Source organism: Python bivittatus, unplaced genomic scaffold, assembly GCF_059951505.1.
Source record: "Python bivittatus isolate LINGU-HERP-01145 unplaced genomic scaffold, Pbiv_v1 ctg000480_np1212, whole genome shotgun sequence".
Classification (NCBI taxonomy): domain Eukaryota; kingdom Metazoa; phylum Chordata; class Lepidosauria; order Squamata; family Pythonidae; genus Python; species Python bivittatus.
This window is the reverse complement of record NW_028277075.1, coordinates 23,192,753-23,253,700: the sequence shown is the minus strand read 5'-3', so window position 1 is coordinate 23,253,700 and position 60,948 is coordinate 23,192,753. Positions and strand designations below refer to the sequence as shown.

At 40.4% G+C, this 60,948-nt stretch overlaps 1 protein-coding gene and 1 long non-coding RNA gene across 4 annotated transcripts in view; one reads left to right on the top strand and one right to left on the bottom strand.

The window, feature by feature from the left end:
* Window positions 1–236: 236 nt before the first annotated feature.
* Window positions 237–55,130, top strand: BMF (Bcl2 modifying factor). 3 transcript variants are annotated; one of them, XM_088145442.1, is made up of 5 exons: window positions 237–503; window positions 13,776–14,096; window positions 14,872–15,035; window positions 38,101–38,198; window positions 53,620–55,130. In XM_088145442.1, exons 2-5 carry the CDS (start codon window positions 13,781–13,783, stop codon window positions 53,903–53,905), a joined length of 864 nt encoding a protein of 287 aa, XP_088001568.1. In that variant the 5' UTR covers window positions 237–503; window positions 13,776–13,780; the 3' UTR covers window positions 53,906–55,130. The 3 variants fall into 3 exon arrangements, with proteins under 3 accessions (XP_088001568.1, XP_088001569.1, XP_088001570.1); XM_088145443.1 differs by having other exon boundaries at window positions 38,101–53,762; XM_088145444.1 differs by lacking the exons at window positions 38,101–38,198; window positions 53,620–55,130 and adding an exon at window positions 15,335–15,685.
* A 1,605-nt stretch (window positions 55,131–56,735) lies between these two features.
* The window catches only part of LOC112541363 (uncharacterized), a 25,423-nt gene continuing 21,210 nt past the window's right edge, over window positions 56,736–60,948 (bottom strand). The window contains exon 5 of the long non-coding RNA XR_003085368.2: window positions 56,736–59,459. This is a non-coding gene — a long non-coding RNA (uncharacterized LOC112541363). The remainder of the gene's footprint in view (window positions 59,460–60,948) is intronic.

The window sequence follows — 60,948 nt, the reverse complement described above, 5'->3', positions numbered from 1 at the left end:
GAGGGGGCTGCCTCGTCCTGAGCCAGCGGCTTTGGAAACGGCTCTGCCACAGCTCCGGTCCTGCCTTGCTGTGGACCGAGATGACGAGCCGGACTCGACACATTACCCACGTTGTGACAGCCTCGAGCGCCGCGAGTTGGGAGCGTGCGCGCCTGCCGCTCCCCATTGGCGAGACCCCTCCCTGACGTCACGGCGGGGAGGCGTGGCTTTCATCAGCTGTGCGGGTAATGCCAGGAAGCAAGTGTCTTTTGGAAACAATACCGTGTGGTGCTAGCGGCGGCGCCTCAGGTTGCAGCCCGGGGACTTTCCGGCTCCCGCTCTTTCCGCTGGCCGCTCTTGCTGGCGCTTCAGGAGCAGATCAGATGAAATGCGGGATCCGCTTAGGAGGGATCGCAGGGCGCCGCTTTGAACAGGCGACCAGGACTCCTGTATCTTGTCTCCGGGGTACGATCGTAAGCTTCTGCAGCTGTTCTGCCCGGGCAGAGGCGCAGTCGGAGCAACAGGTCAGTATTGGGGGTGGGGGGAGGAAAGGGAGGCTAACACTTGAGGACATTGTGGATTTTAGATTTCCTTGGCATCTAGAGCGATTCGCCGGAAAATTTCAGGACAGGGACGAAAAAATTAGTCCCCTGAGAGCCTTCGTCAGAGATGTAGGCATCAGGGGGTTCCTCTACTTGATAAGCTCTGGGGTCCCCATGCACAGTTAAGGAGGGAATATTGAAGCAAGCGGCTTCTCTTTTCCCCACCCTCAGTCGATTAAATTGTCTTTCCCAAAGGTGGCTTTCTGGGTATAACTCGAGCTTACAATTGCACTGGCTAGCATTATGAAAAATATTCATTGAAAGAGATACTTGTATAGTTTTTCTTTGCAATCTCAGGTGAGATATTACTTCTTTGATACCTTTCAGTTAACTTTCCAAGAAATAATTTAGCCCTTACTTGGTCTGAGTGAAAGGGGGTGGGGGGGGCAAGGCTTCTTGGCTTCCCATAATGCTTGACAGACAGGATCGGAAAATGAAAATTTACTTTCTTTGATTTTTGTCTGTCAGCCATTAAAGTTGTCTAAGATAGTAAAACAACCTGGTAGGACCATTGCAGCTGAAAGTTGTGTCAATGGTTCATGACTATTTCCATCCCCCTATCTTTTCTGTACGCCTAAAGTAAGATCATTCTTTATCTAGTGAAATAGTTGTTCAGAGACCAAGAGTATAGCCTTCTTGAATACTTCCCACAAAATCATTAGGGAATGCAAATTTGTGTTCTGCAAAAGGGAAAGGAGACACTTGGTTTTGGGGAACTGGTCACAAATGTGCTAAAAATGAAGTTTTATACTTAAAGTCTCAATTTATTTCATGTACCATGTATGCTGTAAGGTATTGCTATTTGTTAACTCATTTGGATAATTTATGAGTATCTTTTCTTTTTTTCCCCCTCCCTTTTTGACTGCAAGGATTTGCTTTGACCTCTTCCTGGGCTGATATAATGCATTTCAACCTTAAAGATACTTCAAGATTTAAGCACAGGGCAGAAGGCAAAAGGAAGAGTTAAAGAAATCATGAAATCAACTTGTCACTTTGTTTTGGTTAACTGGCATGCACGTGTGTTATGTCCCTCCCTCTGTTCTTCCTTGTTGTTCCATTTCTGAAAGAAGGCAAGTAGTTGTATGTGGATTTTTTTCCCTGAGAGATTGCTAGAGGTAATGGAAGAATGCCTGCATTGTATGGTTCCTCAACAGGTGTTTCCAAGTGGAAAGAAATGCAGAATTAGTTTCATTCTTTCAGCTTTGGGGTTGTGAAGGTGGTTGCTGAATTGATTTCCTTCTTTCCAAAGAGTATGATGGTTATTTATTATGCTTCTATAGCCTTTCAGGAAATATAAAACTGCTTGCTTGGGACTTTTAGGCAATCTCCAGTCCAGGTGCTCAGATGTGCTGAATGGTATCAATAATAGAATTGCATCATGTGCACTTAAATCCCCAGTATGTTGCCTTTGGATACCAGTGTATCCATGGACACTTTCCTTGGCACCTTCTGTCCCACTCTGTTGTTTTTTTAAAGAGTCTTTTAATTTTAACCATCTAGAATAATTTTTATTTCTCAAGAGTGCCCTTGCATTCCACATAGGCATTCTTGGAAAATAAAGCTAATAGATTCATAGTGTAGGAAGGGATTGCATAGACCGTGGACCTTCTGCTCAAAACATATTTGTAATTTGTCCTACTTTCAAGATCTTGGATTGGCACGATGGCCCCGCAACTGTGCAAAATAGGTAATCTGACTTCACACATCACACTAAACTAAATGTAGTATGTTTGGTTTGGGCTCAGTGTGTAGTGCAAATCCAGCTATTGTGACCTATAAAATAAAATATTGTTTTTGGCTTAACAAGATATAAGAACCCTTCCAACATTGATTTATTCCACAAACCATGGCTAAATGAATCATGGTTTATTGTGATCTGGGAACCCCACCTAAAAGAATGTGATGAGTACCCAAGCTCCAGTTCTGTTTCTTCCATACTGACAACTGTTTAGAACCTCCCAAACTTATGGACTCTTATTTTAAGCTAAGCCCTACTGAACATAAAAGGCCTTATGCTCAGGACTGTGTTATAAGTGAATATTGCTTATAACATAGTTATGAACATAGAATGTGTGCTGAGAGGCCTCTCTCTCTGTAGGTTATATATCAGAGACCCTAGCTATAGTGACAGTGATTGCTATGAATACTTACTGGTTAACAGTCTTTTAGTTATACGTGCAATATTATTGGTATGTTTAACCCGGAGAAGAGAAAACTGTAGGGAGACTTGATTGCTATTTCCAAGTATCAGAATAATTATTATGTAGAAGATGGGGCAGAATTATTCAAATCCTATCCCAGAAGATGGAAGAAGAGATAATGGGTTGAAATTACAAGGAGGTAGATTTTATTTGGACATTAGGAAAAAACAGTCCTAAAAGTAAGAGCTGTTTGACAGTGGAACAGATGCCTTGGGAAGTGGTGGACTTTCCTTTGCTGGAAACGTTTCAATAGACTGGGTGGCCGTGTGTCAAGGATGTTGTAGAAATAGACAGGAGACTGACTAGAAGATCTTCAAGGAGCCTTCCAATCCATGCATTCTGCATTATGGGGCCTATGAGGAAAGGGCAGAACACCTTGTTTTCCACTTTCCTCATAGTTCAGAACATTGTTCTGTTCCCTTCATTTTTAACTTACATTTCTGCAACTCTTTCTTCCATTTGCAACTTAGAGCAGATTCATAAATGGAGTAAAATGAAGTAATTAAAAAAAAAAAAATAAGGCATTGGGAGCTCTTTATTCGGGGGTGGTGGGTGAATGCTGTTAAAAGGAATACAGTGGAAATGACGCATGGCACGACAAACGTGAGTTGGGTTTTGTGCTACTCAAACATGAGATGCCCAATGAAGGTAAGATTCAGAATCAGTCAAAATAACTTCACAGAATGAAACTGAACAAGCTGAAATTAAATCCAGACAAGCCAGACACACTGTTGGCAAGAAGAAAGCTGGACTCTGGAACTGTGAGGCCTCCTGTTTTGGATGGGGTTGCACTCCCCAAGAAAGAGTGGGTTTACAATTTTAGAGTGTTCCTTGACCACCAGCTGTCATTGGATTTGCAGGTGGCAGCTGCAATGAATAGTGCTTTGGACAGTTATAGTTAGTGTGCAGCTGGAACCCTCCCTGAGCCAGTGGAATTTAGTGACAGTAATTTGCACCTTGGTTACAACTCTTCTAATATATTTTATGTGGGCCTACCCTTGCAACCCCTTCATGGATCACTGCCTTGTCGTGGCGAAGGGGCTTGCGGAACTCAGTGAAGCCATGAGCTATACCGTGCAGGGCCACCCAAGACGGACAGGTCATGACAGAGAGTTCTGACAAAATGTGGTCCACTGGAGAAGGAAATGGCAACCCACTCCAGTATCCTTGCCAAGAAAACCCCATGGACAGTGTTAAAAGGCTAAAAGATATGACGCCGGAAGATAAGCCCCTCAGGTCGGAAGGTGTCCAATATGCTACTGGGGAAGAGCGGAGGGCAATTCCAAGTAGCTCCAGAAAGAGTGAAGCGGCTGGGCCAAAGCCAAAAGGACGTTCAGCTGTGGATGTATCTGGAAGCGAAAAGAAGGTCCGATGCTGTAAAGAACAATATTGTATAGGTACCTGGAATGTAAGATCTATGAACCAAGGCAAGCTGGATGTGGTCAAACATGAGATGACAAGATTGAACATCGACATCTTGGGAATCAGCGAACTGAAATGGACGGGAATGGGTGAATTTAATTCGGGTGACCATTATATCTACTACTGTGAGCAAGAAACCCTTAGAAGAAATGGAGTAGCCCTCATAGTCAATAAGAGAGTGGGAAAGGCAGTAATGGGGTACAACCTCAAAAACGACAGAATGATCTCAGTGCGTATCCAAGGCAAACCATTCAATATCACAGTCATCCAAGTCTATGCCCCAACCACTGATGCTGAAGAAGCTGAAGTTGACTGCTTCTATGAAGACCTACAACACCTTCTAGAACTAGCACCAAAAAAAGATGTCCTTTTCATCATAGGGGATTAGAATGCTAAAGTAGGAAGTCAAGGAGTAATCGGAATAACAGGCAAGTTTGGCCTTGGAGTACAAAATGAAGCAGGGCAAAGGCTAATAGAGTTCTGTCAAGAGAACAAGCTAGTCATAGCAAACACTCTTTTCCAACTACACAAGAGACGACTCTACACATGGACATCACCAGATGGTCAATACTGAAACCAGATTGATTATATACTTTGCAGCCAAAGATAGAGAAGCTCTATACAGACAGCAAAAACAAGACCAGGAGCTGACTGTGGCTCAGATCATGAGCTTCTTACTGCAACAGTGGCCACGGGATTGGAAAAGGTCAGTTTACGTTCCAATTCCAAAGAAGGGCAATGCCAAAGAATGCTCAAACTATCGCACAATTGCACTCATTTCGCATGCTAGCAAGGTTATGCTCAAAATCCTACAAGCTAGGCTTCAGCAGTACGTGAACCAAGAATTACCGGATGTACAAGCTGGGTTTTGAAGAGGCAGAGGAACTAGACATCAAATTGCCAACATTCGCTGGATCATGGAGAAAGCATGAGAGTTCCAGAAAAACATCTACTTCTGCTTCATTGACTATGCAAAAGCCTTTGATTGTGTGGATCACAACAAACTGTGGCAAATTCTTAAAAAGATGGGGGTACCAGACCATCTTACCTGTCTCCTGAGAAATCTGCATGCAGGCCAAGAAGCAACAGTTAGAACTGGTCATGAAACAACCGATTGGTTCAAAATAGGGAAAGGAGTACGACAAGGCTGTATACTGTCACCCTGCTTATTTAACCTATATGCAGAGTACATCATGAGAAATGCCAGGCTGGAAGAATCACAAGCTGGAATTAAGATTGCAGGGAGAATCATCAGTAACCTCAGGTATGCAGACGATACCACCCTAATGGCAGAAAGTGAAGAAGAACTAAAGAGCCTCTTGATGAGGGTGAAAGAGGAGAGTGCGAAAGCTGGCTTGAAACTCAACATTAAAAAAACTAAGATGATGGCATCTGGGCCCATCAATTCTTGGCAAATAGAAGGAGTAGAAATGGAAGCAGTAACAGACTTCATTTATTTGGGCTCCAAGATCACCGCAGACAGAGACTGCAGCCATGAAATTAAAAGACGCTTGCTCCTTGGGAGGAAAGCTATGGCAAACCTAGATAGCATATTAAAAAGCAGAGACGTCACCTTGCCGACAAAGATCCACATAGTCAAAGCTATGGTTTTTCCAGTAGTAATGTATGGCTGTGAGAGCTGGACCATAAAGAAGGCTAAGCGCTGAAGAATTGATGCCTTTGAACTGTGGTGCTGGAGAAGACTCTTAAGAGTCCCCTGGACTGCTAGGAGGTCAAACCAGTCAATCTTAAAGGAAATCAACCCTGATTGCTCATTGGAAGGATTGATAATGAAGCTCAAGCTCTGATACTTTGGTTACCTAATGCGAAGAGAGGACTCTTTGGAAAAGACCCTGATGCTGGGAAAGATTGAAGGCAAAAGGAGAAGAGAATGGCAGAGGATGAGATGGTTAGATAGCATCACTGAAGCAATGAGCATGAAACTGAGCAAACTCAGGGAGGCAGTGAAGGACAGGAAGGCCTGGCGCAATATGGTTCATGGGGTCATGAAGAGTCGGACATGACTTAACGACTGAACAACAACAACCCTTGCAAAGTAACCAGCAGTTGCAGTTGGTGCAAAATGAAGCAGCCAGGTTCTGGTCTGGTATACATTACAGGAATCATGTGATGTTTGTACTAAAAAATCTGTACTGGTTATTAAATGTCCCCCAGGCACAATTGAAGGTGTTAGCATTTACCTTTAAATCCTTATACTGCTTAGTGCTAGATTATCTGGGGGACTGCCTCTCCTGCTACAAACCTTTTGGGTTACTCAGATCAGCAGGAGAGGCCCTTCTCAAGATGCCCCACTGTCATGATTTGTGGGCCACACAATTCGCTTAACAACTGCAGCAAAAAAGGTTGCAAAATTGGGCATGACTCACTTAACAACTACATTGCTTAGTGACAGAAGTTCTGGTCCCAATTGTGGTTGTAAGTCGAGGAATAACATTAAAAAATTAAAGGGGAAAGCTAATTATGTCCTTAGCTCCTGTGCCATAGAACAATTTCCTATTGCTATTTTCAGCCTTTATTTTGTCTCTTTCAAAATCCTTGCTTACTGACCACTTGTTCAGCAACTGTGCAAAGTTACAATGGTGCTGAAAAAGGAGACTTACAACCAGTCCTCGAAGTTGCAGCTGTTACAGCGTTCCTGCAGTCACGTGATTGCAATTCAGGTGCTTGGCAACCAGTGTGCATTTACAATGGTCGCATCATCCCACAGTCAAGTGATTGCCATTTACGACCTTTTTACAGCTGGCTTCCGACAAGCAAAGTCAATGGGACTTTGGCAGAAAGTCATAAGTCGCAGTCACGTGGTGTCACATTTAACAACCTGCAGTGGTTCACTTAACAACCACAGCCAGAACTAACTGACATCGTAAGTTGGGCGTGGTCACGTGACATTGCACTTTATGACCACCTCACTTAGTGACGGAGTTGCTGGTCCCAACTGCAGTTGGTAAGTGAGGACTACCTGTATACATGTTTTAGAAATGTGAGTTTTATTGTATTTGGAAGTTGTATCCCTATTTATTTTAATGAGAGTGTGATTTACTTTCAGGTAAACTGAAGAATTGTAAGCCCTCTCCACCTTCTAGCTGAGCTTTCTGTTGTCTTACCTCTGGGCAAATAGACACCCAGCCATTTTTCTTTTCTAAGAATATTGATGGGTCTTCTGTGGAAACTGGCTCAGTTTTTAGATTGAACGATTGGTTGGCACTTTGCTTTCAGCATAAAACTTGTATGTATACTAGTAATAGTAAGTGTTGTTATTATTATTTATAAACCAGAAGAAAAAAGATAAGGCAAGAGCTTGGAGTGCAATAAGGTAGTGGCAAGTGTATTATTATCTACATCAGTCTACCAGCAAAGAAGAATGATCCTTGAAATAATTCTGTGGCTGGTGTTCTGTACTATATCTGGCTCTAGGCCTACCTTCATTCCCTTGCAGTGAAACAAGAAAAGTATTATAATGAATGATACCTGTTATTAGTATAGAGCAGTGTTTCTCAACCTTGGCAACTTTAAGACATGTGGACTTCAACTCCCAGAATTCCCCAGCCAACCATGAGAAACACTGGTATAGAATAAAGGCTGAGGTTGAGAAACACTGGTATAGAATAAAAAATTGTTTTGAAGTTAAATAAACAATATACAAAAGTGTCATTTCCTGGGTTCTAAATAAATGGGCTGTAGTGGGCTACAACTGAAATTAAGGCCGAGTCTTTTGATATAGTTAGGGTTAGGGCTGTGATGTCTTATTTTAAACTTCAAATACTTTTATACAGGTATTCAAAACTGGACAAGATTTATAGCTCAGTTCTATATGTGCATAGTCAAAAGAAAATCCCTTAGATTTCAATAAAACTTTCTGCTCCTAAGTAAGCTTACAATAGATTTCAGGCTGTCAAATCTCCTCATAAGTAATTGCAAGTTAGATTATACCAACCGCAGCCCAGTAACCCAAATAATGAATTTCACTTTCTTGTTTAAAATCTGGAGGATTCTGGTGTGTTTTGTGCGTGTTAAAATTAAGCTAGCATCAGAGAATCACGAAAGACTAATTTTTGGCCTCAAGATGTTCAAAAAGCAGTGCACTGTCTGTTTTTATAATCTATGACCTAAAGTTGTGTCAGCAGACACTTCTGGTTTTAATAGGCCAAACATTTTGAGAGCTTACTAAGAGGAAATAGGGCTCTTTGACTTTGCTCTTTTATTTATTTATTTATTTATTTATTTATTTATTTATCGGGTGGAGGGCAATTTTTTAGGTACATATTTTTTTACAACGAAGACAGAATAGAATGTTTGGATCTGAGGTTTCAGGAAAAGTATTGTCCACTTTGGATTTAGGAATATGCTTGATCTATGGATCTTGGTGCATTTTGGAGTAGCCATGTGAGGAAATGCTGAATGAAAGATTCCATCCCCCCCCCCCACACACAGAGCAATATGGTCTCTTTCGCCACTTAGTCACTCATATATCAGTCATGACCCTTTATTGTCCCCTCCAGTCTGCTGACTTGTTCAGGGCTTTCCCCCTCTTTCTTGTTATTTATTCCTTCTTACTCTTTTGCTACTTGCACTCAAAAGCAGCTGAACCCTGCCAACTAATTTGGCACTACAATGATGCTATGCCTTCTTAGTACACAGAATATATGCAACGCCTACAATAATCCGTAATGTCCCCAAGCCATGACTCAGATTAGCGCAGACAAGGACACAGTTTCCAAGGGTTTCCAGGAAACTCTACAGGAAACAGTCTAAGCCTCCAGATATCACTTTCTCTGTACACAAGGTAGTCAAGCCTCAGGAACACACCAACCTTCCTCTCGCTTCCTCCGTCCTCTTGTTCTTTCTGTCTTTGGCTGATGGATGCTTCTTGGGCTCTTCCACTTATAGGTCATCCTGGCACATTAGGGCAACCAAACTCCCTGCCCTGCTTCCCCAGAGCTCCAGCTTGAGGCCAGAGGAAGAAGCCAGCTTGCAGAAGGTTAGGAAAAGGAAGCCTTCTCCCCAAACATGAAGTGCAGTTTCCTTTTCTTACCTATCCCAGCACTTTCAGTTGCTAGAGTGAAAGTATAAATGTTAACAATGTGCTTCTGTTGCCAGATGTACTCAAGAGACACTCTTTTTGCGAAGCGCCTCTTTTTTGTGCCGCATGTCCTGTTATGAAAGACACATTTCCACCCTGTTTCTGCTTGCCAGACATCCTTTATGTAAGCTCTTGAGTATGCATAATGTGAGGTCAGAGCCAAGCTCAATTATAGTGACTTACATGGGTACTTCTATGCAGTTTTCTTGGTATGATCTGGAAGGGCTTTGCTGTTGGCTTCCTCTGGGATGTTCTTTTCACTTCCCGCTCTAGCCCAGGGCTTGGGGTGGGGTGAGATGGAGAAATCCATGCCATCCCATGCCATCTTTTGATCTGTATATTTAATCCTCTTTGCCAAGGGATGTTTATATAGTGGTTACTGTGATTGGACACGGAGCTACACAGTTTTACGTGCTCTGTTGTGGGCAGCGTGGTTGTTGATTTAAGGGCCATTTTTAAAGACATTTTTAACTCAATAGGAGGGAAATTTCCTGTACCATGCGTGGATGTCATGAAAATTGTACTTTCAGTGAATACGTGGCCATGGATCCCAGTATAGCATTCGTTCTAAGTTATAAATTTTGTTAGAGATTCTCTGAACAATTGTACTCTTCACTATAATCAGTATATTCTGTTATCTAGATTCTTTGTTTTTTTAATTCAGTAAAGTTTTAAACCTTATCTTTATATTTTGTACACTTGTTACATACCTAAACAAATTGTGCAAAAATAATTTCGTACTAGCATTGAGTAATCTGTTTCTGAAGTCAATTTATTCATGTTGTTCTTCAGTGAGCCTGATTTAACAGTTTGCTGGCCAGGGTTTTTGTCTTAATAGCAAGTGAAGATTGCACAAGGTGAGCTTCAAAAATCCAGTTAATGGAAAATTAAACACCAACACAGAAATTGTAAACCGCTTCCTTCTCTGTTGGATTTTGGGTCTGGGTACTGGCACTGTTCACATTCAACAAAAATGTGACTTCAAAGATTTGGCAATACCTACAACGGAAGAATGGTTAGTGAAGATGATAGAACTTGCTGAGATGGCAAAATTGACTTGTTTGATTAGAGAAAAGACAATATCTACATTTATTGCTGACTGGAAATGCCTTATGGACTTTTTGTGTAAAACAGAAAATGAATTATGATCTATGGTCTTGACAGTTATATAGGATAGATTATAGAAAGAAGTCATGAAGTAACTTTAAAGAGATAAATCTACAACTGTACTTATAACTGCTATAAAGATCGGAAGCCACTTCTTTATATCTTTTTTCTTTCTTTTCAATTTTTCTTCTACCTTTCTTCTTTTCTTTTCTTTTTGTACTTTAGCTTTCTCTTTTATTTCTTCCTGTTTCCTTCTTACACTATTTTAGTTTGTATTAATTTTTATTCTTGTTTTTAGAACTTTCAATAAAATTAAATTTTAAAAAATCAACAAAAATGTGACTTGAAGAACCAATTGTACCTCTTGGCTGGGCCCTATGGCAGGCAGGCACAAGAACAAAAGCTTTTTGTACAGTTGCCCCCATCTGATGGAATAATCTACAGTGGAGTGTGCATGGTTAGGTGTACCCAAGCTCCAAATTATGAAGGGTATTAGATTTTGAAGGGGGTAAATACAAAGATTTTTTGTAGGGTTGGTCACAGTTTGGTTCACTGGGGTGCCAGTTGCTCGTAGCTGATCTAGGGCAACCATCACTTAGCAATAATAGCTAGATTCACACATCATATTAAGCCAAACACAAACAAACCAGGTGATGGGATAGCATTGTGTGTAAACTAGGTATTTAAACAGCTCTTAAAAGAACTGAATATCCCAGTCTGCTTTTAAAGAAATAGTGGCCCATCTTTATTTTATAATCTGGAGTTGCTGCTGTTATTTTAAACAGTACTCAGTATTTTAATAGTACTGCTGTTTCAGTGCTGTTATCAAGTCTGGGCTGCCAAAATCTGGGTGATCACTAAATAGCAGCAAAGAACTGAAGTTTTTTGTATCTCTTTGCTACCATCTAGTGTCATCTGGATTTTGGCAGCCCAGATTAAGTAGCTCTAATTTTGACAAATTGTGCTTCTTTCATTTATTTAACCTTGCAAACTATCCTGAGGAGAGTTTATTCTCAAAGCCAGTATAAAGATATTTTACAGGGGAAAAAATGAATACTCCAACAAGGGCAACAGAATGTTGCAGCCTATAGAACGATGATACAAACTGCAAGTATCGAGACAAATCTTTTCAGTAGGTTAACAAACACCACTTATATCTATATAGTGATATATATGAATAAATAGGTAATCCAATATGGTATTAAGACGTGTCCCAAGCAGCTTGATTTCCTCACTTGTCTGACCCTTAGCTGATGCTTGGGGTTCCTGAATTCAGTTAAAGTGGAGTCCTAGGGTGGAGCCAGGTAACTGGAGAAACTCGCAGAGCAGGACTCCCTGCAGATAGATTCCTCTTCTTCCCCTTCCTCTGGAGGCATCTTCTGACTCTGTACTCTGTGCTGTGTCCTTTACTGATTCTTTCTACAGGACAGATGAGTCCCAGGTAGGCTGCTTGCGTATCACAGCTCAGCCTACTGTGTCGCTTGCCAACCATGCTTCATTTTTATTCTCCATCTGCCAGAAATAGATCTGAGCCTTTTTCTCCTTTCTCTCTGATTGACTATTTTCAAATATTTTTTTTCCTTTTGGCTTTTTTTCCTTTTTTGCCCACCATTAGTGTCAACATCTCATGTCCAAAAAGTTTTTGCCTGCTGCAGATGTCATCAATTGGAGCAATATCCTTGTGATGACAGCATGGCTACATAAATTCATAGAGGTAACTGTCAACCATCTATCGATAACCCTAACCTTAAGCCATTTGGTGGAGAAAACAAACATAACATAGCTGAAATAAGCAGATGTAATTGACTGATGCGTGAAACACAGTAGCAGGCAAAAACGTTTTGGTGGGCAAAAAAGGAACAAGCACTTTCCTTTTCTAATAACAATTTAAAGTGGGTTTTTTTGGTGTGCATTTGTAAAAGAAGCTAATAAGAATGGAAACTGTGTGCGATGTTTAACTGCCGTTAGGAGAGGAGATTGCCTTTTGCCCTAAAAGAGTCAGTGGGAGTCAGGTGGCATATAAATTTAAATAAGAATAAGAATAATAAAAAGTACCACATGAGGTTTCATGCAACGTTCATCAGTGATTCCAAATCATTCTAACCCCGTCATACAAACAACACTGCTGGAGTCTGCATGCAGAAAATGCGAAGTTCTAAGACCCAAATACTGTGCTCCTTTGTCATCTCCCTGGAACTGAGTGTTGTGGAGTCAGAATTAGTGGTGAGTAATGGAAGGAGAGTGGCAGGAAGATTGAGGTGTTGATGAGAAACAGTTGGAGGACCTTGGTAGCCATTGCTTTGAGGACCACGAGGAGACAGTGAGGGATGGAAAACAATTGCTCACAAGTTGGATTAGTTTTTGTCCCAAACCTGGTGCTTCCAGAAGAGGGAGAGAACTTCAGCTAGGTGTGAGCACCTTTATCAAGATCAGTTAGGGATGAAAAACTAGGGATGATCAATTTCTCCCGTTTTTTTTTCAACCTAAGTCCCCTGTGCTTCTGGATATTACAGTGTGTGTGTCTCTGGGTGTTTATATACACACATGCACACAGAGAGGCATTCATATATAATATATGCACACAGAGAGATGTATTGCACACTTTCCCTCAAATGTTACTTTTCTATGCATTTTTTAAAACTGCAAATTGCATTAAAGAAATTTTAAAAAGCGAATGTGTGTACATATTTATTTTGGTTCGCCTATGGACGTGGGAAGTATTTTTCCCCATCCCAAGTTTAAAATGGCAGATTTAGATATTTAAATATTTTATTTCCAAGAGAGACCCATGGGAATTCTTGCATCAAAATGGCAAGAACTAGCCCTACTTGGATCTATTACCTAGTAAATTGGAGTATCTTTCTTCCTGAAGGGAGCATGTCAAAGTCTCAGGATCCATTACCTCTATTATTTACATAAACAAACTTGATTAATGTTTTCAGATACTGTACTTTGGAGATCCTCAAAATTGTGTAAAGAATTTAGAATACTACTTGTTGAGAATAGAATGCTTGTTAAAGTATTAATGTGGTTATAGCCTTTGCATTCTAAAATAATCTTCCTGGAAGCTATTTTTCCCCTTTGACTTTTTTCATATAGCTGACCAGACTGTAAACAGTCTGAACTTTAAATGACATTTTGTTTCCTACTTACTTCAGAATTTTGTTTTAAAGAAGAAGGGAGAGCTTGGTCAGAGGGCCTCTTTCGCTGACCAATTAATTTTTTCCCCCCCAGACAGTATTCATAAACAGCTTTGTGTGATAGCACAAATAAAATGTCTGTATATTTTTGCCTCTGCTATTCAATAGTATTTTATCTATCTACATAATGTTGTTGTTACTTTTATTAATTATATACTTGCAGGTGAAATGGATCCCTCTGGTTACCTGGAAGATGATTTTTCCCATTTGGATGGGTTAGATGATGATGTGTTCCACTCTGATGACTGTGAACTGGTCGGTCAGTCCAGTAAGATGGCCTTTCGTGGCATTTTCACCCAAAGCAAATCTTACAACTGCCTCCTGGGGAGATTCCAGCTCTTCCCACTTACACATTGTTGTGGCCCAGGCAGCAGGCATGCCAAACAACAGGACAAGGCAACACAGACACTCAATGCATCCTCTTCCAGCCAGGATATCATGTTACCTTGTGGAGTCACTGAAGAGCCCCAGAGACTCTTCTATGGTAAGAATCATCAGATGTTTCTTGTTTCTTTGTCTACAGTGAAAAAAGGCGATGAACCACAGATATGGCCTGGTCCTTTTTTTAATGAACTGTGCTGTTCTTGAGCAAAGCAGCAATTGCTGCTGCTGCTGCTTCAGATAGTGATCTCAGAGCCTTTTGCCTCGCTCTAAATCAGGTTTCCTCAACTTTGGCGACTTGAAGACGTGTGGACTTCAACTCCCAGTGTGATTATGGTTTTGAACTGGGACTTGACATAAAGATTACTGGTAATTTTGAGCTAGTCACTTCCTCTCAGTCCATCCTTCCTCACAGAGTTGTTATGAAGATAAAATGAGGGGAACACTGGTTTAAGGTCCTAGAAGAAAGGTGGGATATAAATGCAGTAATAAAACTAAATTAAATATCTATTAAAATCATCTTAGTTGCCATGGGTATACTATTCTGAAATAGAGTTCAATTATATTGTTTAAAAGAGCCAGCTTGATGTAGTGACTAAGGCACCAGGCGAAACCAGGAGCCTATGTGTTCTAGTCCCAGCTTAGGCACAAAGCCATCTGAGTGACCTTGGGCCAGTCACTCTCTCCCAGCCCTAGGAAGAAGGCAAGGGCAAACCACTTCTGAAAATTTTGCCAAGAAAACTGCAGGGCCTAGTCCAGACAGTCAATTCTAACCTGAAGACACAACAAAAAATTGTCTATTGGCATGCTGTTGATGGAAGAAAGATCATATACCATGCTACAACATAAATGCCTCCCTTTTCTATGATATTTGGCAGGGAATGCTGGATACCGTTTACACGTCCAACCAATCGGTTTCAGATTGAATCCACATCTCCAGGAGGAACCTCAGGAAAGTCTGCAGGAATTGCGTACTGAAGTTCAGATTGCACGGAAGTTACAGTGCATTGCAGATCAGTTCCACAGGCTTCACCTACAGAGGGTAGGCTGCTTGAAGAGCAAGTAAAGGAGGGGTAGGAGTGGGGCAACAGAATTAATTCACTGGGAAGAAGGCTTTATGAATACATTGATTAGCCAAGTAGTTTAATTTCTGCACCATCATTGCCAATATGCTGAGAATGTGCTTTGTGTTAGTGTTGATAATATACAATTTGTTTCAAAACTGGGAATAATACTCTTTATTTGATTCTATTGTAATTTATTTACAGAGGTAGCTCTGCCTCATAGAAATACTAATTGAATTATCATTTTTGAATGCAAAGCTGGTTTCCTGTGTTTCAGTGTTGCTGCAGCTGGACCAAAAAATAAAATTTGCAGGGAGCTACAGTATAAAGAGAGAAGTAAGTTTGCTTCTGAATGCCTTCTGTTAAATGCCGTTAGACAAATTAAAAAAAAATCAGTGAAACTGCAATGGAAAGAATCAAACTTACTCTTTCTAAGTGGTGGGCAGGCTTAGTCCTACTCTTGAGTAGTGTTCCTAAATATATACTTTTTCTTTTTTTTCCTGCTCACCAGCTCTACCACTTTGAGCCTTCCATTGTCTTCTGCTCCCAAGGACAACTTAGAAGCTGCAGATACTTTTAGGGGTAGCTATTTACCCCCAATTTATCACTTCAGCAGGGGTGTTAGGGGAGAGAGGAAAGAACAAGGCCTTTCTGCTGACCCCTATGCTGCAAGGGACTGGTCTTCTGTTTCCACTAGCCATGGAAAGGCAGAGCTGTTTTCTGCTGACTAAATCCATTAGCTGGGTGGCAGGAAAAGTAGGCAAGGCTTCCAGTGTAGTTCTGTTGTCCCCACCCCATGTAACCAAATTTCATGTTTCACATCTATTCTCAACTGTAGCTCAGCCTTAAATACCATAACCCTAACCCTAAATCTGTCCCCTAATCCCATGGGAATAAATGCCCTGATGTATCCCTTAATTTGGAGATTTGCTTGTTTGATTGCAGATGTTTCATTACCCGACTAGGTAACATCATCAGAGCTAGTGAGTGTGGGGTTTGCTTCCTGTTTATATACAGTAGCTTGCCCTGCCAGGGTTGGTGGGGGTGTAGTTTTCTCCTTGTTAGTTCCTTGATTAGAGTATTGTTTTCTGCTTGATTGTTTGTCTGTCTGGTGTTAATCCCTGCATTATCTCAATGTAGGTTGCTGGAGAGGATGTGTTCTGGTCTTTTTGTTTCCTTCTTAGCTTTCTTATTATCTCTTTTGAATGATTTGTAAATTTGGTTTATCTCTATGTATCTATTGATGGCTAACTTGTCTAAATACCAAGCTTCCAGGAATACCCTAGCATTTTTGGATTTAGCTTGGTCTAGGATGCTCACAGTTTCCAGTTGAAACTATGTCTGAGTCTGTCCCTGTGTTGTGAGATTAAGGAGTTTTAATCATGCCTTCTGACTGCTAGCTGGTGTTCATGGATGCGCTCTGCTAGTCTTCTGCCTGCCTGTCCTACATAGTGGCTGTTACAACCATGCATACAATCAAAAGTATGGATCCAGTATGTAGACAACACCTTCATCATAATAAAAAGGAATAATTAGAGAAGACACATGAAACAATCAACAATATCTTCAAAGCAATAAAATTCACAAGGGAAGAAGAAAACAACAACACACTACCTTTCCTGGATATCCTCATCAGCAGAGGAAATGACGGCAAATTAGAAACACAGGTCAACTGAAAAACAACCCCCACTAAGCAAGTGCTCCATTACCAAAGTAACAACCCAACCTCCCACAAGAGGAGCTGTGTAAGAACATTATTCAGACGAGTATGAACGCACTGCAGTAACCCAGAACAGCAGAAAAAGGAAACAGATTGCCTATAGAATATCTTCCAACAAAATTAATATCCCTGCAACTTTATTAAAAAGTGCTTGACCACTCAACCCACTACAGCACAGCCAACACAAGCTATGAAAAGGATAACACTGCCATACATCAAAAATGTCTCAGAAACAACCAACAGGCTATTACAACCAACGGCATCACTGTAGCACACAAACCAACTAAAGCCCTCCAAAACATCACATAAACCAAAAGACCCAGTAGCCCAAGAAGAAAAAACAGGAGTCATCTACAACATACAATGTAAGGACTGTAACACCCACTATGTAGGACAGACAGAAGACTAGCATCCATGAACACCAACTAGCAGTCAGAAGACATGATGAAAACTCCTTAATCTCACAACACAGGGACAGACTCAACCATAGTTTCAACTGGGAAACTGTCAGCATCCTAGACCAAGATAAATCCAAAAATGCAAGGGAATTCCTGGAAGCTTGGCATTCAGACAAATCAACCATCAATAGACACATAAAGATAAACCACATTTACACACTATTCAAAAGCGACTATAAGGAAGCTACGCAGAAAACAAAAAGACCAGAACATATCCTTTCCAGCAGCCAACACACAGATAGGCAGGGATTAACACCAGGCAAACAATCAAGCAAGCAGAAAACAATACTCTAGTCAAAGAACTACCAAGGAGACAAACAATGAAGCAGACAAACAATCAGGCAGAAAACAATACCCTAATCAAGGAACTACCAAGGAGAAAATCACACCCCCACCAAACTTGGCAGGGCAAGCTACTGTATGTAAACAGGGAGCAAACCCCACACTCACTAGCACTGAAGATGTTACCTAGTCAGGTAATGAAATGTCTGCAATCAAACAACCAAGCTCAGAGAGCACCAAGACCACACAGTTCAAATCTGAGCTACGTATATTTTCTTCTCTTGGTATTTGCTCTTCTGTCTTGTCAAACAGATGAAAGAAACTAGCATGGGGTGATGGTTAAAGCATGATGACATGGAAATGGTCCTTGTTCATGAAAAGCTTTAACAATACTAAGTATCTGTGTAATTCTCCCAAGTACCAAAAATAGTCTGTTAAAATTGTTACAATAAAGTGAGTTACTACCAAGGCTCTGCATGCTTCGGAAGTGTTTTAGAACAAGTGCTTTAGACCTTGCACATGCACGGCACCTCTCTGCTCTTCATTAAAGCAGACAGACATTTTCCAGGCTTTCTTGCAATTGTGAAAAAATTTGCTCCTCCTATATGCTTTCCATTCATTAACATGATTCTTAAAGCAGCAGCCGTCTCATAAGGGAGCCTGAAAAAAGGCAGGCTGCTTTAGTGAAGAGCAGAGAGATGCTGCACTTATGCACATGTACGATCCAAAGCACTTCTCATTTTCAAAGCTAGCAAGCCCTAATTAGTTCTATGCTCCCCAGATTGCAAATAGGTGCAAGTGTCTGAGAATGATAGAAGGGCTTGCCTAAAGCCACTTAGTGGACATAGTCACATAACACACGTAACTCTGAAAATAAGTTAATTCAATAACCAGGTTTGCACAATACACAGGACCATAAATTAACTGAACAGGCTGGGTATGCCCAACACACCAAGCCACATAAAATAAAATCTAAACCAACCCAGCATGAATCTTAAGCAAGCTTAGCATGTTCTACAAATGCGTCTGCTAGGTTTTTAACTGATCTGGTTGAAATGTATTGTATGAACATGGCCGCTGAGTTCTAGTAGAGGTGAGATCTGAATGGGAAGTCCTGCTACACTAGTCCACCAACTCTGCTGGCACTCCCAGGTGTCTGTTGGCATCTTCACAAAAAGATCTTGGCGCCAACCCATTCGTCAAAGGAGTGTTTGTTAGGCTTTTTGATTAGAGATCGCTACGAGGGAAGATATTTGCAGAAGTGGGAGGAGTCATCAGAAGGTTCACCACAAGCTTTTCTATCTATTTTATAAAACATCCGAGAACAAAGAAATAAGCTGTAAAGTTCTGTGCCTTTCTGTAGGAAGTAATGTCATCTTTGGGCACTGGGTGCTTTTTCTGCCTTTCTCTCTGTTCTCCCTCTGTTCACCCCCACCATCCTCCACTTCCCACTAGTGCTTTGTAAGTTACTGTTGTGGTGGATTTCCCTGTCTTGTGTGAAACCTTTTCAAATAGATCTCTCAGAATGCTTTGCAGGAGAGCCAGAATCATCCAAGCCAGTTTATTTTAACCTATCCAGATTGATTTGATCTGATCTAGGCTCGGGCCACTTTCCATTCCAGCTGAGAAGAATTACATTCAGGAGCTTATAACTGCTGCAGGTTCTGCTTCTCTTCTAAAAATGAGTGCATGATGTGTCACAAGGCCAGAGCTTTGGTTAGGGGCCAGTGAAACCTGTAATGAAGTCTACTATTATTTTTTTTAAAGGAAATGTGCTTTTATGAAAAGAATGTAGTTGTGGAAGATAAAAAATTCATTGGAGCAGTTTTAATAGATATAAATCAAGGCGGAGAAGTTTCATTGCCTGATTGTGGGTGTTTCCAACTGAACAGGAGTGGTAGCATGCAACCACTTCAGGAAGCTGTTGTGGATTTGGGTCATGTGGGGGATGGAACTAGGCAGCGGCTGCAGAGGGCTAGAGCTTTATGTTACAGCCATTGCTATTTCCTATAGGAACTGTGGGGCAGCTGCCAAGTTCTCGCAAATGCAGGATTCGCTTAGGGAGGAAAGGATGTGTATACATTCACTGTGGCTAGAATTCCATGCAGTGCCAGATGTTCAGATTGTTCCATTGCTTTCCCTACAATCTTGAGCTACATTTTACTTATTCCCCTCTTTCTTCCAGACTTCTGCCCACAGTTTCTGGGATGTAGCCGTACCTGTATGAAGTTTTTTTTTGGGGGGGGGGGATGGTTCTAGACAAAAGAATGGTACCTCTGATTTTGCATTCACCAAAAAAGAACAATTTTGCCAAAGACTGTGAAAAAAAAAGAATTTATTGGAACAAAAGCAGTTCTTCAAGTGCTGGGGTGGCAGTCTAACTTCTTGCTTTTGGTAAATGTATGAACTCCATATGTTTGATAGGTGAGGGAAGAATCAATCACCTCCCTCTCTCAAATCTTCTGGGCATTATTTTTCCCATCCTAGATAGCATTCCATCAGCATCTGTCCCTAATGTCAGTTCTGGGGTAGCTAACTTTGTTTAGAGTGGCAAAGGTTAACAGGGCTTTGTTTTTCCTGTCAGGAGTCCTGAAGGGAAGCCGTAGAACTGGTTGTAACCCGACCCGTTCCATCTGGGGAGTGCAGCTATCCAATGTCTTTGTCTGGGAAATGTGTCCAAGAATGCCCCAGGGGGAAAAAAAGGCTGTAACCAAAAAAAGAAATGTGGGTCTTCCCCTCCCTTTTCTTCAGGCAAGACGTGTGTGTTGCTGTGGCACCAAGAGCCAGTGAGGAACCACTGCAGAGCAGAAATAGTGTAGGAGCATCATGTGTCAGCCAAGCATGTGGGAGAGTTAGTAAACAAAAGCGTCCCTCTTTACTACGAGCTGAGGCAGGCAAGAGAGGAGGAGTTCTTCCTTTTTCAGCTGAAATAATGGAGTGGGATAAAGGAGGAGAGAAAGTGCAAGCTGACAATTCCTTCTCTCTCTTTCTCTCACACACACGCATATGCACAAACTCCTTATTGTGGGGAGAAGTTGGGAAAGAAGTGGTGGATCTGCAATCATTCTTCCTCATCAGAGCTTCCAGATGTGGTGGGACTTCAGTTCCTTGCGTTCTGAACCATTCTGGGGAGAAGGTTCTTAAAGGATCTGGAAGACATGAGACCTTTAGGCAAGGTCTGGGTTAAAGGATTCCCTATAAGTACAGAAATGGGGAAACTTCTTCTTTGCGTGGAGCTATACTGAAGGCCACTGCAACATTTATTTATTACTAAGCTTGTGCTGGTGGCTTATATTCCTTTTGGCCATTTTTCTTCTCAAGCTGTTGATAAAGACAACAGAGTGTTGTCCAGTACATTTCTGAGAGATTATCAGTGACCAGAACTTAACTTGTCTACTGGGTCACCTCAAAGAGGTGTGGTAGCATTCAGACGGCGCTACTGAGTAAAAGGAAGAGAACATTACCTTGGGAGTGGTGTTCTTTCCTACGTAAATGAAAAGAGGAATGCTTCTTCCATGAAGGTGCTCGCCGCCTGCAGTTTTGCTAAGAATAAACAGGGAAACATCTTCTGCTAAAATTTAACATACCCAGTACCTTCATTACGCATTGCAGCCCTAATTAAAATGGACCAAGGAAACCATTCTACTGAAGCACAATTGGAAGACGGAAGAAATAGTTGAGGAAACAGATTTTTTTTTCAGGAGAAGAATTTTTAAAATGACCAGAACTGTAACTTGTCTATTGGGTCACTTCAAAGAGGTGTGATAGCATTCAGACTGCACTACTGAGTAAAAAGAAGAGAACATTACCCATCCGGCCATCCATTGAGCATGAATGAGTAAGAACAGCCTTTTTCACCTGGTGCCCTGAAGAATTCCTACATGGCTGAGATAAAAATTCTTCCACTGTAACATGCAGAGCTAAAATTTACTGACATCCACTCTTATTTCACATCCGTAGCCATGACCCTTCAGTAGGAAGGAACCATATTGGTTGAGAGTAGGCTTATATCTGGATTTCCTTGGTCCTAGATCAATTCCTTAACCCCTACACCAGCCTTGATAACAAATATTCAGAGTTTATCTGATTCTTTTTTTTTAGCTTACATTTCCATTAAGCTATGTTTATCGGCAATGTTAAGCTTGGATTTAGTTTTATCTGTATGAGACTCTGTGAGCCAAATTAAGCCTTGAGAACATGTTCACCTCTCCTTCTCTAACTGGATCAAAAGAAGATACTAATTATGATTCATATTCAGTTTCCTGGATTTCTGGCCTATGTATTAGGAATCAGTATTTAACACAAGCTCCAGTTAAACAATTGGTTTGTTCAGCAGTTGACTAGCATTTTTATTAAACCTAAGCGATACATAATTTGTATTTCTCCTCCCTGCCAGGGAGGTGGGGGGAAAGGGAAGTTGGTTTAATATTTTCCTAATATTTGCAGAGATTCCAGTATAGATGTTTGATTGATTGATTGATTATGTGCCATCAACTTGATGTCGACTCTTAGCGACCACGTGGATAGATTTCCTCCATGGCAATCTGTCCCTAACCTGGTCTTTCAGATCTTCTAACAGTGCACCCATTGCCATTGTAACTGAGCCCATCCACCTTGCTGCAGGTCATCCTCTTCTTTTCTTTCCTTCTACCTTTCCCATCAGTAGAGCCTTCTCTAGGGAGCTTGATCTTCTCATAATGTGGCTGAAGTAGGATAATGAGCCTGGTCATTTGTGCTTTGAGTGAGAACTCTGGGTTGATTTGTTCGATGATCCATTTGTTTGTTTTCTTGGCTGTCCCCAGTATTCTCAAGAGTCTTCTCCAACATTAAGTTCAAAAGCATCAACACTCCTTCTATCCTGCTCCCTTAAACTCCAACTTTTGCTTCCATAGAGTGTCACAGAGAATACCATGGCTTGCACTATTCTGATCTTTGTAGGTATAGAGACATCACGGTGCCTGAATATCTTTTCCAACAGCATAGATGGTTAAATTCTTAATTTTATGGAACAACAGATATGAACCTCCTGTCTGAAGATAGAAGTACAAAGGGTCAAATGTGGGAAAATAAGATTTTTTAAACAATTCCTATTTCCCTTTTGATATACGGTAATAGTTTATTAAAGTCTATGACACAGTAATACTTCTTTTCTAGTATGTCTAAGCATGCTCACCCATTTTTTAAATTCACACGCTGAAACTTCTTTTAGTCATTTGGAGGTTGACAGACTTCATTCTCCTTCCCAGCCAATCACAGAACAGTTTTATTTTATTTTATTTTATTTATTCAAATGTGTTATAGCTGCCCAACTTCAACAAAGTTTTTGAATCCTGTTAGGATACATATATTCATAAGATCAAGAGGAGCATAATAGCTGAATTTATTGTTCAAAATACAATTCAAAGCAAGACCTGCTAAATTCATCACTTCAGACTTAATTCCAAGTAATGATGCATCCCCTTGCAGCCCGTGAGTACAATTCTAGCAAATCAAATCATGGTTAATCAGACAGTTTGTTCTGTTTTAGAAGAAAGCAGAAGTAAACAGTTTTCCCCTTGACTTTCTTGTGGCTCCCAGGATCTTACTTAATAGACTGGGAGTCTATAAAAAATGGAGGCAGTTTATTTTTGCTGTATGAGAGTGGCATAACTGTCAATAAAATCCAGGAGACCTGACTCCAGTCTCCAGCCCTGGCCCCTCGATCTGGCTGAGATAATGCTTCAGGGCTTCTGGGAGGTTTATGTAGAAAATGAGCTGTAATTGAGAGCTGTATATATTGACCAATAAAAGTTTACAGCAGTGAGGCAAGAAGAAAAACACAAACTGTTAAATTCTTCCTGGCTTCCACAGCAGCAGGGGAGGCAAATAAGTCATATCCCTTTAAAGGTAGTGTTTCCAATACAGTACTGTGCCACTAAACAGCATCAGAAGTTTTATTCTCCTCCCCCATCCCGGAGGAGAGTTTCTCTTGCCTTCTGTTGCAGTTTTTTGCAACATGTTTCTTGTCTCCCACACTATCCCCTTTTAAAAGTTGCTTTTACTAATTCTGATTCATTTGTATGATGCAACCCAACTCCAAGGAATTATGAGAAAGGACTTTGCCTTGGAGCAAATTACAATCATTAGAAATTGTCTCATTTGGGACTTCTTGCAAGTTTTTTGATTTTTCTTTTAATTAGGCACGGGGAAAAATGTTCAGGGCATTCTCGTACGTATAACTGTGCGTGAGAAAGGTAGAAGCTTAGCAGAAATTTCTCTGCGGCCAGCACTGTTTAAATCATTTTCTAGATTTAGTAACTGAGTCATCACAACTGCTGACAAAGAGGCTGAATTAATGGAGACCTCATTGTTACACCTGACTGCTGGCCTTTGTGTGTTTCTAGCAGGCACCTTCCAAAGATTTTCTCAGTGGCGTCATCTATTCACTGTTAGTACTAATTAGATATTTATGTTTTTAATTTTTTTTAGGTTTTCTTTCTTTTTTTTTAGTTTTGTTAGCTGCCTCAGTCTGATGTTTTGGGCTCCATATGTCTCCTTATTAGAAGTATGCATTGAGAAAGACAGATTTCTTTTCAAATTTGCTAAAAGATCCCTATCCCTGCTCCCTCTTTCTTAGGAGCAAGAGGATACTTTTGCCCATGCTTTAAACAAAGTGGCCATGAATAAAATGTTTGTTTCTCTAGCAGTTTGGTCCTTGCGGGGGAAAAAAATCAGTTTCTAGCACAATGGCAAGTTGTGGCAATGGCAAATTTGAATATGATAAAATATTACCAAAATGTTGAACTTTGGTAAAAATACATAAAGGAGAGGCATCTTGAGGGAATGCAGTGAATGGGTGTATCTCATTAGTTTGTAGACATGGAACTGACATTAGTCCTTCATACTTTGTTTGCTTCTTATTGAAACAGATCCAACATTTCTGTACCAGGATGGTGTGTAAAGTGTGGATTTGTTTATAGATCTGCCAGTAAAAATATTTGCAAAAGTGCCTTTTCCTGGCATTGACTCCCCATCCTGTAAAGATCATGATCCCTACCTTTGAAATTATTTCCTGTCTCTTGTCAACAGCATGGACTCTTGCCTTGATTCCTGCTGGTGCTTTATCCTTCCTCCTTCCAGAATCTCATGTTTGCATCCAACCTCAGCTGCTCTTTGCCTTCCTAGCACCTGCTCTGGGCCATCCAGTGTCTGTGGCAGCCATTCATAACCTGGCCGTCTCCAGACATGTTGTGAGTAGAGCTGCCGTTCGTTTCCAACAGTTGCCCATGCTAGAAAGGACACCAGGTTAGGGAAAAGCTGCTTTATGGGGTTTTTTTCCTGTTCCTTATTCTCTTCCATCTACTTCTGCTTCACCTACATCTTTTCCCTGCCTTCCCATTTCAGTGGCTGCTGACTTCTGCTCACTCTTTCCTTCATCTCCGGCATTTGTTTCTAGAACTGAAAGAGAGCAAAGTTTGGGCCAAACTCCGAATTGCTTTAGAATAATTCCACTATCAAGCATCTTATTCTTGCTCAGTGTTGTGCTGTCCCTATCTCATTGCACCATTGTGCATAAGAGTTGGAAGGTATCCGAAAGATCATCTAGTCCAACCCTCTGCCCAGTGCAGGAGTCTGTTGCTGCAGCATCCCTGACGGATGGCGATCCGGCCTCCATGCCAACAAAGGAGAGTCCATCAATATCAGGTTTTGTCTGTTGATCAACTATCAGAACAGCTGTATTGACCTCTAAGAATGCTTGCCTAAGGCAGTGTTTCTCAACCTTAGTACTTGCTGGGGAATTCTGGGAGTTGAAGTCCACCCATCTTAAGGCTACCAAGGTTGGGAAACTCTGGCCTAAGGCATTCTTAGAAAATGGTCGTTGATCCCTGAACATTTTCTTCTAGTTGACTCTTTTATTAAAAACTGGAAAATTCCTCCAAGGATAACTACTGTATCTACCTGAAAGGACAATAATCAAGAATTCAAAATAATCCTCCCCCCAAAAAGAAAGTTTTGATAGGAAAAAGATTATAAATGCAAACAAAAATCCTTCTTAACCTTGTCAGCCTAGATGAAACCAGTCTGGAGATGGGTTTTCCTGTGATAAATGTGTGGGACTATAGCTAGGACAAACATGAATATCAATTGAACTGAATTCTGAATTAATATTGAATTCCTAACTATTGATTAACATGAATTGCCTCTACAATAAGAGATCTCATTTGATCCCCAGTTCACACAAGCCACTCTCTTCCACAGACGCACAGAAACTCAGTTACACACATTTGTAGATATTCTCCATCTTCCAGCAGAAACAGTTACAGTAAGGCTGAAGAAACAATGACAGGATGGAGATAAGGAGAGGCAAAGAGGTAGCTGTGCTGGGGAGAAAAGAGGGGAAATTGAAAGAAAGTGAGGGGAAGTAGCTGGACAGGGAAGGATAAGTCTTAATTTTTGTTGAGCTGGACAGCAAGTATTGCAATGTTCAGAATTTTGGGGAGAAACTCTGAAAGAATTTGCAGGAAATTAAGCTCAAAAGACACATCCCATTTTGATTTTAAAAAGAAAGCTCCCCTTCATCTCTTGTGCTTTACTGAGGAAGAAGAGAATGGCAGCAAGATTTTACAGTTTTAAATAAAGATTATTTTTAAAAACATATTGAAAACATCTATATAAGTACTTTCATAAGGTACATATCAGGATAGTTATTAATGCAAATTGAAAACACTAAATAAAACATGGATAACAGTGAGTTACCATATTGAAAAGAGAGGTGAGATAGATAAAAACCAGTAAGATGGAAAGAGATTATGTTAACATACTTGCACTTCAGAACATTACTTTTCTGTTACAAAGTCATCTCAGGTGAGGGAAGAGGAGAGGGTCCCAGTGTTTGAGGGCCTGTAAAATTGTCATGAGGGGATGCGGTGGCGCAGCGGCTTAATGACGCTGAAAGTTGCTGGCCAGAAATGGTCGACGCTTCAGCGGTTCGAGTCCAGCCTTTGCGTTAACAGGGTGAGCTCCTGTTTCCTCCCCAGTTCCTGTCAACCCAACAGTTCAAAAACTCATGTGAGTAGATAAATGGGTACTCTCACTCCGGTGGGAGGAAAAATGCTGGCGGCGCCTTACAAAAAGGAGTCGGGAGCAGTTGCTGGTAAGCGCGAAAAACCGTGCGCGCCCAAAAAGGGCGCAAAGCAACGGAAACCCTGCCTCCTGCGCACGCCAGCTGGGCTCTGCTCTAGGAAGGAGGCTCTGGCAAACCACTTCCGAAACAATTGCCTTGAAAACTGCAAGGATTCGTCCAAGCAGTCACTGCAGAGTCGGTAACGACTGAGCGCAGATTATTAAAAAAAAAAAAAAAATTGTCATGGATGGCACCACAGGATGGCCACAGTGAGGGTCTGCCTAGTTAGAAAGGCCATTTGGGTGTGCTAGAAATTGCATCCAAAACAGTTTGAGTCTGAGTCCTGAACTTCAGGACACATAGCAAAACAGAGAAAATTGATGATGCTCAGAGATGTATTCCAACCCCACCTCAGAAACACTAAGGCTAAAATATCTCAGACATCCAAACCAGACACACCAGAAACACACACATCGAGATTTAGTTCCCTAAACTTATCAAGTGGTGGCCAATCTCTTTCCTTCTTTTCTTTTTTCTTACAATAAAAAAGTACAATAATTTTAACAGGCTAGGTGTACTTAAAATGAGCATATCACAAACTTCCAGATGTTCTGTTTGCATCTGTTCCACTCTAGTGATGGTCTCTGGACCAGAGGGGAATCATTTGGGGGGAAAGAAAGAGGGGAGAGGCAGATGAAGTATGGAGTTTTGCTTTCCAGACTCTTATTGTTAAACAAACAACATAGCAATGGTAAATTAATAAATTAGGAGGATGGGAGGGCTCCTCTGAGTGCCCTGGGAGATGGCTGCGAATGCTGAGCTTGTAGGGAGCCAAACACAATTGCCAGAGAGTGTTGAGTCTACCATAATTCCCTCCTTGGATATGTTTTTGATAGAAGAAAGCCATTGCCAATCCTGACTGTGATTCCCAGTGTTGATGGTCAATAGGAAAACCATCTGGTAAGCTGCAAGCATAAAAAACATGACTCCTTATTTTCCTTAAAGTCTTCCCTTTGGCATTTTGTGGCATTCCCCGAGCAAATCAAATGTGGTTACCTCCTTTCTGCCCTCCTTTATGTGCCCTTGTTCTGAGAATAAGAGTGAATTCACCTGATTGGGAGGGTCATATGAGTGTGTTCCACAATTTAAACCATCTTCTAGTTTCGGTTTAACTGAATCAAAATGCTATGGCTTGCAATAGGAGCACTGAGTTCTTGTACTTCCTTTTTCTGTTTTGCAAATGGAAAAAGGAACTAAACAAACCATTTAAGTTACGCAAGATGAGATGCTGCAAACCTGGGAAAATGGGGGTGGGGAACAGCAGTTGTCTCTTCCAAAGCAAAGGCAACTGGCTGTTATTGTTGTGCTCTTTTGCTATCAGATTCAAGCCATAAAAAGGAGTGCAAATTATTATTTACTTTGATCAGCAAACTTTCCAAATAATTGCTCATCTACAGCAAGTACCAAGAGTCTTTTCCACTAAATATTTCTTCAAACAGTTCAGAGAACCTTCATTGTACACACTCCGCATGAACTTTTCTTTCGGCTAATGAAGATGGGCTTCTGCCCATTCCAAAGCCTGTTCGGTTCTTCCTGACTTGCACTACATTGCTCTGGAATGGTTAGCGGCATTCTTCCTAAAATAATTATCAGGCATCAAATAAAGAACCATGTTATGATTTTTGTGTAACACATGAATTCACAGCAACTTAAGAAGCTCTCACTTTCCTTTCCAAGTTGGCTTTGAAAAATTAAAAAATGGAGAGCAATTAGCATAATGGAAAGTTTTTGTCTGTGCTACTAAATCAATATTCTTCTCAGTACATTTTTTAATAGTAAGAATAGAGAAATACCAGCTTAACCTAGTCACTTGCCAGATACTTAAAGACCACTTTGGGGACTTCTGCTTTCTTTTATTCCACCCATTGGCCACCAGCTTGTTTTGCCATCTGGAATATATTCCTTCATCTGTTACTTTAGGGCAGCATTTCTCAACCTTGGCAACTTTAAGATGTGTGGACTTCAACTCTCAGAAGTCCACACATCTTAAAGCTGCTAAGGTTGAGAAACACTGCTCTAGGGAATGTGAATTATTTCTTGCTTTACCTAACATCTAATTTGTTCTGTGGCAGCAGAGTATGCCTGCCCCACATACCTGGCAGGCAAAACTATTTTTCAAATTATGCAGCATCTGGCTGCTGAGTTATATTTTGTGTTATATAGCATACTTATTTGTTTGCATTCTGTTGTCAGAGTCCCCTTGATTTCTTGTTCCATCATTGAGAGTTTCATTTTATGCTGCTGCAATTAAAGCAATAGGATGAGGCCTGACTCTAACGTCCTTTAGAAACTTGGCTACCAGTTTTGAGGTAAAAATAGCCTGGTTTTTGAAGAGCAAAAATGAGCCAAAAGGATTTGTGATATCCACTCAGGGAATACAAGCTCATCTTCTTGAAATATGTAATTTACCACACCAGATGTTTCAGCTGGCATTAAAGTAATGGAATGAAATTATTTTATATTTTAAATGTCTAGAAAAATGATTTCTATAAGTTAAAAAAAAAACACCTAGTAGGTATTTTGTACACAATTATCACTTCATTCTGAACTTACTTCATCTTAAATAATCTGTAAATACCCTTGAATGTGGTTAAACACAAAATATTTTGGCTGGAATAGCAGCTCTTGCATTCTTGAGAGTGATTTTAAAAGCTGATTTGAATGACCATGTTCCAAAAGAGAAACAAAACTTTTTACCTTTTGAAGAGCAATGGTGCAGACCCATGTTCATTATTTTATAAATAATGTTTTAAAAACAATCTCCAAACAGGATACAATTCATGAACATAATAAAATAAGAATAATCTAGTAAAGAAATATAGTTAAAATCTTAAATAACTATATGAAATATTTTTAAAAGGAATATTGTTCCATGTTCCTACTTCCCCAAGCAATGAGAAATTCTAATAGCCATTTAACACACTTTAGTGTTAGCTTTATTTGAAGGAAAAGTTACTGGAGACTTAGGGCAAATTCATTGACTTAAGCAATAGAAAATCATTGCCAAGATAGTCACCAGAGTCTGAGCTCAACTTGAAGGAGCTGTTACCTTTTCACTGATGTTGGGGCCAGCTGTTGGGCTTCAAGGATCCAGATAACATAGATGACAGTGAACGGATTTTTCTGCTTCTTTCTGATGCTATCTAGAGGTTGTCTACATTTTTTCAGCCCAGATATGGTAACCCTACTAATCTAGAAGAAAAGTTAAATGAAAGTAAACAGCACTGTGTTCTTAGCAAGAAGATGTGCTACACAACATATCCCCAAAGAGCGTAAGAGACATCCTACATGATGCTTCCCATCCTTTTTCTGAATCTCTTTCTCTCTAGGGGGTCTTCCAGAATTGGCTCTTTTTAAAAAAAACATAAATGTGTAATGATCATATACGTCCTATCAATGCTTTTGGGAGGGGTGATATTCCAGATTCTAGGGGCCTCTCACACATGCAAGCCTCAAAACAGATCTCCATCTGTTTCCTAACAATTAAATCCCTTTGAGAAAAGGTCTTCCAGACATTTAAGGTATTAACAAGCATTTACTTGAGAAAATGTGCAATTTTACATTATTTTGAAGCATCATTATGACATTTTCTAATTTTATTTATTTATCAAATTTATAGGGTCACCCATCTCACAAGAAGTGACTCTGGGTGGCATACAGCAAAAAATACCAAAACAATAAACATGTCAAAAGCAGTCAGATTAAAAAGTTTTAAAAAGCATAAAATACCCCAGAGATTAGATCAGCAAGGGAGCCACTTCAAGATTTCACTGGTCCCCTGAGATCCCCAGGCCAGATGACATAGCCAAGTCTTGAGGGACTAACAGAAAATAAGTAGGGACAGAGATGACCTCACTTTGGGGGGGGGGGAGAATATTCCATAAGGTGGGTGCCACAGCAGAGAAGGCCAGTGTCCGCAGGTCGGTCAAGTGTAGTTCCCTGACTGATGGGATCCACAGAACGCCTTTTCTGCCAGATCTGATGGAACAGGCAGATGTAACTGGGGAGAGGTGGTCCCTCAGATAACCCAGCCCCATGTCATGAAGGGCTTTAAAAGTCAAAACCAGCACCTTGAATTGGACCTAGAAGCAGATTGGCAACCAATGCAGCTTGCAGAGCAGAGGTGGAACGTGTTGTTCTAGAAGCACACATAACTGCCCACGCTGCTACATTTTGTACCAGCTGAAGCTTTTGGACACTCTTCAAGGGCAGCCCCATGTAGAACACATTGTAGTAATCCATTCAGGAGGTGACTAGGGCATGAGTGAGCAGAGCCTCCTGATCCAGGAACAGGCACAACTGGAGCACAACACAAAGCTGTGCAAAGGCCCTCTTAGCTATGATTGCCACCTGCCCTTCAAGCAGGAGTTGTGAGTCCAGGAGGACCCCCAGATTGTGCACCGGCTCCATACAACCCCATCCACCACCAAAGATGGCATAGTCCTGGAACTGACAGGACCCAAAACCCAAAGCCACTCAGTCATGCCAGGGTTCAGCTGAAGCCTGTTGTTCCCCATCCAGACCCTCACAGCCTCCAGACACTGGATTAAGACATCCGCAGCATCGCTTAATTCACCAGGGACAGAGATGTATAATTGGGTATCATCAGCATGCTGATGATACCTCATGTCATGGCAGCGGCCTCATGCATATGTTGAATAGGAGCGGAGAGAGCACCGAACCCTGTGACATCCCACATAGTAGGGGCTGGGGCAGAATCTCTCCTCCCCAATCACCACCAACTGGAACTGACCCTGGAGAAAGGAGGTGAACCAGCAGAACACAGTGCCGCCCACCCCCAATCCCCTAAGTGATCCAGGAGTATACCATGATCAATGGTATCGAAAGCCGCTTAGAGATCAAGTAAGGCAAGGATGGATAAACAACCTCCATCCTGCCCTTGCCAGAGATCGTCCAAAAGCATGATGTATGTCGTTTCTGTCCCATACTAGGTTTGAATCCTGACTGAAAGAGATCCAGATAATCTGCTTCATCCAAGGTCCTCTGAAGCTGCTGCGCAACTACCTTCTCAACCACCTTCCCCAGAAAGGGGAAGTTAGATACTGGATGAAAATTATCCAGTATACTGGGATCCAGTGATGGCTTCTTGAGGAGGGGGTGAACCAAGTCTTCCTTTAGAGGTAAAGTCACCACCCTCTTACTCAAGGAAGAATTCATCACCGCTAGAACCCACTCACATGGCACTTTACGGACTGCTTTAACAAGCCGGAAGGGGCATGGATCTAAAGAGCAGGTGGCTGAGCTCACAGTCCTAAGGACCCTGTTCACTTCCTCAGGCCCAACTGGCTCAAACTGATCCCAGATAACTAGGCAAGACTCCTCCCCCACCTCCTCAGGACCTGCAACAAGGCCAGCGTCCAACTCTGAGCAAATTCGAGCGACTTTGTCCAATAGATGGTGAACAAATTCTGCCCCACGCCCCTGCAAGATGTAATTAAAAATGAATTAAATGAATTAAATTAAATTAAAATTATTTTAAATTAAATTTAAATTAAAAATAAAAATACTTAAATTAAAATTAAAAATAATTAAATTAATTACATTTAAAAAATAAGGTAATCCTTATTTGATCAACGTCTTAATATTCTAACATAGTGGTCTGCTGAGATATACACTGAAAACAATTTGCAGATAAAAAGGCTCACCTCTGTTTCAATCTGGATGAAGGGACATCCAGGGCATCAAACTGGTGGGCACAACCAGATGATTGAAGCCCTGCCTCTTTTTAATGTGTGTTGCACACATGTAAAAAGGGTTGAGGGTTCAGTGGCTCAGTCACACCCACCCTTCTGGCATTGTTGACGCTCCTGCAGATGCCCTTTTTGGGTGGCATGGTGGTAGTAAAATCAGGGACGTATGGAAGCATTTCAATTCATCTGGCCTGAGAACACAGATCTGCTGCTTGAAGATTTGCCACCTCCTTCATTTCTTCTTGATTATTTTGTAAAATCTATGTAATTCGCCTTGTATTCATAGATAGCAGAGCACAATATAATCAATAAAACAATCAACCCAAAACAAAAAATTATAAAATAAGTCAGTAGACAAATCCCAATAATTGATGAAATACCAAATCTTGAGTAGGTAGCTGAGAGAGAGAAGAGTGTTCCTGTTGTGTTAAAAGTGGCAGTAGTATGGTCCTCTTCTAAAGAAGACGGGACATATTCATGGCTTCTCTCTTCCAAATATTTGAAAGGGAAAAGCAGTAAATAGATGTGCCTGCAAGGTTTGTAACATGTGTATTTTAGGCCAAAAAGACTTATGAGATTCTTTATTTGCTTGCTTATCTACATACTCTGCATTTTATATGCTGCTCCAATAATAATGTGTTTCAGTGGGCAAAGTTGTCCAAGCACAAATTTTTTGGTTAGTGGCAAATCATATTGTAATACACAACTCTGCTATGTAATACTGTTGTCTTCACAATGTCAAAAGCCATCTACATGCTAATGTCATCAGGTTCTCTATCATTTTCCCCCTTAAATGATTAAAAATTGTCCTGCAGCCTACCTAGGGCTGCAAGACCAGAGAGAACTGGCCATGGCCTTAACTAAAACAAGTAATAATAGTTAGTGTTTCTCAGATAGGCAGCCAGATATTGCTGTATCGTTAAAAAACCCCAAAGATGGAGACAGACAGAAATCAGTCTGTGGCTAAACAACATATAGTAATGATAAGCCACTAGCTGCAAAGTGCCCATGTGTTGGATACAACTGTAACACAGAAGCAACATTTCTGCACGTGTGGCAACATAAGCAAGAACATTCTTTTACTATGTCACCAGGGTATCCAAATGGCTGTGTAAACTGGCTCTGATACAAAGGCATAGAAGTAGTAAATGTTCTGCAATCAATAAGAAGCAACATTAGATGTCAAAAGGAATCAAGTAAATGTGAAATTCAGATTTAGAAATCTTCATAATCCAGGGTTGGGGAGTATAAAAGAAGCAAATCCAGATCCCTCTGTGTGGGGGCGTTTAGCACACAGAGTTTTGGGGGTTGCCTGAAAGTGCCCCATGCCAAAATCCTTGGATTTCAGCATGAACGTTTTTCAGGCAGCCCCCAAGCTCCATGCGCTAAACCCCCCGTGCAGGGGCATTTAGCACACAGAGCTTTGGGGGCTGCCTGAAAATGCCCCGTGGCAAATTCCAGCAGGATTTTCAGCCACAGAGGATGGGGGAGGGCCTAGGTGGGGGAGGGGGTGCAGGAAGATGCGAGAGAGGGTCAGGTGTGCGAGGGCCTCAGAACCACTTGGATTTTCAGCTCCAGAGCGAAGTCTTGGCTGAAAATCCAAGCGGGTCTGAGGCCCACGCGCACCCAACCCACACTGCACCCCTACACACCCGACCTGACCCTTCCACGCACCCCCATGCACCCCCTCATTCCCTCCACCACCTGGCAGCACTTGGGGCTTGCAACTTCCTGCCAGCTTCCCCACTGACTTGATTGTGAGAAGCCAGCAGGAAGTTGCCTTGCCTAACGACTGGGGGATTCACTTAACAACGGTGACCAGGACTGCCAGGATTGCAGTTGCTAAGCGATGCGGTCACATGTTGTTTCGCCTAATGACCACATTGCTTAACAATAGAAGTTCCGGTCCCAAATGTAGTCATTAGGCAAGGACTACCTGTAATCCACGTCTCTATGCATTGCCAGATGGGGAGTCCTTGTTGGGCCACCGTGAAAAATTTTCTAAGCATCTCTCCAATAAAGTTGCTTGACTTTTCTTGGAGTTGGACACTGGCTGGGCAGGTTGTATGGAAGTGACTCAGGCATGTCTAGGCTCTGTTACCTGGGAAGAGTTTGAGCCAGTGACCCCCAAACAAGTGGATAGGGTCTTCGGAGCTGTAAGTTCTGCCACCATTGTTCTGGACCCAAGTTCCTCCTGGTTAAAGCCTCCCAAGAGGTAATATGCAAACAATGATTAATGCCTCACTGTGGGAGGGAGTGGTACCACCTGCCTTAAAGGAGGTGGTGATATGCCACCTTCTTAAGAGGCCATCCTTGGGCCCAGTCGTCAGTCTCCAGCCTTCCCTTTTTAGGGAAGGTTGTTGAGCGGGTGGTAGGCCCTCAGCTTCAGAGAACCCTAGATAAAACAGATTATCTGGATTCTTTTCAGTCAGAGCTCAGGCCGGATTACAGCACTGAAACAACATTGGTCACACTTGTGGATGATCTGCGGAGGGCTCAGGATGGGGGTGGTGCATCCGTCCTGGATCTGTCAGCAGCATTCGCTACCCTCGACTGTGGCATCCTTCTGGACTGGCTCTGGGAGTTGGAAGCGGAGGGCAGTTTTGCAGTGTTTCTCCTTCCTCTGTGGCAGGTTCTAGCCGGTGTTGGTGGGAGTGACAGATTGACCCTACAATGTGGCTCGGACCTTTCATCCCTTCTCTTTAACCTCTACACAAGACTGTTGGGAGAGGTCATCCAACAGTATGGGTGTGGTATCATCAGCATACTATAGTTATAAATCTCCACCCCTGGCTGACCAAGTGATGTTGTCCTGGTGCTGGCTCAGTGCCTGGAGGCTGTAAGGATTTGGATGAGGAGGAATCAGGTTAGACTCAACCCTAGCAAGACAGAGTGGCTCTGGTTTTTTGGTCCCCCTGGTTCTGGGGAAGTATCATCTTTGACTCTTGCTGTGGTTGCACCTCCCCAGACAGCTGGTACACAGTTTGGATGTCCTCTTGGACTTGTGGATCCGGTTAAGGAGCAGGTGGCAGCTATGGCTTGGGGGGCCTTTGCAAAGTTTCATCTTCTTCTGGGTGCCTCACAATTCACCCATGTTACACTACAGTGCTGGGCAAACTGCACTGTCTTCCAGTTTCTTTCCTGGTGCGATTCAAGGTGCTGGTTATCACCTTTAAAGCTCTGAATGGCACAGGGCCAGATTATCTGCGAGACCACCTCTCCCCGAGAGTATCTGCCCATTCCCCTAGGTCTGATAGGGTGGGTGCCCTCCAGATCCCTTCCCTCAAATGTTGCCATTTAGTGGGACCTAGGCAGTGTGTTTTCTCAGTAGCTGCCCCTGTCCTTTGGAACACCTTCCCCCCTGAGATCTGGCAGGCTCCTACTCTCCTAACTTTCCAAAAAGCCGTGAAGACCTGGCTTTTCCCACAAGTATTGGGGTAGTATGAGGCTGGGGCCCAGAAAGGTTTTTTGTGGGGATGTCTAGCAGTTGGGGGCAATGAGAGTTTTCTGTACAGGTAGACGTCACTTACCGACTGCCTCATTCAGTGACTGTTTGAAGTTACGACAGTGCTGAAAAAATAACTTTACCAGTAACCTCATTTATGAGCTTCACAGCATCCCTCAGTCACATTACAGTTAGTACGCATTGTCCTGTGCCTGACCTGTTGATTCCCCCCCCCCCACACACACACACACACACCTTGCAGAGCAGAAAAATTGGAGAGGAAGGGATTACAAAAGAATAAGCAGGCACGCAATGGGGAATATACCAGGCTGTTTGTGTAGCTAGCTTGGGGCTGCTGGTGCCAGCACATTGCTTTCAGTGTGTATTCCCCATTGTGTGCCTACTTACTCTCTTGTAATCCCTCTCCAATGAATGTGAATACAAACATTAATTCCCTTCTTGCTAATTATCCCAGCACCCAGCACTGGGATGAGCATTCCAAAGGGCGGGGGAGTGGAAAAAAGAAAACCACAATGACAGTCATGTGATTTCCTACTTAGTGGCCAGTTCGCTTAATGACAAAGTTGCTGGTCCTAATTGTGGTCGCTAAATGAGGACTACCTGTATTGTCTTTTAGTTTTTTATGGTTTTTATTGTTTGTGAGCTTCCCAGGTTATGTTGCACAATATGGGCTACCTGTATTGTCTTTTAGTTTTTTATGGTTTTTATTGTTTGTGAGCTTCCCAGGTTATGTTGCACAATATGGGCTACTATATAAATCTTATAAATAAATAAATCTGGAGGAAGTACTGTTATTAAGATGGCACTTATGGATGAAAAAACACTAACTGAGGTCTAGCTTCTGGATGAGGTAGACTCTTGGCTTATGAAGACAAAACAATTCTGGAGTTGCCAGAGGGCCTTTATTTTAAAGGACTGTTTCTCTAAATCCCTGCAGCTCTCTGAAACACATGTCAGGCCACCCTATTTCTGAAAAGTATAGCCTTACAGAACAATGTTCATGGCTTCAGTTCTTCTTCCACAAGTAGATCCATTGGTGGAGGGGTCTGTAATCTAGCAGAGACTCCTGCTGATGTTGGAAGGCAAGAGGCCTTCAAACATTAATTCCCTTGATTCTCTCCCTTCCCCTTCAGCAGCTCCCTGAGCCATTTTCCATGCTCTACTGGAGGACCGCCAATGTTCTGGAGCAAATTTTTTTGCTCCAGGGAAGGTAGAATTGGAGAAAATGGCCTCTTTGACATAATGTACATGGGACTTTGCTTGCTGGATCTCTAGATCTATCTCTTTATATCAATGATGCCTCTGTCTTTTGACAAAGACACGTATCATACAAAGCATGGATTGTGACATTTGATGAAAGCTGAGCTCTTGCTAGTCCTATCTAAAGGTAGCAGAGTTAGAGCTTGAAGCCTCCCCACCCCCAGTCAAGCTTCAAAATGTGTTGCTTGATAATGGGGACCTGAAATAACCCCTAGGTTTTTTGTTGGGTTTTGTTTTCAAGCGTGTTCTTGCTTAAGGTTTAATTGGCTCCAGTCAGTAGGAAAGGGCTCCAAGACTGATTATTTATGGCTTACTGTCAAAAGGAGCTATTAAAAAAGGGCAGTATTATCTTGGAGATGTTGGGAAGCAAAGCATGGTGGGGGGAGTATGTGTGTGTATAGGAGTGTGTTTTCTTGTACTGGATAAAATCAGTTTTGCTGTCTCAGCAGTGTGGTTTAAATTGAAGATTAACCCTTTGACCTTCACAGTGTCAAATCACTTACAGATGGATCACCAGCTACACTTCTCTTCTTCCCCCTCCCTTCCCTCTCTCCTATGTTTGCTGGAAGAGGGGGGTACTCTCCTTTAGGAAAAAAGGGGGAAAGAAGTTGTTTGTTCTTGCAGCTGGGCTATGAGACACTCAGAAGCCAATCTGATTAAAAACAGCACTTGGCTAAACTCTGCAGAATCCTGCAAAAAAAAAAAAAGGGGGGGGTTAATCCTTTTGTGCACAATACATAAAGGGTCTGCTTTTTTCTTTCATAATATTGGAGCTACAATTATTCCTAGAGAAACTACTACTAGTCACACTCACATACCCTGGGGCCAATGCTTTTTCCTTTATATCTGCAGTATTGCTGGGATTAAAGTGTCTGTTCTTGAAAATGTAACTTAGTTTTTATTGGGATAAGTTAAGCTTTTGAATTGTGGCTTTAACATTTTGTATGAGTAATCTTGTTTAGACCAATTTTCCCTTTTTACAGCACCAGCAGAACAGAAATCAGGTCTGGTGGCAGATCCTTCTCTTCCTCCATAACTTGGCCTTGAACATGGAGGCAAACAGACAACGAGTGGGTCAGAGGTGAGACCTGCACTGCCTCTTCCAGGTTCCATCCAGTCTGCTGGGAGCACTGAACAAGCCCAGGTTACAGATGTGTGTGCCACTGGACAGATGTGAGGTTCCTGTGACCCTGAGGGTGCTTGTTGTTGTACAAAAGACTTGTTTTCAAAGGACGCCTTCTGACTCCCTTGTCTTCTGTAGTGGGGAGCTTTGGTCCAACACTGTTGAAGAAAAATCTCCCCAAGTTGTATGGCTTGTAATCAAGGTGCAAGTAGGAGCTAATGTAAGGAAGTTTTGGTTGAGTTGGTGCTGGGCTGTTGGTGATATTCTAGGACTGAGGTTGAAATGAGTTTGGGGTAACTACCAGATTCCTAATGAGTAAACTTTGAGGAAAATCTGCTAAGAAGCAACTGTGAAACAGCATATATGTACAGCTGCATCCTAACATTTTAAATACTGGAGATACTGGTATAAACAGGGAGTGAGTCTTGAATAGTAACACACAATCATTACACTCAGGGGAACATATAGGTTCCCCTCCTGTCTTTCAACTAAAGTCAGGAAAATAAGATATAAGCAGTACTCTCTTATCAAATGTAACTTTCTTTACTACTCTAAAGCTGCAATTCTTACAGTAGTAAAAGAAGCTATTCCCCAAACAATAAGATTTCTCAGATTTCCTTCCCTAAGGACAGAAAGAAAGGGTTGTCCTTGGAGAGAGAAATCCAGCCTCACAAGGCCCTTCCATAAGGTTGCAAACTGTCCACAGTTGGTACTTTGAAGGTCTTTGGAGGGCATGCTAGTAGAGGCCCTGCTTTCCACTGCCCTCATATGCCAACACACCTTTGAAGTGGGTAGAATCCCAGCTGCCTGGAGCTTGCACCATCCTCTTTCTTCCCATTGTAGTCACTGGGAGGGACAAGTGAAGGAAAAACCCTCTACTTTTGGGGTCCAGCTGGCACAAGCCATCAGAACTACAAAAGAAGCCATTTACCTACCTTGGTTTCTCTCTTTTCTAAGTCTAAACATCAAACAGAATTTGTTTAACTTAGCAGATGAAAGTGCCTTAATTTTACATAAAGCCTCATTATGATCACAGTGTCAGAGATGGAGCCACAAACTACTGAATGCCCAAAAGTACCTATTTTTCTTTTGCCATTTAGAAAAATTGGGAGCCAAAGTTTTATTGGAAGAACAAAAAAACCCATAAACATTGCAGGAAAGAAGGGGAAAGCTTTTTATTGCCTGGAGATAGGTAGAGGGGTATCAATCCAAAAGATTTTTAAAGGTTTCTGCACCCTGGTTTCAGGCTTCTGGAATTTTCAATCTTAGGGCGAGTGAGAAGCAAGAGGAATTGGAAGGCTGGTTATGTAGACATTTGGCTCTATTTCTGCAAAAGCAACATACTTCCCAGAGTGCCCTCCTGAATACATTTGCTATTCTGAACTATGAAGACCTTTGCTATTCTGAAGACATTTGCTATTCTAATCTATGTAGTAATACTTTCCCACTATCTTAAGAGGCAACATTCCCACATAAGTAAGTTAAAGATTTAGAGTCTGAAGTCACACAATTTGGTTAATAATAACTGCATTTATGGGTCTCCCCTCCCCCCCGGGCTTTGGTATGTTGTGCAAATTCAGGCAATTTGGTTAGTTTATGGTTCATTGTATTCTGTGGACCAAGAAAATGGGCTAACAAAGGAATGCAGTCAGAGGGATTTATGTTTAGCACGTCTGCCCAAAGTAACTGTAATGAGAGCATCTCTAACATTACGGCCTTTTATATACTGGTTTTAAGAAAATAAAAACAACATGAATTAACTGTATCAGTATTATTTGAAAAGTATTTCCCAGTGTGAAGGAACAAATATTTCAGACAAAAGTTTATTCAAAAGTTTCCAGTATTGCTTAAATTTTTTATTTCATCTTTTTGGAGAGGGACTTTTGAGTTTGGCAGGCAGCTTGGTTTCAGACATTTGTGTCTCTGTACTAGATCATTCCAGCTTGCTACTGTGTCTTTACTAAAAGAGTCTTTGCCCCATTTGTGCTAATTATGGAATTATAGATTATTTTTCACCATTTCTGTGGTGAGTTGAAAACTTGCTACTCAAAACCCTGGACTGAATCCAACTTTTGACTTCTACAAAAAGAAGAACAGATTTCTTCTACAGTAGGTTCTGATCTAATGGAGCATTCCTGCTGATAGAATGAAGAAAGAGTTTTTTGATTTCTCTAAAAATCTCCTCTGGAAAATTGTGGGCTCTAGAACAGTGAAGAGTGTGATGTGAACCAGAGTTCCCTGATAGAACTTTGCTTAGGGAGGTCCTGCTGGATCCAGACTCCTATTGTAATCCTCTTGAAAGGAAACTCTTTATCCCAAATCCATCCCCCTGAGAGATTGTAAAATCAGATGTGAAAATGGATTACCTGGGACAGTCTCCCTCCGTCTGGTACCTTAGATGTGCTGAGGATTCAACTCCCGAATTCTCAGCCAGCAAGAGAACACTAGATTGGGAAAGGCTGACTTAAATGAAGTGGGTGTAAGAATCAGAGTTAGCGAGTCAAGTGTGGAATCCCAGCCATATAAATATGTTCATATACCACTCCTTCCTTAAATTGACTCAAATTTTGTCGCTATTATTGAATCATGGCATTTGGAGATAGAGGATTATTTCCTTGAACTTTTTTTAATGGGTCATTTTTGATAGCCCCTTTTGCTGCTGTTTCTCCTGATCAGTATAAGAAGTTCTTAGCCCCTTATTGCCTTGCTCTGATACATAACCTACTCATCCACCATCAATTTCGACACAGAGCGGGAATCTGAAGCACAAAACTCTGTTGCATTATTCCCTGCAGTGGATCAAGCAGTAAATATGTGATGGAGGATCAGGGCATATAAGCACACGCACATTGCCTTCCCCACAATTCTTTTTCTGTGAAGACTAGAAGTCCCAATTGGGACCTTTAAGAGTTTTGCATTGTGTCCACCTTAAACTAATATTGGTATATAATATAATAAGTGTGTATCTATTTAAGTATATAATCAAGAACAGAACCTGCAATGGGGCTGAACTGGTTATAAGGCATAATGGCTTCATCCCATCTCATATAAGTAAAGGAATGTGTACTATTCCTGGGTGAGGACTTGGGAAGCCTATCTGAATTTTAGATTTTTCATATCCTGTAGAACAAGAACAATTTACTTAAGATGTAATAACAGAAAATTAGCATGTAATCATTTCTTACCTCCTCTGCCTTCTTGTGGCCATTCGATGTCCTTATCTCATGTATTCTGGCTAGACTATCTTAACTTAATGAGAGTCTTCCCAATGAATTCTGTGAATCTTATTAATATTGCAAGCTGATGTTGCCTATGAGTCCCAAGTTTTTTGAATGGATAGATATGTAACTCAGGGCTGGCTTAGGACATCTGAGCTTTCTCTTAAATAACTCTTCCTTATTCTAAAGTGGGTCAATTAGGGAGACCAAATTAACCTTTGGAGGGGCAGTTCTCTCATGATCACTTGATTCAATTATTTAGTGGGAAGAGAATTGGATTTGGCCCTTTGTATTAAGAAGCAAGAGTCCTTAGCTTGGGGTGGAGGTTACCTTGTGCCACCAATCTAAAGTTGTGGGGGAACTCTTCTGTCTTTTCTCCTTAATGGCTATTTAGCAGACATTAAAAAGGCTTAACCATGGTGGAAAGACCATGGGAGAGTTCCAAATAATCTGCATCATCATCTGAAGCACTACCACCTCAGTAAAATGTTGCAAATGAGGCAGAGCAATTTTACAGCAAAAGCCTCCACTGAGAAGGGAATTTTCCTTTTGCTATCTCTTTCTCCCTGTTTCAGCTGGTTCTTTATTAATCCTTTTTAAATCAAACTTTCCTTGGCTGCATTCTCTCCAGTAATAGTGCTTTTGCTGCAGTTCTTGGAAACTGAGACAGCAATCATAACAAACTGTACTGCCTGAGGTGACTTCTAGCTGCCAAAAACCAGGCCAAGGTGGGGAGAGAATAGAGGAATGGTCTTCAGATAAAGACCCTGAGGATAAAGACCCTGGGGACACTGGCTGATTGTCCTGGGTTAGCAGTCTTTTGTTGTGCAACTTCTGTGACTGTATATGTTGCTGTTGTTTTCTTTGGGTTGTGTGGATTTTCCTTTATTTCATGGTGTTTTATTTTCCTATTGTACCAGGTCTGCCTGTCTTGTTCTGCCAACTTAAGCAGCCTGTTGGCAGCAAGTTCTTGTCAGTGTTCCCAAAGGCTGGAATTCTCATTTTTGAAGGCTTTTCTACTTTACTAATCTCTTCACCTACTTGCAAGTTTTGGTTGTATCAGCCAAAGAGGGTGATCCAACATCCCTATAGAAAGCCATATCTGTGACTTTGCTTTCCACACATTGGTCTTGGGTCTTGTTTTGTTCTTTTATGAATTAAAATGGTGCTCTACTGGCACTGTGATCAAACCTTAGGTATGCAAGGATGCTGTTGTCATGTAGAATTGATTAACTCTAATCACTGTTTGGTACAAATAAAGACATCTATAACAAGAATTGCAGCTATAATTGAGATTGGACACATATTGACAATTCCACCTCATAGAAAAGCCTGGGAAAGGCATTAATCACGCAAGAAGTAGAGTCAGATGTGCCTTGCAGAATGCAAAGATGGGAGACTTTTCTAAAGTCAAACGGAATTATGAAATGGGACATACGTTTATTGCAGTGCTTCGTATAGATAACCCACTGGCTGTAAGCAGAATGGATAACAATAGAAGATTTAACTGGCTGCAATAAATTAAAGAAGGAATCCTTAGAAACATCAAAACTATTGTTATAACTGCAGTGTCTACTCAGATTACCTAGCTACAACGTAGCGTTAATTGGTTCTAATGAAGTTTCTTTATACTGGTTCAGAACAACAAATAATCTGATGGCTAGGCTACAGACACCAATCCAGCCCCATTTTTGCAGTATCCTCTCCCAATCATGTTGCTGAAATTTGGAGGTAAAATGGAATTCAAGAGCATTTCCCCCCACTTGTTATTTTTGGAGAAATAACAAGTGAAGAAAGCCCCTGAAAACTATAATATGCACGCACGCACACACATCAGCTTGTTTCCTCCACTGATGTCACCACCATGCCCTGAGACCCTTGCAGAGTGATTTTTTTTTTTTTAAAGTGGACTCCAATCACAAATGGTTGTTTTAACCTATTTTACAATCCCAGAGATTTGACACGGGGCCACTAGAGTAGAATTCCAAAATCCCTGCTTGTATTTGTTAAGCTCTTCAGTAAATCAGTCAGCAGTAGCTTTGTTCACCTGAGCCGTCCTCTTGCTTCTGCATATAATACATCTGAAGCTGGAGGCCAGAAACAAGCAAGACTAGAGATTAGCACCCTTAGGAAGCAGGAGCTGAGGGATGGGGAACAATAGTGAGGTGTGTGTGAAGCAGTCTGTGGTCCTAAATTATCCTGCAAATGTGGAGGTGGTTGTCCTATCCTTAGCATTGAAGTAAAGTTTCACTTCCATCTACTTTTCTGTAATTGGAATGAGGGCACCATCTTTTTTTCACTTCAGGTAGGAGAAGTATTTGAACCAGTTCTCTGTGGCTACCTTCTCTCCTGATATGGTAAGGAATTTAAAAGTAGAGGACAGATCTCTGGTTTACAATCCGGCAATCCAGTACACTATCTTTTAAGACGCGGCTGGCTTATGGTCTTCCAAATGTTGCTGAACAGCTGTTTTTAGCAAGCTCAGCCAATGTGACCAATGCTGAGGAGTGCTGGGAGCTTGGTCCAGCCACATTTGGAGAGGCCAACTTTCCAAGCCTTGTTTGAGACACAAGTTTTAATACCCTGGGTAGAAGAAGCATGCTAACGATAAAATGAGAGGTGGCTTACATTTATGTGTTATTTTACTCCTAACCTGATTGGTTTTGTGTACTGAAAGCAGATGGTCTTGTGGTTCATTACCACATATCATATTTTATACGTCTGGCAATATGTGTTCAGTTCTACTGGGGTTAAGTTCACATTGGAGTCAGCAACATGCAAAAACAGAACTTCAGGTGCAACCTATCCATCAGTGGCATATTTCACCCACAGTTATACTAATGTAAAATAGAGAAGGGGATAATTGGTCCTAATGACAACCATATAATGCTTAACTATTTTATTAGTTGGAGATTTTAAAAAAATGTATTCTTCAGGTTAGAGTGTGAAATCAGAAGTTAATAAACCAAAGGTTCAACCTTATGTACACTTGAAAGTACTTCCATTTTACTGTAAAAGGACTTGCTTCTGAGTAAGCCTGTGTAGGATCATGTTGCATGTCATTTTAATATCTTAATGGATTACAAAACACAAAGAAAGCTTCAGGTCTATATCTTAAAAACACAAACATGTTTTTAAAGTATTATTTTGCATATTCAAATGTCCTTTTTCCATCTAAGATTCACATGCCTGCCTTACTTTTCAGCTATTTCATACCGTGAAAAGAAAAACATTTGCCAACTTTTCCAACTGTAACTGATTTGTAAATGCTACTTGATCTGTAGACATTAGCAGGTGATAGTGGATTGGATCCCCGCTTAGTCCTCCTTAGAGTAGAGCCATTAACTCTGATGAAACCTAGGGAAGTGGCCTGTATTTCAGCAATTCTCTTTAAAAAAAAGGACTAAGTTTGGATTCAAGCCACTGTTTATCTTCATGGTCTGAAAAGCTTCATCTGCTGTTCAAGATGTAAGTTTTTTTTTCCAGGTCAGCTGGCAACTCTTGTTAACAAATGTCATTCCAGTTATTAAAATTTATATTTATATATACACACATACACACACACACACTTAAACATAATAAAATGACTGTAGGTTGCTTTGGGTTGCTTAACTGAAAGAATTTCACAGTGAGCAATGCCATTCTTTCAGCATCTAAAACAATGCTGAACTCCTACAAATGTCGGCTTTTTACTCATCAGCAACAGGAGAAAAGACGCTAAATATGTCACATGCGCTGGAATATAATTGTGTCTGTCTATAAATAAAATGTGGTCTTTAAGTTCCTCTTTCCCTTTGCCTCAAATAGGATCACCAGTATTTAACTGCCTTTGCTGTATTCTGTTAACAGTGATTTGTGCTGATGAAACTGGCAAGTTGCCATAAAAACTATCCCTGCGCATGTATGCAAATCAAGTTGCCTTAAAGACACAGCTAAGTAGGTTGGGTGAAGCACTGGCAACCCAGACAGATTTATTGGTTGGGTTATTGCAACTCACTGACTATGAAACTGGATTAATGAGCATGCATGTGCCACCATATTATCCCTCCCCCCCACCTTGAATTCACAGAAAAAATAGGAACTTCTTAGAAATCTACTTTGGAAGGTGATTTCTGAAAACAGAAAGCCATGTGACTCTTGGGGGAACTTCACAGTGCTCAAATGAAGTCCACTGAAATCAACCGAGGTGTCACCAGTCATTTGTCCTCTTGATTTCTATGAGCTTTAATTGCAACTTACATTCTGTGCACAGAGGCTTGTACCTCCAGGAAAGATGGGGACCCAGAAACTCTTTTGGGATGTGTTTCTAGAGGCCTTTGTAATATTTTCAGCCTTTGAGTAATGAGATTAGAGGATGAATTTAAGAGTAGGAAAGGTATATTGGATCATTTATATTTTTAAATGCTGTTAGGAAAATCACTGTGTGTACAATGTTTATAAAAAGTTTTTTAAAAATTGGTATGGGTGTTTATTTAAACAGCATTGGTTAGGGTTGGTATATTGGACTTGACAGCAAGGAGTTAGTTTTCTGTCTCTCTCTGCTGCCATCTAGTAATTCCCTGGAGTTTTGCAGCCAGGAGGTGGCCACGCTAGCATTGGCACCCTTTCAGTGATATGGGCTTATACAACCTGTATGGCAATTGTTTATATTGTTATATAAATATTTATATAACTTTCTTTGTTCAAAGTGCTTTTATTTTCAAGAATTGTTGCCTATTTCATCATTATAGGAGCCATAAGAATTAAGGAAGTATGTTTTGTGTAAAGATGGAATTCCTGCACCTTTAATCACTCTGTAAAAGAAGGCAGATCCACTTTGTTGTGGGGTTGAAAAAAATGTACCTGTTGAAATTCCATCTGCTTTGTAACTATTAAAAATAGAGGATCCTGTTTTCATTTTATCCTTACCGGGTATGGCATACCAGACCAAATTAGTTCTTTATTTCACACAGTCTTGGTTATTTAAATAATGGTCAACTTTTTTTTACTTCTGAGACTCACTGTCACTTCATTCTTAATTTTGTGGATCTATTGTGACTTTTCACTATTTAGTGAGAACTGTTTGTAACAATCTTATAACAAGATACAAGGATGTGTGTCCCAAACAATGGAGAACTGGGTGGGTTTTTGTGTTTTTTTTTAACTAGCAGCTGTTCCCCAAGGTCCTGGGCACAATAAAGTCTTTCCCATCATTTTGCTGGATCTTTCAAACTGAGCATACCGAGTACTTGAACCTGGAGCTTTCTCCGCATGAGCATGTTCCTTATCAGAGAACAGTGACTCTTCCTAGCTGACAAAATAATCCAGATATCATAGTGTTCACAATTCTCTAAATGAGCCTTCTTTAACCAGACCCTTCCAGATGGGAGTCTGGAAAGTTACAGTCCCAATGGATCAGGAGTTCATTTTTCCTCCAATATTCTGGTCTATTGAAGTCAATAAAGTATATAAATATTAGTCAAACATATTTTTTCTTAAAATGTGAAATTGGGATCCTAAAGAAGCTTCATTTCTACACTCTTAAGGAGTCTTGAATCTCCTCTTATTCCAATGTAGCAACTTAAATATTAAGCTACATTTGTTATAATCTTCTGCTTTTCCATCATACATTGTATGCTGCAGATTTCTTTTAAGAATGCTATAGAAGGAAGAATCTGAGATGTATGTGTTGCTGACTCAGAGAAATCTTCAACTTTCTAAATAAGGAATTAATTTGGCAATAGCCAATTATACTGGGAAAGCTGGTAGGCGACAAATATTGCCATGTCATTTTTAAAAGTGTTCTTAAAAAGTTTTCATTCATATTGTATATATTATTCTCCTAGCTTGCAGGATGTTTCTGTCATTATATCCTTTGCCATCATGGGCCTGAAGTGCACAGACCTCCTTTTCCATGGACTGAGACCCAGTGAGAATGTAGCATTTTATCTAGTTATGGTGGTGTGTCTTCAGACTCTTCTGTCTCAACCAGTGGCAAATCAGAAGAGCTCCCCATTTTTGTTATCTTTGCAGAATATTTACTTCTGGGTTTCTCTGTTTTTCTTATTTCCAACTATTTAAAATTCATCTTGGACTTTTTTTTCATAATTGGTACCATTTTTAATAAATACTTAAAATCAAACCAAATGTTCTCTTTTTGTTCTATGAATTGACAGCTGGTATAGCTGGGATTGATGAAATTTACAGCCTATTCCATCTGCAGTGGGAAGTTCTGCTAGACAACAGGTGGTTGGAGAAAGCTGGTGTACAGCATCTTTCAGAAATTTAGCTGAGAGGTTATTGTGGATGAGCTGAGACCAGAGATTTGCTCTTTGGAAGCAGTTTCTGCCAGCCTGACTAGCCTAACTGCCATATAAGGCTGAGTTTGCAAATCACACTAAACTGTGGTTTGTTCAATCATAGTTTTTTGAGTAAGATTCAGTTGGCTGGGTTCATAAAACACACTAAGCCTGTTACCATTTAACACAACAATGCGTGACCTCTGTCCAAAAGGATCATCATTCAGTTCACTTGTGTTTTCAGGAAAATGTAATTTCACTCAATGCAGCTAACACTTTCAGCTATAGGTTAGCCCATGTTCCACATGGATACCTATGGAACCAAATGCTCTTTAATTAGATACCATCACAATTCAACTAAATTCATTTTTGCAAAACAAAAATTATTCAGGAAAACCTGAGATAAAATACAGCTTGGATTTTTTAATGCTACAATATTATGCCTAGGTATAAACAATGTAAAGTCTTTTATTTTGAAAAGACCCTTTTAAATCAACAGATTCAAGTAGAGGTCATGCTAGTCTTCATGAAATTCAAACCTGAACACATGTCAGAATTCAGTACTACAAGGCCACCCGTTGCTATTCTCCCTTCTGTTTTATTTAGAGTTTTAAAAAGATCCAGCATTTGTATTCTGGGGTGGTACGGACCATCCTATTTTTTTGGACTGCTTCAGGTTTGTGGTCTTTCACATTAAATAAAATAGAGCTTACTCTTTTAAATTCTGTTTACAAGCATACAAAAAGTGGGTTTGAACTTTTTACAAGGAAATCCTATACTCAGTTACTTGGGAGTAAGTACTATTAAATGATCTCAATGAATATGAGTCAACAGAGTGAAATAACTGGTGAAAAAAGAAAAACAAATGGAGTTTTAGCTGCATCAGCAGAAGTAAAGTTTCAAAAACACAAGAAATAGTAGCCAAACTATTTTCTGCATTGGTCAGGTCTTACTTCAAGTATTAAGTCCAGTTCTAGTCACCACACTTGAACATGGATTTGGACAGGTGGAAAGGACAACAAAGATGATCAAAAAACTGGAAAGTAAGTCTTACAAGGAGAGACTGAGGAAACAGAATACATTTAGCTTAATTTGAATTTCTACACTAAACCCAGACTTGGAATCAATGGCCTAATTTGCCCCTTCTAACTCTATGATTCTGTGATATATCCAAGTAAATATGCAAATGACTATATTTTAAGAATTATACTATCAGGTCTGATAACGACTGACTTCATACACCATGCTAAGCCATCATTTGTTTAAACATTATATAAACTACAGTAGTTGATATCATCGTCTATACTGAGTCAAAACTAAATAAATCATATTACAGTTGGGTACAATATGTTGACCCAGTAGGTGATTTGACCAAGTTTAGCTATAGGACTGGCCTTCCCATTTGGAAGAGGGTGCCAACTTCCATTAGTTGTGTGTCAAGATTTCACACCAGGCACAGCAATAACTCTTAACTGTCCAGAGCTATAAACCATTCTTCAGGAACTTGTTTACAATAGACACTCAAAGACACAGCACAGCTAAATAAGATGCCTTATTTCAGACAAGATGGAACCCATCTATGGGCAGATCTGCCTACAGTGCAACACAGAGATAAAGCTATATACCACATGTACACACACACAAACACACACACGATGCTCCAGGGTTTAAATTCTAGGCTTTTTCCTCAAGCCTTTTTGAATCAACAGAAATTTGGGCATGATCTTCCTGGCTTTGAGATTGTAAGAGCACTTCATACTGGAAGTGCTAGGTATAACTCCTTCCCTCCCTCCGGTTATGGGTGACTTAAGGGAATCATGTGCTTCCTTCAATTTCTAATTCTTTGCTGGTTGGGGCAGATGCAAAAAACCCTCTTCAGATTGTTGTATCCTTCCTCCTCTTGCCTGATTATCTCAAGAACGAAGGGAATTTCTTGTTTTCTTCTCAGAAGAATCTCTCCCACTTCATGCCTTTCTACCTCGCTGCTTCTGACACTAGACAGCAAGAAGGGTGAATTTCCTACTCTTTTAGATAGGAGCTGCCCCATTCCAGAATTCCTCCTCTGTTCTCTGGGTAGGTCTGTTTGTCTGTCTCTCTCTCAATTCAAATATTTCCCTCCCCCTCCAGCACAAGGCCTCTGAGTCAGAATTGCTGGCAGATGCCAATGCCTGAATGTGCAGCCAGTTAGGCAGCTTGGGTTTCTAAGTATATTGCAAATAAAACTTCAAAGGAAATGAGGGATATGTACTTCATCATGTTTCCCCTGAACATTTAATTTCCAGGTAGCCCTTCCAAGGAATTAATTATTCCAGTATATCCCTCCTGTAGATTCCAAAACAAGATCCAGATCAAATTCTTTCTTCCCACCATCCCAAATTGGGGGATGGGGATGGGACAGAAGTGTGTAGGGAGCCATTCCAGGATCAGGAGGAAATAGTGGAACACTGGATGTGTTTTCAAGGTGGCTGAAAGCAGACAAAAAGTCATAGGATTGAATCATACATTTATTGGGAATTATTCAATAAACTAGGCATTTTAGATGGCATGTGGAAGAGAGGAGTCTGGTAGAAAGCCAAATGTCTCCACCAGCAATGAGAGGGCTTTCCTAGTGATGGCAGCAGAACACCTATAGAAAGTCTTGACATGATCCAGTTGATCCTACAGGAGGGACTGAATGTTACTGGAGTAAACAGAAAGCCTCTGGAAGGAGGGAATGCTGGGAAGCATTTATTAGCAGGCATGGGTTGAAACCATAGGTGGCCTGAAACATCAACATCTCAGTAGAGGCATGAACTGAATTATTATAAGCAAATTTAGCCATAATAAAAGATCAGGTGAATTATGTTGCTGATAGTTTACATAACAAGAAAATTATTACTCTAAGCTGGCATCTGTCCTCTCTGTTTCTCCATCTAACTGTGGACAATGGACAGAGAACAGGTGGAACCTTACACACAGTTATTGAAATAGACCTTTCCAAAAACGGGCCATGAATTGCGTTCCTCCATCAGAAATGAGATGATTGGGCAAATCATAGTTTCAGAAAACTTGATGAATAAACAAGCAAGCTATTTCAAGAGCAGAGTGGAGGCTGTGATAGGGAATGAAATGGTCCATCTCAGAACAAAGGTCACCCTTCATCAAGGCCTTTGATATGCGGTAGGCTTGTAAAATCCAAGGAAGCTGTGTCCCTTTTCTGAGGAGAGGGCAAGATGCAACAGTCCAGCCAGTTTGTTAGTCAGAGTTTGGAATGACAACAAATATGGTTTTGGCATTTGCTGTAAAATGAGCTCATTCAAGTTATGGAGAAGGAGGTGGGTCATTTTAGATACTCCAAAATGTCCTCCTGGCCAGCTGCTGTGGCAGAGCTGTAATACTTCATCTCTCAAGGAAGGAGGAACACATAGCTGGTCATTGGGGCACAGTTCTCACTTTCCCCAAGGAAAAGGGGAGGTAAAAGACAAGAGGTCCCATGAAGGTTATTCATCTGACCCTGTTCATAAGAATACAGAAAGAATTCTGAATACAGATTTGAACAGGTAAGGAAGGGATCTCTCTTCCCATTGCAAGTCTCACAGGGCAAGGCAGATGTTGGAGAGGAGGCTCAATGTTTTCTGGGTGCAGAATAGAGTGTGAGAAGGCTCATATGATAAGATTCTGGCTTGCATGATAAAATAGGGGCATGCTTGTTTTGCTAGCAAGAATGTGAGAGGTACAAAAGTTAAAACAAGAAAAAAAATGTGTGCTCCTGATATGGCACTCTGTGAGTCTGTGAGAATGTTCTAAATGTTCCAATTTTTTTTTGTGCTGGGTGTAGAAGAAAGAAAATCTTGCTGTCAAACTTCATGCCAGGCACAACTATAAAACGCTGCAGACCCAATAACTCATATTCACAAAGTTGCATACAGCAGAAGCTCACTGTTACAACAAGCCGCTTTATGACAGATAAGATCAAAATTATAGATAAGCAGAAGACCTGCTTACTGTAGAACACAACAATCAAGTCTTTTACTTCTAATGTCTGTTCCAGCATTTAATTCTAGGCCTTTCCTCCAGTCTTTTTCTAGTCAATGGAAATTTGGCCATATTTTTCTTGGCCTTGCAACTTGGAGACACTTTCTCAGTGTTTACATAATTGTTTGGTCAAGTTCCCACCTTTATTTATTTATTCGTCATATTTATATGACCGCCAATCTCACAATCAAGTGACTCTGGGCAGCGTACAACAAAATTAAAAACAATATATACAAGTTAATATCACTATTAATATTAAAAACTTTATAACTATAAAAGGCACAAAACTAAAACAGAATAAAAAAGATCAGGTGAAGAGCAGGTGTTAATTACACTGGAGCCATCTCAATATTTCGCCAGTCCTCTGGGGTCCCCAGGCCTGATGAGACAACCAGATCTTGAGGAACTTCTAGAAAATTAAAAGGGGGGTAGCCAGCCTCACTTTGGGGGGAAGGATGTTGTATAAAGTGGGGGCCACAGCAGAAAAGGCCCGCTGCCTAGGACTTGCCAAACAAAGCTCCCCTGCCAACTCTGCTGGATCTGGTTCCTCAAATAAACTTGCCACATTCAGCCTCACATATTGCATGAGAGATATGTGAAGGAAAAATGAAACACACACACAAAATAGAACCCCCCCCCCTCAAAAAAACAGTAATCATGATGACTGAGTTCACACAAAGCAATTAATTTGGCGAATAAGTCACAACTGGCATATTTTCACATTGCAGTGAACCATCCTGTAACTTGTTTGGTTTGGGCTAAGTTTATTGTTTGAACCGGCTATTGTAGTTTGCAAATCATAGTTTCTGGCCGAATGATGTGTGTCCATACTTCGGACAGCATCTTCAGTCTTGCTGATAAAAGTGATAGAAGTACACCCGTTCCCAGGGTAGGTTCAACTTGACAGCTCAAGCCGCTGAAAACAAATAAGATACCATCAGATTCTTCCTTTCTGCTTTCTGCTCTCAACGTACAAATGATTGAAGCAGGACATGAATCACATTGGTGCAGCTTGCTCTGTCATTGTTTGGTCACTGTTGCCACTTTCAAAAGTCAGGGGCCTATTTGTTTTAGATTATCGCGTAATTTTTCTCAGCACTTCTCTTCAATATAAGCTAGAAAGAAAAAAATCTTCAGACTTATTTGCCACTTTTTCCTTCTCTTATCCTGTCCACTTGATGAATTATTAAACATCATCCACAAAATGGAAAATATTGGCTGTTTGTCATTTTAAATATGTTGCTGGTGAAGCTACATCAAAATCTAATGTAGAATTCTCTTATTAAATGTTATTAAACTTGAATTTTATCTATAATTTTTAGTCTTCTATTCCCCTTGTCTAGAAACAGAGCTCCATTTATATTTTCTTCCTTGCTTGCTTCTCTGCTGGCTTCTCAGTGTGTTCAAAAACATCTTTCTGCTGCCCATTTCTCATAAATTTCCTCTTTAGTATTAAGAGAAACTAAACTTTTCAGTTTTTTTACTCGTAATTGTTTTTTATGTGTTTATTCTTTCTAATTGTTGTATGCCATCCAGAGCCACTTTATGTGAGATGAGTGGCTATATAAATATGATAAATAAAAAACAAACTAAATGCTATTTTTCTATTGCCAGAGAGAACTTGTTTACATATAACATTCAATTCCAAATAACAACTGTGTGGAAAACAAAGCCACAATATATTTAGCTGAGAAAATTGGATTTGGGGAGCTGGATCAAGTAAAAAAGGAGGGCCATACCCACCAAGAAACTCACTAATTCACAAATGAGAGGTTCCTTTCTCCTTTTGTATGCCTTTCAGTAAACAGGCAACAGTGGTTAGTTTCTGCAGAACTTAATGTCTTTCTGTTGTGGGCATCACACTTGCAGGAGAATTCAGACAAACTGGAACAGGTTCAGAGAAGAGCAACAAGGATTGACAGGGAGGATGCCAGTACTCTTCAAATATCTGAACAGATGTTACACTGAAGAATGTCAAGAGCTGAGTTCTATAATACCACTTGAATGTTTCAAAAAGAATCTAACAATAGAGGCAACACAATGGAACCAATTATGCAAAGAAGTGGTGGGCTCCTTTTTATCAGATTCACACCAGACAGCCATCTGTTGGGGATGCTTTCACTTGGATTCCTGTTCTTTGCAAGAATTGGACTAGATGTCCTAAGTGGCCCCTTCCAATCCTTTGAGCCTAGTAGCTAAACAGAGGAGGATGGCAACAATGAGTGTAGTAGTTACAGAGACAAGGAAATGGCTCTTCCCTGCACGACAAGCTGCAATAACTGAAACCCCTTTTTCTATCCTAAGCTGGAGATAATCCATTCCCATTTTTAAATCTGGCCAGCCAACCATTGCCAAATGCATAAACTGTAAACCTCTCCACTTGACTGCATCCATAAAAATAAAGCCTACTGTTCATGCTCCTGGAGCAGTTCAGAGAAGGGCAGAAAGGATGATGTTGCTGGCACCTAGCTGGTCTGAAGAAAGACTGAAGACCTTGGGAAAGTTTAGCCTGGGGGAGAGGAGGGGATATGACAGCACTCTTCAAGTGCTTACAGTATAAGGATGTCACACAGAAAAAAAACCAAGACTTGTTCTGTATCACCTAAAAATACAGAACATAAAACAATGGATTTTAAAGAATTAGAGGTGTCTATATTGCCTAGGCAATGAGAGAATGTCTTAATTTCTATAGCAAGAGTGTCAATGGACCTTAAACTATGACTTATACAACAAAAAATAATATTTAGAATGTATTGGACTCCACTATGTCTGTATAGAAAAGGATTGTCAAAAACAGCATTTTGTTGGAGATGTAATAAGGACAATGCCTCTTTAAAACATATATTTTTACAATGTCCTATACTTTTGGGAGATACTGTAATGTATATATACTGTGTATATAATACTGTAATGTACTATAGTCTTGGGAGAAAGTAGTAGACTATATAAATATGATTGTGTGACAAAAGCTAACATTTTCAGAGGATAATATTCTTTTGAACTATATACCTAGCACATGGAACTTGACAACCAGACAACGTACGTGGATTCTCTGTACCCTTACTTTGGCCAAAAGACTGATATTACAACATTAGAAAGATAAATGTATGGCCCCATTTAGTCAATTGATTGAAGACCTGATTACACTTGCTACTTATGAATGGACTGCCTATAGACGTAGACTTTGTATGGACAAGTATAATGAAATATGGGACTCATTTATACAAAATATACTGGGTTTAAAAAAAGCAGGTTAGTCATATAACTATTAGAAATATATATGTTCCTGAATAATATTTGTATTAGATAAGCATATATAGAATTGTAATTGTGTACTGTAATGATATATTTACTTTTTTGTGGTTGAATTCACTTTTATGTTAAAGCACTTTTATGTATTTTTCCTTTTTTGTAATTAAAAAAAAATTAAATTAATTTTTAAAAAACCAATGGATTTAACTCATGGAACAAAGGCAGATATTACTTGAATGTTAGGAAATGACTCTTTCCAATGCTATGATTCTATGACTCAAATGAGGTGAATCATAATACCAATAAGGTAGACAAAGACCTTGACATCACCAAGTAACTCATTCCTTGACATCAATGACCCATTATCACATGAGTAGAAGAGCTGGAATAAAACCAAACAGTCCATATTTTGCTCAAGGTTTGCTGTACACAGGAATGTAAGAAAGGACCTGCTGATCAGGCCAAAAATCAATCAGATGCCTCTACGCAGTCCATAAACAGCACATGAAGGCAACTCCATAAGATAAGTCTCTCAGATCTGTACACTGAGATATATTTTGTGTCTTGTGTGCGTTTCTGCACTTGCTCAGAAGAAGTGGCTCTACACAAGGGTGCAAGTACTTTTGATGTTCAGGGAGTAAGCCTTTCTGGAATTTGAATGGGAGAGAATGGTTTACATTAAAAAGAAAGTTGATAATTCTTAAAATGGCATAAGACCCTTCATTGTTTTTTCTCTAAGACACTATTTTAACCATATGTTGCAAACAGGAGAAGGATTTCCCACTGCAATCCAAGCTGTATTTTGCAAGGGCCATTTGCTGTCTGACTGATCAAGAAACTGATCTGTCAGGAGTATGAGTTTGGCTTCTTATTTTCATCAACACTCCTTTGCATTTTTCTATTCATGCTTCTATTAATATTTTACACACACACCTTCATATTTCTCTTTCAATCTTTATTTTCAAGCAGTACTGCATGTATGTATGTATGTGTGTCCAGGCCCATAGTACACAATGTCTAAATAGTGCAGGCATCTTTTTTAACCCTCTGTGCTACACTCTGTACAGCCATTTCCAAACATTTGGCTAGGTCAGGAGGGATTAATCTGAGACCCTGAAAATATTTTGGACTACAGCTCATACAATCCATTGCTGTTGGCCATGTTGTCTGGGGCTGATGGGAATTCAAGTCCAAAACATCTGGACTTTCCTAGGGTGATGAAATCCCCTCTTTTAAACATCCTCACTCTTGAGAAGCAAATTATATTCCTGAATAACTGGTTAATGAATAGAGCTCAGAAGGCTGCTGATTTTGGCATCAGTTTCCCAATTTTTCTTGTTCCCAAAATTCCTAAAGCAGTTTCCCAAAAGTACACATTTCCAAATTTGCTTGTGTATTCCTGCCAGGAGCAGAACTGTAGGCTCCGACTTCCATTATTTTAACGTTTCTAAGAGCCAAAAGGAAAGAAGGGAAACCCTGCTGGCTCCATGCCTATACTGTGAATGAATATAGCAGTCATGATGTTTCTGCATCATCTGAATGTAAGGGTAGTTCTGGAGGACACTCCACGCATCCCGCTCCATTCAAACTCCCATCTTGCAAGGAACACTGAAAATGTGCAGAGCGCCTTCCAATGCCAGCTACACAGAGCACGTGCACAGCTCCGGACCCTTCTCTGTGTTCTTTCAACACGAAGAAGGGGAGTTTGAAGCCCCCTACATTTAAATAATTACAAGCAATGACAATTTATTTTTTTGTAATTTTATTGAAGTTTACAAGTATAAAGGTAAAAGACGAATACAAACTAAGAAAAATATAAAACGGGAAGAAAAGAAAAAAATGTGCAAAGAGAAAAAAAGGAAAAAAATAAGAAAAAAGATATATAAAATGACTCCCTCCCTCCCTCCAGACAAGTATAAACAACTTCAGTAACTTAACACCTTCTCTAGTATTTCAATTAAAAAAAAATCTCTTCTTCTCATATCTCATCTTTTATCAATAAACAAATTATAAAAACTCATCATTCAGTCCTATTCAGCAAAAGTCCATTAAGAGCTACCAGAAATAATAACATATATATTTTAACCTTAATCAAATAAATCCATTTTGTATTCCAACTTATCCCTTTCTCTGAGGAATAGAGCAAAAGAAATCTCTCCCCATTTACAGCCTCATCATTCAGTCCTGGTCAAAAAGAAATTCCATTAATAGCTACCAGAAACCATAACATCTATATTTTAACCCTGGTCAAATAAATTCACTTTGTATTCCTTCTATTTACTTTTAAAAAGCTTGATCTTTAATCCCATCAATAATATCCCAAAAGTTGATTTCTTATCATTTTCTCTTTGTCTCTTCTCAGGAACAACTTCAGTAGTTTAACATGTCCCTTTTGTAAATCCAAGATAAGAAGGCTATCCTTCTGATTTATTATTTGTATGTCTCCTTTAGTTATTAAAACATCAGCCAGTTTCATTTGTAAATCCATTGTGGAATCTTTTTCCATATCACTCTTATAGTCTGTCATCTTAAAATCTGTTTTCAAATCCACATCACCTTTTTTCATATTGCTCCTGTAGTCTGGCATTTTTTAAAAACCTATTTTCAAATCCACATTCAAATCAGCCTCAGTCTCTATTTTGTCCAGGAAAATCTGTTCCTCTTCTATAGCCTCTGTTAGATCCATTTTTATAGTGGCAGGCAATCTTGAAAGTAATTTCTGAGTACATTGTTCCCAGACAGCTTTAATTTCTTCTATAGTCAGATAATATTGCTCTATTGTATTAATAGGTCTCTTTTTTAATTGTAAACTTTAGTTCTCTCTGGTTCCCTCTTATACGTTTATTTTCCAATCAGCAAAACTTTCCCACAGGACGATTTCTTACAGTTAATTTCAAAATCTTCATATATACTTTTATAAAATTTTAAACAACCCACAGGAAATATTCTTTCAAGTCCGTCTGCCTCTTAACTTTCCAAAATCAACATTCTAGTCCCTCTTTTGCTGTTTCCCCAAAATTAAAAAAATTCTTTTTAGTCCTTAAACTTACATGAAGCTTCTTTCATCCAGGATAGAAGGAAGCTCTCCCAGCATAATTAAACTTGCCCTTCAGAAGGTTCTTAACATCCAAAAAATCAATAACCAGCAATTTCCTAAAGTAATTAAGAGAGGAAGTGGGCAAACCCAGTGTCCTTTTGAAGGCACTGAACTGCAACTTAGACAGGATGATTCTCCCCCAGTTCCCAGAGCTCTCAAATCCACTGGAGATTGCTATTCTATGATCTCCTTGTGGGGAGCCTCTGTATGAAGCAAACTTCTGGGCAATCCTAGTTCTCTCCTTAATTTGGAGAGGGGTTACGAGGAGTTGATCCATTCACCAACTTCTCTTTGCGCTGCAGCTGTCGGCTCTACTCTTGCAGAGCCATCTGCAGTTCGTCATTGCTTCCCCAGAAGTCAACCAATGATCATTTATATGCATAGTTATATGTTTTGTTAAAAAATTGATTCAAATTGGAAACATCTGAACCACCCCCACACTGTTGCTTTTATTGTACCTCATGACATCTCTAAGTTGTAATTTACATTTTTACTGTGTTTTTTAACACTGCTTTATATGTCTTTGAGGTTATACACAATAAAACTAATCTTTTGCCCATTCTTTCCTCTCTTGAATTTGAAATTGATGGAATATTAGAAATGTACCTAATATTGAAACAGAGACCATGTTTAGGCTTCTCATCTCTGATCTAAATTCTCTTATTTTCAGGTTTAAGCAGATCCAGCATATCTATTCCAGCTGGTCCATTAGCTCAGCTGATGTAAGCACAGTGCTGATAATGCCAAGGTCATGATTTGTTGCTAGGACAGGTCAGTGAGTTGCTTATCACAGTAGGCTGCAGCACATAGCAACCTTGGCTGATCACAAAAATAATTAAGCAGGTTGGAACTGGTTAACATGTGGCAGGGAAAGCACCAGAAACCCAGAAATATAGGCTAGACTGGGAAGGTAGAAAAATCACTTCCAAACTGCTGCCAAGAAAATTTCATTGAGACACCCATATAGTCACCTACAGTTGTGCTTGTCTTGAGAGAATTTTGTCTTTTTAAAATTTTTTAAGTGCATATTCCAAGTTAGCATTTACACATTCAAGGAGTTTTATTTGTACAACATTGCCACAATGAGTTAGAACTACAAACATAGGATCAGTGGTGATATTACTACATTTTAAGACATAAGACAAATGTGAAACTATATTAGACAATAAATGAGAAGAGAGTTAGTTTCGGGGATAAGCAGGCAGACATAAGAACTAGTTAGGGAAAAATGAGTGGGTTTATTTTTCCATCTTTCGGTGCAACCTGAATTATTGGAAATCGGTAACCAAAGATTTTCACAGCATGGTAGTAAGAAGCTGCATCAGATATGGCTCAGTTCAAAAGTTGGCAACCTCAGTACCTGGGAGAAGAAACAAATTAAATATACTCACTTGAAATAAGAATGAAAGGAAGCAGTATCTGGGAAATATAAGCAAAGGCCAGTAGCAGTATACCTGCTGGATAGTCCCCAGTATCTCTCTACTTAAATCCAACTGCTTCAGAATGCAAATTTCTTACTCTCCGTTTCCATAGTCAGGTATTCTTAGACTCTGGGCCTTTTCATGCATGCACCTAACCATGGCACAAGCATGTTTCTGGCAACTTCTTGTCCTGCTGGGTCTTTATGATGGTGCCATCATCTCATCCCCAGCCCAAAGGGAGCTTGCCTTAAATCAACCTCAGCTGTACCATGGTTAAATAAGTGTTTTTCCCTTACACTGACACCATCCAGAAGTAGCCTTAAAGGATGCTAAACCTCAAAAATGCTTTGACACCCATTTCCTTGGAGAGAAAAGAGACGACTAGCAGTGACAGAAGCAGTAGTGGCAGGACAGGGATTAGCAATGGGAACAGCATTTCATGCTAGTATAGTTTTGGACATTTGGAGAACAAATAGTGTTAGACAAAGGCACTAAGAGGAGAAATAAAACCTGTAGTGCCAAGGAAACATCCAACAACCAGGCTGGCTGTAAACTAAGGATATCCAAGGAGGATCTTCAGGGTCCCCTTACCTTGCTTCTAGACCTCATTTTTTAATAAACAATTTCTATCATGAGTTTGGTGCACTATGTAAGATTTATTTATTTATTAGATCTATTTATATATCTGTCCAATTGACATGCAACTCAAGACAGACAGAACACAGATAGAAACAACACATAACAACAACAATTAAAAGCACAATAAAACCTATAATGCATGAGGCAACTTTAGCCAGTTAAAGCAATCAAAAATAGTCAAGACAAGCACAAAAACCTGACCCAGTACCAGAGGGAGAGTCTTTTGAAAGGGAGGTAGGGTTGGGGTCACCTAGATCTTTGGGGGTGGAATACTTTCCGTGATGCAGGCACAGTGATAGTAACTTCTGAGTGGCCTTCAAGGGCAGCCTCATGTAGTGTACATTGCAGTAATCCAAATGAGAGGTGACTAAGGCATTAGTGACTATGAGTAGGGTCTCCTGGTCCAGGAATGGGCATAATTGGTGCCCAAGATAGATTTGTGCAAAGGGCCTCCAAGCCACAGCTGCCACCTGCTCTTCAAACAGATGTGGCCTATACAAGCTATTATTAATAGCAGCACTAACAGAAAAGAGTTCAGATGTATTTCTAAATGTGCTAATTGGTGCAATATGATGGAGTTGTATGCCACAAATCCATGAACACACAGGATACAACATGGAATACAATAATGAGCTCAGCATTGAAGTTTTAACTTTCTGAGAACCTCATTAAAATTTCTAGTCCCAGCTGATGTAGAAGCTTTCTTAAAAATGTGTGAAGAATGCCTACTGGTTTTTATTTAACAAATCTATACCCACCACAATCAACAGTAATCTCAGTGGTTTATAG

What these genes read in the sequence shown, in the direction of transcription:
- BMF (XM_088145442.1), top strand. Translation starts at nt 13,781, where the DNA reads ATGGATCCCTCTGGTTACCTGGAAGATGATTTTTCCCATTTGGATGGG. An exon ending in ACAGGCTTCACCTACAGAGG is followed by an intron (nt 15,036 to 38,100) that starts GTAGGCTGCTTG and finishes CCCTTTTTACAG; the next exon opens with CACCAGCAGAACAGAAATCA. An exon ending in AGACAACGAGTGGGTCAGAG is followed by an intron (nt 38,199 to 53,619) that starts GTGAGACCTGCA and finishes TCACACTTGCAG; the next exon opens with GAGAATTCAGACAAACTGGA.